The sequence below is a fragment of the Pinus tabuliformis genome, chromosome J, assembly GCF_031772625.1.
Source record: "Pinus tabuliformis cultivar Carrire ecotype Pingquan chromosome J, CPIR1, whole genome shotgun sequence".
Taxonomy (NCBI): Eukaryota; Viridiplantae; Streptophyta; class Pinopsida; order Pinales; family Pinaceae; genus Pinus; species Pinus tabuliformis.
This window is the reverse complement of record NC_142295.1, coordinates 1,287,857,910-1,287,929,998: the sequence shown is the minus strand read 5'-3', so window position 1 is coordinate 1,287,929,998 and position 72,089 is coordinate 1,287,857,910. Positions and strand designations below refer to the sequence as shown.

The following is a 72,089-nucleotide window of genomic DNA, read 5'->3' as shown; positions in this document are numbered from 1 at the left end:
AAGATAATTGATATATCTTCCAACCTCTTGGCTAGAGTTTTTAATTACGCCGTAAGGCGTTCCCTCTGAGATGAAATTTCCTGTGGTCTTTGCTGTCATCGTTATCGTCCGTCTGATTTGATGTTAGACGATTCGAATAATTGCTACCGTTGGATCAAATAGCCGGTTTCCATAATAACTTTTCAAACTACCTAGCGCTTGCCATACTCAAGGAACCATTGTTTCTCTCTCATCTTCGGCAACTGCAGAAACATGTCAGAGATTGAGGTGAAGGTGGAGCATTATGGGTTGTGGAATTGAAGAGTTTTATTTTTTCAGTATTTCTGTGGGTAAATTAGCTGCAACTCCATTCGCTTCAGAATGCTGCCATCTTGATTTATGCAGGTTTATGGTTGAAAATTCTTTAAAATTGTCGAAGGCTTTGGAGTGGAAATTATGATTTTGAGGATTTTGAGCTGAAGCCCTAAGGAACTCTTCAAATTTGAAAATAGAGCTTGAAATACTACTGATCTGAAGCCAGGCGTGCTAATCTGGTGTAAAATTGTGTATATTTTGAATTCAGACCTTAAATAATGTTTATTCAAGGACGGACATTTTTCTCAGCAATCGTTTTAAAAGTTATGCATTGCTGATATTTAAATTTCTGTGCAGGCATGTGACCGCCTTAGTGAAACAAGTCTCGGGCAATTCAGCAGGTACTTTTGTTAAATAAATTGTTTGAATTCGGACCGAAGTATGAAAAAGAAACGACTAATCGGCCAAATCCGGACGAAATTTTAAAGGAATCTGCGTCTATTTCTTTGCTTCGTGGTTCACAGACTGAAAGTTATTTGGTAGGCTTATTTTCTTTTCATTTTTGTCTAATCGAGCTTAAATCTGAAATAGCAGGATAGCTCTGATACATCGCTTAGCAGAATGCTTTCTTAAGCTCTTTAGCTGCGAAGCAAACTGCACCTCACCCGGCCAGATTTTATTCCGGGGATGTTGATGTCTACGACGAAGTGCTCGCAGAGAAGGTATACACAGGTTCACAGTTCGATTCTCGTAAGGAGTGCTGAAAATTTTCAAAGATATGCTTAAAATTTTAAAGTTCAATATGCGCGGGCACGCGCAGTAATAATATTGACCGTGACCGGAAATTGACGGGGACGCGTCACAAGAAAGGGAACACAGTACCTGTTGGCGTATCCATTAAATCCTACGATTATGCCATCCACTTAAGGAATGGCGCCGCCTATCACGAGTCTCATCTGTTTGAGGTCTTTCCTTCCGATCCGGCTGAGAACCATGAGGTATGGCCCATTATCTATCCCAATGCGGCATGAAACAAAGTCAAAAATTGATCCTAAACTAGATCAAGTTTGCGGCATCAGAACATGACTTTGTTGTTTCTGATGCGAAGATCCGATCACTTTGTTGTTTCTGATGCGAAGATCTGAACACAAAAAAGTGTTTGATACGGAGCAAACAATAAGCACATGACGAGTGCAGTAATAATTCGAGTGCCTGTGCAGTACCCGTGGAACCTGTAGTTTGTATTATTGAAATAGTTACGCCGTAAGGCGTTTCCTTTTGAAATCAATTGCCCTAGCCGCCGTCGTGTCTTATTGTTCACCGTAGATTGGTGGTGTTAGACGATTGAACGAATTTTGATCGTTGATAGAAAACTGAAATAAAAAAACGGGGAGAGAAGGGGCAGGTAAAGCGGTTCGGTATGACTCTGAGTCCCTTCATTGTGCAGGTTCGCATAGCACTTGCTAGGTATCGATTACCAGTTCGCGGAAGAGAATCTCAGAGCTAAGAGCGGGCTGCTCCTGAAATCGAACCCTGTTCGCAAGAATTCCCAAAGATCCATATGACCAAGCCATTGCTCGTTTCTGGGCTGCCTTTGTAGACGATAAGGTAATTTAGTTCATTCTTAGTAATCGCCTGCATTTGTATCTCATCGATCCTTTCCTTATCTGCTATTTGTGTCTTGGAAAGTTAAAAATATTATTTTTCTATTCAATAACCAGTGCTTCGCAGGAAAACCGTATTTTGGAGGGGATCAGATCGGGTTGCTTGACATCGCATTGGGTGGCTTGTCAGCGATTATCAAAGGCCTCGAGAAGGCTACCGATAGCGTTTTAATAGATCCAGAGAAAATGCCATTGCTGAGCGCATGGATGGATCGATTCTGTAAATCCGATGGACTGAAAGAAGTGATGCCTGATTTTGCGAAGCAGCCAGAATTTATGTCCACTGTCATTCCGCTGTTAGCCTATTTAGTTTGCCATTTGTTAAACACATTTTAGAACGGATAATTCCATTGCCACTATATTGAGTTTGCCATTTATTAAACGCATTTTAGAATGGATAATTCCATTGCCACTATATTGTGATGTTTATTAAGGGGCATTTTCCGATTAACTGTATATAGATTGTATTAAGAGATACTCCAAAATCAGAATCAGCTTAGATATGTGAGAATTTTCGATTTTAAAATTTTGTAGAAAATAAAAATATTTTAAATGAAATATGTGTTTAAATTTTAATTTTTTAAAAAATATATGAAAATTTTATATTTATATTACATTTTTATTTTTTTAAACTTATATAAATTTATAACAAGAAGCCCTATAAATTGAGAAAAAAACAAAACACAAAAATACAAAAAAAAAACTAGGTGTTGTATACATTGATGGAGAATCTTTATATACATAATAAAATTTTAAAATAAAAAATAGTCACACACACTTTTTCACTGCATTTCCGAGCAAACTCCATTAAAACGCTTATGACACCGGGTAAGAAAGAAAGCACAATCCAAAGGTTTAGACCCCAGTGTCAAAATCTCTTAGAGTTACTCTGATCATAATTTTATACCAATTAGACTTCGAAAATGCAAAAAGAAGGTTTTTGTTTCATAGAAGAGTGAGTAAATGCGATGGTTCATTGTTGTAACATCGAAGCAACCTAGGATAAACATTAAGTTGTAATGCATTATTTGTTTATTGTTTAAACTATTGAGTGTCTCCTGAGTTGAGACGGAAGAACACTAAATTGATGGTGGGCAAAGGGAATTGTATTCGGTAGCCATTATTGCAAAATTGTATGATCCCATGAACACTACTGTGATCGGAGCCAATACCCATTTGAACGTTCTTCAACCTGTTATGTTTGATATGTTTAGCACTGTATAATTAGTTTTATGTGATATTTAACTCCGTGTACTCCGCAATGGGAAGCCCAGCTAACTCTACCTTCAAACCCTTCGATATCATAAATTTTGATCTTAAATTCGCACAATCATTCGATGAATACTTTCTCGTCCCTCTGGTGCATCTTCACAAACTTGATAAGAAAATTTTTTCACACATAATAACAATATTAAAATCATTATATAAAAAAATTATTGATCATTGTGGAAACAAATAATTGATGAGATTAAGTACAGAGAACTATAGAGCCGAACTCTGAGCAATTGAACCAGATTAATATGTGACTGGACCTAGATGACGTGACCAAGAGTAGAGAATTAGGCGTTTCGGTAGAGTTTCTACATTACCAACCACTACAACCAACCAGTTATATTTTCATTAATTATTAATCACGATACTTGTAAATAAACGGTTTCATTATATCCCAGAATTTGGAGTGTAACGCACAGGCATCTATGTTTCAATGCGCTTTCATTTGTAATTTAATGTAATTTGATGTATGTTTCATAATGTAACACATATGGAACCATGTTTCGATTTATTATATTTTTTTTAATATAATGGAAGTTGTAAGTACATGACACGTTGAGCAAAACGTTCAACTTTCAGTTACGTTCTAGAATAAAACGTTTCATTTATCCTCCCATTAATAGAATTGTTCAAGTGCATCTTTCTTTCTTCTTTCTTTTTTTTTGTTTGTTGTGTGTCATTCCACTTTCTGTTTAATCAAGATAGGTGGAAATCAGTCTGTCTTTTTTGTTTCTTTCCATTTTCTGTTAATTTGGATAGGTTGTAATTAACAAACAGGAAAGTAAATTTTTAATAATATTTTTTTGTAAATATTTAATTTAAAAATGATTTAATCATATGATTTAAGTATGCAAGAAAGTTAATAGTGTAAATTTTATCCATTGATATAATGATAACTACGAAAAATATACTGGGATCTTTAAATTTACATCGAACCATCAAATAATTAATTAAAAGAATGATTAAAATACTCAATTCCAATAGGAAAACTCCTAAAATATCAAATAAAAATAGTTTTATTTCACTGGTCTCTAAATTAAGGGTTGAAGAAGACGCTGAGGTGTTGGTAGAGGTCGAAGTGTTTGCACTCTCAGACATATTGGTCAATAAAAGTATGCCAAGTGCACAACTATTTCGGTCAATGCAATTTAAATAATAAAGCTGATGTACTTTATTGATTCTAATTACAGTGTATTTCTTGATTTATATTTGTTTGGGCATGCATTACTAAATTTTTATGTTAGACCTACAAAATGCCAAAATTAGCAAGCAGGGATGATACAGATCTCAAACATGTGGACTTAGGGCTCTCCAATCCCTACAGAGCAAGAAGTTTGACTTAGAGTTTTGTTCCTCATGTCCGCATATGTGAATGCAATGCAGCCAAACTTTTGTCCCTTAAGGATGCATTCATTCATGAAAATGTAGGACATACAATATGCTAATACGCCTCCACTGTACCAGCGAACTTTGCGTTTAGAGTGTCTGACTTTTACACGCTTTCACCACGGGTTTGAGGTAGTATCCAACGCTGCTGTTTATATGCTTAAGCATAAAAAACGCAACAAGTATGTTGTTGCTAGGCAACAGGCAAAAAGTGTTTTTTTAGTTTTTCCTATGTCATCTTTATGTTTCCATCCAATGTTAAATAGTTGTAAAGCAACTCCTCTCGGTATTCTTCCCAATCACGTTGCTGCTAACATATTTAAATATTTCGTTAGCATTTATATGAGAATTCACCATTACAATATTTAACTTATGAGTAAAATATGAAAGAGGAAGAAGTAGCGGCTTAGTCTTTCTTTTTTTTTTAATTAACATTTTCATATAAAATGGAATACTTAATTATGTCGTAAGGCGTTTCTTTTTGAAATCAATTTCCCTAGCCGCCATCGTGTCCTATTGTTCATTATTCCGTAAGGCGTTTCCTTTTGAAATCAATTGGCCTAGCCACCATCGTGTCCTATTGTTCACCGTAGATTGGTGGTGTTAGACGATTGAAGCAATTTTGAAAACTGAAATAAAAAAACGGGGAGAGAACGGGCAGGTAAAGCGGTTCAGTATGACTCTGAGTCCCTTCATTGTGCAGGTTCGCATAGCACTTGCTAGGTATCGATTACCAGTTCGCGGAAGAGAATCTCAGAGCTAAGAGCGGACTGCTCCTGAAATCAAACCCTGTTCGCAAGAATTCCCAAAGATCCATATGACCGAGCCATTGCTCGTTTCTGGGCTGCCTTTGTAGATGATAATGTAATTTAGTTCATTCTTAGTAATCGCCTGCATTCGTATCTCATTGATCCTTTCCTTATCCGCTATTTATGTCTTGGAAAGTTAAAAATATTATTTTTATATTCAATAACCAGTGCTTCGCAGGAAAACCATATTTTGGAGGGGATCAGATCGGGTTGCTTGACATCACATTGGGTGGCTTGTCAGCGATTATCAAAGGCCTCGAGAAGGCTACCGATATCGTTTTAATAGATCCAGAGAAAATGCCATTGCTGAGCGCATGGATGGATCGATTCTGTAAATCCGATGGACTGAAAGAAGTGATGCCTGATTTTGCGAAGCAGCCGGAATTTATGCCCATTGTCATTCCGCTGTTCAATGTGCGTTGATTAGGAATGTAACAGAAACCATAATGAAAAGGAAGCGTTGATATAGAATGTAATAGAAACCAGAATGAAATGCAATTAATTTTTTGGAAAGATCCTTTATAGCTAGCATAAAGTGTTGCATAAAATACAAAACTTGTAAAGAGTAATTTTATATAGGACCTTGCTGCATTTTGGAAAACAATCCAGAATGTGAATGGTTCTCAGGACCATTTCTAGGCTTCAAATTCTGTTGTTGGTTCAATATTATGAGTTATCTCGGAACCATTTTTTTTTTAAATAAAAAAACGCCGTTTTTTTCTAAATAAAAAAACGCTTCTGTATTAATAAAAATTAAAAAAACAGATAGTAAATATAACATATTTCTTGATTACAGGTGGCTTCCACAGCATTCATTACCTCGAAAAAAAAAAGTGAGGTCTCGGCTTGCTTGACATCGCATTGGGTGGTTTGTCAACGATTATCAAAGGCCTCGAGAAGGCTACCGATAGCATTTTAATAGATCCAGAGAAATGCCATTGCTGAGCGCATGGATGGATCGATTCTGTAAATCCGATGGACTGAAAGAAGTAATGCCTGATTTTGCCAAGCAGCTGGAATTTATGTCCACTAGGAGAGCCAGTATGATCACCGCCTACAGCTAAATAGGGCAAACTTAGCACAGATAGAGGTTGTAATTGTTAAAATACATTAAATTTAGGTAGTCGAGTCAAGTTAAATTTAGGAAGTAGCCCGATCCAGCCAATCTGGCAGAATCTATATCCATTAGGAGAACAAATCTTTTGGGTATGATATCACCACCTATTGCAAATTAGGGCGAACTATGCTGGCCTTATAAATGGAGGACAAGCAGAGAGATTTTATTTAAGATGAGTTTATCACCTACTGCAAATTAGGGCGAACTATGCCGGCCTTATAAATGGAGGACAAGAAGAGAGATTATATTTAAGATGAGTGTTATTCATAGTCTTTGTCTTTTTACTCATTTGGTCAGATTCAACTTTTGAGTCTAGCTGTTTTATGTTAATTAGTCTGAATAATGTTTTGGTGAATCTTGCCGGTACTATAGAGGGCTTTCCTGTCTTCAATGTGTATTGTTTTATTATGAACAAGTTTTTAATGAATCTCTCCAATACTGTAGCTATCATTCTGCTGTTCAATGTGCGTTGATTATGAATGTAACAGAAACCATAATGAAAAGGAAGCGTTGATATAGAGTGTAGTAGAAACCAGAAAAAAATGCAATTAATTTTTTGGAAAGATCCTTTATAGCTAGCATAAAGTGTTGCATAAAATACAAAAGTTGTAAAGAGTAATTTTATACGGGACCTTGCTGCATTTTGGAAAACAATCCGGAATGTGAATGGTTATCAGGACCATTTCTGGGCTTCAAATTCTATTGTTGGTTCAATATTATGAGTTATCTCGGAACCCTTTTTTTTAAAATAAAAAGTTGCTTCTTTATTAATAAAAAATAAAAAACACATAGTAAATATAACATATTTCTTGATTCGAGGGCTACATTGTTGAATTTGTGATAGATACTACTTAGTCATATAATGAAGTTGAGAGAAATTTTTTCGAAGGACCACAAGGAAGATTTGTGAAATAACTATTCACCTCGATATAAATGTTTTTAAGTGACGAAGGAGTAAAATTATGAGGTCAGATAACATGAATAGTTGAATATATTCACGCGCAAAAGAGGGAGTGGGGGCTAACGAACAAATGAATTGAGGGTAGAAAGGTGACAAATACAAAAGGATAATTATGTGGGTCAAGGATGATGAGGCATTAGAGAGATAGGAGAACAAAACATACCAGACAATTTAAAACATGACCATCAACACAGGAAGAAAATGCGATAGAAGAATCTAGTGGAGTGTTATGCAATGGGATGATACTTTGGTGCAGTAGTGAAGTGAGAGAGATATATATATATCGCAAATTGTGAGAGATAGAAGGGAAACAGGAAATGCCAATGAAGGAACTAGAAGGAAGCATCATAGACGAAGCTGGGTCAATCACATGTTCGATGGAATGCCACATCTATAGGATAACAAGATATTTTGTAAGGATAAAGGAAAGGAAATATAAGGAGACCTTCATTTCATCATGGAATGAGAAGAAATGGTGTATTCTAGTGACCCTACTTAGGCCAAACATTGCATAGAGCCCATGACCTTTCATGCGTTGCCATGTCAAGAAGTAAGATCACCCAAAAGTTATTATAATTAAATCCAAATAGTGAAAGGAATAGTGATAATAATCAGAATAGTGGAAGTAGTCCAGCAAGATCTAGGATGCCAACAAATCAATCAAAAGTTTCATAGTGTGGAACTACGTAGAGAATGGTAATGGACGTTGATCCTTCTATGCGAATTACGTTCTTTCACTGTGTTGGATCGGAGGATCCCAAACAAAATATTTTTGTATGTGAGAAAGTTTGGAATGTTAAATAGGTACTAGATGAATAGAAAAAGGTGGCACAATTGTATACCACTATTAGGGACCACATGTTAACATGGTACATGAAATTAAAGAACATTGTGCCAGGAGGGAGAGGTAGAGGATTATGGGAGATCAAGAAAGCCTTGTTAAAGGAGTTTCGAAAAAAAAAACCAAAGTCCTAGTGAATCACATAGGTCAAGGAGATTGAGCAGTTAAAGCCATACATTCAAAGAATTATTAGAATTATTATCATTTCCAATTCCTAGTGTGTTGCATAGAGAATCATTCATTGTAATTCCATTTCCCAATATACATGTTTTGTGGAGAACCTACGTTAACTTAGTACATTGGAACTTAATTATTTAGATCCTCCTGGTGGAAATCTAATTATCATATGTACCATTTCCATGGATAAATCATGTGATTGATGTGATGTTATTAATTCTAAATGTAACTAAAGTGAACTGTAATGCACTCATGTGTATTTAAGTCAAGATTGAGTATATGAAAAATTTAAGGGTCATGTATTAAATACTAATAAAAGAATTCGTTGTGGAAAAATGGCATTGCCATAGTAATATAAATCATAGCAAAGATCTTCATTCATATATATATAGATATAACAAGTATGTACTATAGAGATTTATTTATCTCAATGATAACTTGAGATTCTTTTGTATGTAAGTGAAAAATTAATAGATCAATTTAATCTTAATTTTGAGAGATTTGATTATTTTTAATAATGAAATATTTTTTGATTATTTTTAATAATGAAATATTTTTTAATTATTTTTAATAATGAAATATTTTTTAATGATATTATTTTAAATTAAAATTTAAATCAAATTTATATTTTCATAATATATATTTTTATACATAAAAGGTTGAAATAAAAATATTTTAATAAAGATATTTTTTTATTACTATTTCTTTTATTAATATTTATAGATATTCTATTTAAATTTCATATTAACATTAAAATAATTATACATGTTTAATTATTTTATTATTTATATAGAATTATGAAAGAATTATATATTTCTTTTATATTAGGTTATAAAAAATATATTTCAATACAATAAATAGTTAAAAGAATTAATTAATCTACTTCTCTCTTATCAAACAATGTAAAGTTAGTTAAAAGAATTAATTAATCATTTTCAATAAAATATCTACTTTCCACTTCCATTGGGTACGTGACTTGGAAATTATCTATTCGAAACTCTAGGTGGCCTGCCTCTTGAACTGTGGACCAAAGAATCTATGGAAGAAATAGGAAATGCTATTGGGTGATTCATATACCTCGATCCTAGGTGTATTGGGGCAAAAGACAAGTGGGTGGCCTGGATTCTCATAGAAAAGGAATTCAAAGGGGGTTTTCCAGAGCCTATTGATTTAACTTGGGAGCTGTCCAAAATTCAACAACGATTAGATTATTGGGGCATCCCATTTAGGTGTTCAAATTGTCACAAAACTAGACACCTTTTTCGTAATTGTCCTCATCGCCCTAGCGGTAAACAGAAGAAAAAGTTCCATGCTATAAATATTCCTGTTTCGACATATGAAAGAGAAAATTCAGCATATGAATGGCCTAACACCATGGAGGTCTAGCGGGCTCCAGTCATAACTAATGGCGTCCTATCCTTGCCGAAAGGCCGTTCCCTAGATTGATCTGCCAGTCTTCCGCAATCTCGATCTGTATCTGTGAACCCTAAAAATCGTAATTCTAACTATTCTGCTGATCGACCCTGTTCTTCCACTATTTCTAAGACTCCCTTGCTGTCCTTTTTTTACCTGTCGGCCAGAGTAACTGATCCTGTGTCTACCCATATTCAATACATATCTTCATCACCCTAATCCCCTTCCTCTCACATTCGACCCATCCAAAGATTCCTGTCTTCCCCCTCAGTTGGTCGCTCTTTTGATATAAATAATAAATCTCCATATATAGCTCACTCCCCTAAACCTCCATCCCTTGGACATGTACCTGACCGTAAAGGTAAGGCTCCATATATCCCTATTTCCCCTCCACTATCCCCTCGAACCTCTCCCCGTAATTCTTTTGATCAGGATATTAACCTCCTTCTTAAAAAAGCGTCTTTAAAACTTCAGCCATTAACTGTCCATCGACCCAATCGTTCCCCCTTGCCCAATATTAGCCCTAATTCGGCTAGAAACATAACTGTCCACCGCAAAGAGAAGCATGGTAGTAGACACTTTCGAGGTAGGAAGGGAAGACAGGACTCGTCAACCCGAGATCTTTCCTTAATTGACATTCCTATTACAGAAATTGCAGTTGAAGATATTCCTCATAAAAGGCCTCTTAGAGCATGTCGGCATAATGATGTTCCCAAATGATCGACATTCTATCAATGAACATTTGGGGCCTTGGAGCTGACCCCAAATTTCTGGCCCTAAAAAATATTTTTGTCTCTTCAAAATCTAAAATGCTTCTTATACAGGAAACCATGCACGATAGCTCACAAACCATTTCTTACTTCAGGCGGATGCTACCAACATGGCATATGGTCGCTTCAAATGTTGTGGGCATGTCTGGAGGACTAGCTGTATTATGGGACCCTAAATGGATTATGGCTGGTGCTTTTCAATGTTTCGCTAGCATTCTTGTGCTGGGCCATTTCTGTGGATCTTCAGACCCCATTCACATATTGAATATTTATGCTCCATATAAAAACCGGTTCCCTTTCTGGAATTATCTTCTTTCTTCTGAACTACTTGAAATTGACTCTTTGATAATTGGTGGAGATTTTAATTGCACCTTTTGTAATGACAAAATATGGGGCAATGGCAAGAAATATGATTCGATGGGGAGATTCATTCGGGAATCTATTATACAAAATAATTTTATTGATATCTTGCCTATTGGTCAGGGACCAACTTGGGACAATGGGCGATCCAAAAATTCCTTTCTGGCGAAAATATTAGACAAATTTATCTTCCATGAAAGACTGACAGAAAGATGTGGGCCTCCTACAATGAACATCATACCATCTTTCATATCTGATCACCGCCCCATTTCTTTTCAATGGAAATATGCTGGACGCAGATTTGGATATCCTTTCAAGTTCAATTGTGCATGGCTTGTTGTTGGTCAATTCAACAAATTTATAAATGATACATGGAAGCTATCTCCCATGCAGGAAAATGACTCTTCCCGGCAATTCCTTGATCGCCTGCAATTTCTTCAAAAGGAGGTTAAAAAATGGCAAAAAGAGAAATTGGCCTCCAATAAAAAGGAGCTGAAGGACATATGTAGGAAAATGGAGTACTTATCTACACTTTTTGAAAATCCCTCCATGACGTCCACCATCAGAAAACATATATGGGATTTAGAAAAAAGAAAAAACAAAGATATTAGAAGAAGAAGAGGCCTCTTGGAGGCTCAAAAGTCGAGCATTATGGCTCAGAGAGGGAGATAAAAACACCAAGTTTTTTCACAGGTTTGCAAATAAGAGAAGGGAGACAAATGTTATTTGGGAGATCAAGGATGAGGAAGGAAATTCTCACTCCTCACAGGAGGCTACTTCTAGAGAAGCTGTGAAATTTTACAAGAGGGCTTAAAGTGAGGATTCTGTCTGCGATATTGAGGATATTCTATGGGGAATAGACCCATACCCCACTATGTTTGATGAAAGTCTAAACAGAGCTCTATTTGGTGAAGTTTCAGAAGAAGAATTATTGGCAACAATGAAATCATTCCAGAAAGACAAGTGCCTTGGGCCGGATGGGTGGACCATCGATTTCTTCATCCACTTCTTTGAATTATTTAAGACAGATATCCTAAAGATGGTCGAGGAAATGAGAACACAGGGTTTCATAAGCTAGAAAATCTCCTCAACATATATCGCTCTAATTCCAAAGAAAAAGCTCTCCTCCACATTTTCAGATTATCGGCCAATCTCATTGTGCAACGTATTATACAAGGTCATATCAAAGATTATAGCTATTCGAATTAGAAACACTCTATCTCTACATCTGTCTCCAGAGCAACATGGGTTTCTTAAAGACAGAAATATCTTAGAAGCGGTGGCTCTCACCCAAGAATGCTTACACTCAATGCATAGCAGGAAAATAGAAGTTGCTCTTTTAAAAATCGACCTTAAAAAGGCATACGACTGTGTGAACTTGGGCTTTATTCGATGCCTACTAGCTAGGATTGGCCTAGATGTCAGTTGCATCAGATGGATCATGGCCTATGTGGTGGTAGTAAATTATGCAGTCCTAATTAACAGTGTCCCAACTCCTTTCTTCAAAGCGGCCAGGGGCTTATGTCAGGGTTGCTCCCTATCTCCACTCCTTTTCTAGTTATGGAATCTCTGAGCCTACACATAAAGAAAGCGATCCAACAAGAGAGATATAAGCCTCTCCCCATTTGAAGGGATATATTCATGTCGCATAATCCTTTTGTTGATGATATCCTTTTGTCAGCCATACTGTGCAAATCAACATGGATATGTATCTATGAAATCTTGGCGAGATTTCAAAAAGCCACCGGCATGTATATCGACGATTTAAAATCTTCATTCTATGTCGCTAATGTAAATGGAGATATAATCACATTTCTAACAGATCTTTTCAAAATTAAAGAATTTCCTATCCTGAAGGGCTTCAAACATCTGGGATTCAATTTGAAACCTGCGGGTTACAGATTGGCCAACTGGTCGTGTATTCCAGATCGGTTCTATAAGAAAATATCTACATGGGAATATAGGTGCTTATCAATTGAAGGTCGCGCCATTCTCACAAAATCCCTGCTGGTACAAATCATGGTTTATTGGGCACACCTTTTCTATATCCCTTCATCTACTATTAACAGTTTAAACAGAATGATAGCTAATTTCATATGGGGAGGACAGAAGTAGAAGACAAAATATCACCTCAACAAGCTTTCGAAGTTGACACGGCCAAAAAATATGGGAGGTTGGGACATATTGGATTTACACTCCTTTAGAAGAGCCCTTCTATGTAAATCAATGTGGAAAGCGATTATGGATGAATCCAACTGGAGTAAAACCATTAGAGCTAAGTACATGGATGAGCAAGACATGACATATTGGTATAGACAGCGCTCCACTGGATCCAACAATGGCTCATATATATGGAGAGGTTTTAAAAGGTTGGAGCCGTTCTTTAGAAAAAATTTGATTTGGAAATTCCAATCCAGATCCAATATTATCATTGGATTTGATGAATTCGTAGGTGCGGGAGAAAATATCCATATCTCCTCTCAACTTTTGAGAAATTTTCACAGCAGGGGATATTTCTTTTGGGCTAGTGCAATAAAAAAATGGGATGGTGCTATTCCAATCTGGAAAACTACTACAAAAATGCAATTACCCAGTGTTCTGGAATCCCAATGGAATGCTATCACTATTTCATTGCAATTGCGTGGATTGTATCGCTCGTTAGATAGGGATTGCCTTGTTTGGAAAGGTATCGGTGGTGCATCGGCTGTATATGCAAAGCATATATATCTCCAAATTTTATTATCAGAATCTGATACATGTGATAATATTTTTCCCCCAGCGTTTTGGAAATTTGGATGCCCTTTAAAAATCATTATTTTTGCTTGGCTGGTTTTTCATGACATGAATCTCACTTGGGAGAATCTCCAGAAGCGCAAATGGTGTGGGCCTGCCATATGCCCCCTTTGAAGATCAAATTATGAGAATAATTTGCATATTTTCCTACAATTTCCTCAATCCCAATTGATTTGGCAGAACTTAACTGCTCACTTTGGTTTCGCCATCGTCAATGCTCCTTCTATCTTTGAGGCTTCCAAAGCACGGAGCAACATGTACTGCAAGTGGAGGCCCATTTCTTTGTTAACAATCTGGGCCATATGGAAATGACAAAATGGAATGATTTTCGATTCCAAAAGGGAACCGTTTTATAAAGTTTTCAAATATATCCTTTGTTTATATGAAGCGCTAGCTTGGCCACGACATCCCAAAGTCAGACAAGGAAGGAATCAACAACCCAACGATGCCTATGGATATCCCTGTGTTTTTTTTGACGGCGCTGCTCAGCATGACACATGCGCCTGTGGAGTTTATATAATCCCAAAAGAAGGACAAGCTTTTGACATACATTGGAATGGAGGACCTGGAACTAACAACAAAGTAGAAATTATGGCCCTGGCTGGTCTCCTTTCTATCTCTGACTTCCTTGGCCACAAAAACCTTCATATTTTTGGAGACTCGAAAGTCATCATCGACCATGTACTGTCTAAACATATCATAAAAAATATACATCTCTCTGGCCGGTTGAACAGGCTTGAGACTTTGTGGTGCTACAGGAAAGACTACACAATCTCCCATATTGTCAAGGATAAAAACCGGAGAGCAGATGCTTTATCAAAACAAGGGCTATCATCACCACAGGGTATATGGAGGATGCAGATTACAGTGGACAACACCTCCCACCAGATCCAAGACTTTTCCATGCCAGGTACATATTTCTCTATTTTGTGAAGTCAAATCTGGTATGATTTTCTGTTTCCCCAACATTTGACTAATATTTTTGTCCTTTTTCCATATATAATCTTGGCTCAAGGACTGATTTTCCGAATTCTATATGAACATATGTGCATTATGCAATATGTTTCCTTAAGACCTTTATGTAACAGATCTGATAGGGCTACATATATCCTTTCTCTCCATGTGGTTTCAACCACATTACGTTTTTCATATCAGATGGTTTCCATATCAACATTGCTATACATATTTGCTGGATGAATATAATACAACCATATAGCTTGTTTTTCGTGCTAAAAAAGTTGCTAAGCTGCTGAGTAGCTTTATTGATATATCTATTTTGTAGCTTTACTTTAAAATAATGTACAAAAACATGTTCACATAAACAAAAACAACTAAATGGATAATGGATAACCTCTACATGACATTACTATTATTTACAAAATGGCCATATTCGAATAGACATAACTAATTATTTCAAGTATAACTCATTATGATCCACCCTATCTTTCAACAATGTCCATTCACATGTTGCTATTTTTCTACACACTACTATTATTTACAAAATATCCATATTCAAAATACACATAACTAATACTTTCAACTGTAACTCATTATCATCCACCCTTTCTTTCAACAATGTCCATTCACATGTCACTATTCTTCCACAAACTATTATTATTTACAAAATATCCATTTTCAGAATACACATAACTAACTATTGCAATTGTAACTCATCATCATCCACCATTGCTTTCAACAATGTCCATTCACATGTCCCTATTCTTCCCCACTCTATGCTATTCTTCCCCACTCTATGCGTTACGACGTTTCCTTTGCAACATAAGATGCAAATGCTAGTATAATAGTTTTTTTAAATACATGTGTAATTAGCAATTCGACAATTTTTGTGTATCTAACTTAAGACAGGTAAAAAACTTGAATGGCAAATCAATTTCCATTGTAGCAAAATGCAATGGTGCAATGATCTCTACTTCTACCTATGTATCGTGGGCATTGATTTAAAGATGATACTTCTTCCTCCTAGTTTAAGTGGAGTTCGACATTATTAGTTTTTTTGGGCGTGGGTTTTCATGGGTATCCATCCCAACTCAATTTACGACTACGTTATATAGGTGTTGAAGTTACGTATTTATATTATTTGAAAATTTTATAATGGTTTAATATAGATAATTTAAACCTATTTTATTTTCATAGTATAATTTAAATGTTTTTTAATAAAATCTTAAATTTAAACATAATGAAATTAATTAATTAATTTAAATTTTATCTTATTTTATTTGAAAAAATAAAATTTAGTTTCATTTAATTAAATATATTTTATGATATAGAAAATTATAATTTTGCATTAAATTTATATTGGTTGTTAATATAATAAAGATGTTAGATCTTAAAATTTTGTGATCTATATTGTAAATGAGAATGTTTTTGGCATTAATCACATCATTAGCAGTTGGTTAGAATTTTGTGATCTATATTATAAATCAGAATGTCTTTCGGATTAATCACATCATTAGGATTTTGTGGACGTTTCGAACATACTAATGTGGTTCATCCTCACGACAAAGGTTATATTTTTTTTGAATTTTACTCGGTCAAAATAAAACAAAATAAAATAAAATAAAAAAGATTTTAACATTTTTTGTTTTTCTTATTGTATTTTTAATCCATCTTAACTCCAAATCTACCAAAATGGAACAAATCCCTTGACATGCAAATCCTTTTTAATGTGAAAATTACATATTAAAAAAATAAAATTGAAAAAAAATCCATTATATTAAACAATATTATTTAAAAAAAGTCTTTGGTTAGAAATCACATGAGAGATTTTTTGTTGGGTAATATGAATTGAATTTATATATAATGATTAATGTATTGATATGAATTGAATTTGTATATAATAATTAACATATTGATATGAAATGAATTGATATATAATGATTAGGGTATCAAATTTAATTTATTTAAATTAATATGTTAATTTTATTATATTTAAATTAATTTAATATTTTGTTTTGATATGAATTAAATTTATATATAATCATTAATACCCTTACACTACATGCATTGGTTGATAGAAAATGTGAATGATAATAATATAGTCAATTACAAACAATCTTCCTTGCAATCAATTTGTCACACCTATTAGTTTTTCCATTTTCTAATATCAATCATATGAAAAGAGTACATGGAATCATAGACCATTAAAATATTTAATAGTAGTTTTCTCGAATGTTAATCATTGTGATTTATGGAATGTTAAACCCCAAATAATTTTCAATGGTAGTTATTTTCTATTACAACATTTGAATGTAAAGTAATTAACAATGTTGAATGATGGAAAATGGGAATAATAAGAATGTGGCCAATTATAAATAGTTTATAGTTTCGAAAAGAAAACATTTTATTTAGGATGGATGTATGATTCCAACTCTACGTAACTAAATTTTATAAGAAATAATTACTATTAGTTTATAGTTTCAAAAATAAAACATTTTATTTAGGATGGATGTATGATTCCAACTCTACGTAATTACATTTTATAAGAAATAATTACTATTAGGACTAGATCCATCGTAAATAAAATGTTTTCTTACCCAAAATGTTTGCTTCATGAATAATTTTTATGTGCGCTTACACTGAGAGAGTATGTAAGTTTTGGGGGTGAGAAGGAGAGACGAGGGGAGATAGAGATATAGATGGTTGTTTGCTTCATGAATCATTTTTATGTGCTTACACTCAGAGAGAGTGTGTATGTTTTGGTGGCGAGAAGGGGGTGAGAAGGAGAGAGAAGGGGAGATAGAGATATAGATCGATGAAGAGAGAGGGAAGAAGAGGGAGACAAAGACACGAAGGGAGGAAGAGATTTAGATATGGAGAGAGAAATGTTAGAGAGAGAGAGAGAAGACGAAGAGAGAGAGGGAGGGGAAAGGAACGGAGAGAGAGAGAGAGAGAGATATGGAGAGAGAATGTGTATATTTAGCGGCTAAGATAGAGAAGGAGAGACAATGGGAGATAGAGATATAGATGGAGGAGGAAGAGATGTGCTTACACTGAAATCAATGCACACTACTAATCTAATTACTTTGACATTAATGTACATCATACATCTAGTTGCATCAAATCAGAAATCAACATCTACACTAAAATCAATGCATCTAGTGCACAAAAATCAAATAGGATTAGAAATCAACATCTATATTGAAATCAATGCAGGTAGTGCAAGCAATCAAATAAGATTAGAAATCAATATCTACACTGAAACCAATGCATTTAATCCAAGCAATCAAATATGAGTAGAAATCACCATCTACATTGAAATCAATGCACCTAGTGTAAGGTATTAAATAGGATTAGAAATCGACATCTACACTGAAATCAATGCATCTAGTGCAGGAAATCAAATAGGATTAGAAATCAATATCTACAATAAAATCAATACATCATGTGCAAGCAATCAAATAGGAGTAGAAATCAACATCGACACTGAAATCAATGCATCTAGTGTAAAGTATTAAATAGGATTATAAATTGATATCTACACCGAAATTAATGCATATAGTGCATGTTCTCAAATAGGATTATAAGTCAACAACTATATTGAAATCAATACATCTATTTTAGTGAAACTCCAAAATATTCATGACTTTCTAGATCTAACTTCTATCTATGTATTCGTCTCTGTGTCTCTTTCTTCTTCCCTCTGTCACAACCTTCTATTTTGTGTCTATCTCCCTACCCCTCTCCTTCTCTCTCTTCTTCTCCCTCTCTCCCTCATCTCTCTCTATCTTTCTCTCCCTCCCTTTCTCTATCTTTCTCTTCTTCCCTCTCTCCCCTTGTCATCTATATCTATACTTCCCTCTATCTCTCATTATTTGTATCTCTATCTCATCCTCCTAAACACATGTCACATTCTCTCTCTCTCTCTCTCTCTCTCTCTCTCTCTCTCTCTCTCTCTCTCTCTCTCTCTCTCTCTCTCTCTCTCTATCTATCTATCTATCTATCTATCTATCTTTCTTCCTTTCCCTCTCTATCTCTTCCCATCCACTCTCTCTCTCTCTGCCCCCTCAATCTATATTTATATATCCCATCTATCTCTCTTCCTCCCTCCCTCTCTTTGCTTCTCTCTTCTACCCTCTCCCCTGCCCCGTCTATACATCTATCTCCCCTTGTCTCTCCTTCTCACCGCAAAAACATATACAAGTTCTCTCCATATCTATCTATCTCTCTCTCCCTCCCTCTTCCTCTCCCTCTCTCATTTTTCCTTCTCTCTCTCTCTCTCTCTCTTGATTACTCTCTCCCTCATTGAATCTCTATCTCTCCCTTGTCACTCCCTCTCCACCTTTCTCTCTTTATGTCTTTCTTCCCCTTCCAACTCCATCTCTCTCTCCCCCTCTCTCCTCTCTCTCAAGTCCTCTCTCTTTTTCCTTCCTATCTCCCCCCTTCTCTCCCACATCCCTCCATATTTGCTCCCATCATACACAATCTCTCTCCATCCTCCAACTTTTTCGCTATCTCCCTCCCTCTCACCCCTCTCCATATATATGTCTCCCTATCTCTCTCTTCCCCTTATTTCCTTATCTTTATCCTCTACTTTTCTCTCTCTTCCCTCGTCTCCTCTCTCCCACATTCCATCTTCATCTCTCCCTTGTCACTCCTTCTCTATCTCCACCTCTATCTCTCAATGTCTTTGTTATTCACTCCCTCTCTTTCCCCCTCTAAATACATCTCTCTCCGTCCCTCTCTCCCCCTCCTCTCTCTCTTCCGTTCTCTCTCTTCCTTTCTCTCTCTCACATTCTCACCCACCTCTATGTCTCTCTCCCCCACTCTATTCCCCCTTTCATCTCACTCTCTTTCTTAAATATGATGTCATTGTATTGTATTTAAGAAAGTACGTAAATTAAAAACACACACACACACACACACAAATACAATTGGTTGTAAAATATTAAACCTATATTTTGCATCAATCACGTTAAAAAAATACAATAATAAAAAACTTAATCACTTTATTTCTCACTTCGCTTGGATCCTTGGTTCTTTTTAATATTATATGTATGTATAAAAGTATTCTCAATTTTTAATTTATTAAAACCTTCATTTAATCCCTATGAGTATATCGTTAATCAAATTAAAATAAATTATTTGTAAAATATTTTGATTTTGAAATAAGTTATGTTTTTTGGCATGTGGTATTGATAATCCATGATATTGACCCATGGTATTGTAACAGAATAATTAAGATCTTAAACCCATAACATAATAATTAAAAGTATAGATGGCCCATGGTATTTATAAACCATGGTAGTAGCCCATGGTATTATCATTTTATTAATTAAATTTATAGATGGAACACATCTATATTAATTATTACAAATATATGGATTACAATTGAGCGGACATTACAAATGTTTACTTACTTACATTACATTTCTTACATTACATCTACACATGTGCCCTATACTGGGTTGTTGAGCATTCCCTATACTTGGAATCGCATGAGAGGAAATATTACATAAAATATAATATTGCAATATTATATGTTACCCAATATTTATAACCACCCCCACCTAATAAATAATGGCTAAGGGTGGGGGAATACTAATTAAAATGTAATAATATTAAATTTTACATAATATTTCAGGTCAGACCCCACACTAAATATTATGTTCTACTCAATATTTCCCTTCACTCCTAGTAATTTTATATTTGAGTTTGTTTACATTTAAATTACAAATATAAAGAAAAATTACAATAAGAAGTGAATCCGTTGAGGGGAAATATTGGGTAAAATGTAATATTATATTATTATATTTTATCCCATATAACTTAGAAAAATGTGGATGGAGGTAGGCAAAAATATTATATAAAATGTAATAATTACATTTTTCCTAATATTTCCCCATCTTTGCAGAAAATGTCGAGTGCCAACGTATCCATAATTTTATTTTACCTTTACTGGAAAGTTTTACCTTTATAGCCTACATGGATTCAATGCCATCATTTTCTACAACAAATTATGTATCTAAATATAACATCAAACTAACATGAATCTAGGCTAATTTAATCCCCCCCTTAAATAGATTACATTCCAAAGGAATTCCGTGAGTCAATACCATGGATTTTTAAAATCATGGGTCAATAACATGAGTCATTTTATTATTATTATTATTTAATTGTTATAGGTTTTTTTTTTTCACCAAGCTACAATGTTTACATTACATTAAGTTACACATTTCTACCATATTTGATTTTTATTTTGACATAGTCAAAATGTTAACATTATATTACTTTAGGTTACACATTTCTAGCATACTATACACATTAGATCTCGGCTCAATGAAGAAATTACATTCATTCCTACTACTAAAAAGTAAGGCATAAATTAAAGAAGAATAGTGAGATATAGAGGATCATTGAATATAAAATTTAGTAAACAATATATAAAAAATAGTAAACAAAATGTCATTCAAAGCTAGAAGATAAAGAGAAATCACTTACATTATGCCAAATTTACAGATTCTATAATCTTTCCAACATAGATTTCCTCTCAATCTTGAAAGATGCTCTTTCAAGTTCCAATAACAAATATTTGATAATAAAAAAGTGCTCTTTTTCAATATTGAACTGAGTCACTTATCAAAAGCTTATAGCCTTTACCACTTGCTCTTATGGTGTTTGGATTTGTCTTTGCTTGTCCTTGCTTAACTTCTTTTGGGCATTTGGATTGGTTTAGTCATTGACATAATAACTTTATAATGTTTTATAAGAGAGAAATGGATATTTTGTTGAGCATTGATTAAATGATTCTTTAACTGATATAGCAACTATAATTCACTATTCAGAGATACCATGGTGAACTCTCATGGTATTTCCTTTATTCAACATGATATCCTATGACACATGACTATGTATTTGACTATGAAGGGTCCTATAAATAAACACAAACAGATTTTTATGCCTTGGAAATCAAATTCACTATTCAAAGATACCATGGTGAACTCTCATGGTAGCATCCACGAGCTTTCCTTTATTCAACATGATATCCTTTGAGACATGACTATGTATTTGACTAGGAAGAGGCCTATAAATAAACACAAAAGGCTTTTTATGCCTTAGAAAGCAAACTCTATTTCGAAAAAGTGGAAAAAGTTTGTGAAGTTTGCATTTGATGTTGAGATTGTTTCCTTCCACATAAGTTTGGTTCATAACATAAGTTTGGTGCATATTTCATTCTCCTCTCATTGACCAATTTTCAATATTGAACTGCCGCACTTGATCAAAAGCTTGAAGTCTTCTACATTCTACCTCCACATAGTTTGATCATGTAACTGCACATAAATTTAGTATACACCCATTTCATATTTCAAGTCTGTTGTGAGATCTATTTCCCCTAACTATGCCAAATTAACATGAGAAATGTGAGATTTCTTAAGATGCTTCAAAATTCAGTCTCGAGTTAGCACAAAGTTGCTAAGCCTTTGCTAAACCATTGTGAATAAATGAGGTAGTCATTTCAAAGAATATTGATGCCATTAAGAATACTCATCAAAAGTACAAAGATTAAGGAAAACATTTTTCCAATATTTATAAGCATAAAAACAAATTTCTAAAACAAAAAAATTAAGTTGTTATCATTTCTCATAAGGTTAGGTAAACAAAAGATAGTCTTTATAGATGGTGGAAATCATTATCATCATCAACAACCACCTTTTCTATTCTTAGAAGTTCACCTTCACCACTTGTTCACGTACAAGTCGCCCAACCACATAATATATACACCAATACACATCTATTAGCTTATATCAACCACCTCTCAATGAGTTCATCAATAACTCAAGTACTAATTGGGAAAGTATTGAAATAAAAGTGAAATCTTATAGTTGAGCATTAATTATTTAGAAAAAAATGGTAGCATCTTTTCCCTTCACAAAGAAATGATTGACATGGAAATATTTAAAAGGAAAAATGTTTTGGACAAATTTTTAAACCTACAAACTCTAATAGATGTTGAAATTTTTTGTAACCAAATAATAATATACTGACCAAACATCAATGGAAAATGGCTGGAAGGGCTAATGAACAAATAGACCAAGAGAAACAAAATGGGAATAAGCCTCACACCAGAGCTATTTGTTTTCTCTTAAATAAATTAGTTGTTTGATTACTTTAAACACCGCAACTATTAGTTTTTTCTTAACTATTAACAATTAATCCAATGGCCTAAAAATCTTTCCAACATTCCATAATGGTGGAGAGATGGAAAATATTTAAATTAAATTCACATTAATTTTTTTATTTTATTTTTATAGATTTTTTACTAATAAATCTAACCCATATTGTAAAGCATCTCTTGATTCAAAACTATTAATACACATCTTTAAATCACATCTTAATTCAAAACCATTAATAAACATCTTTAAAGTATTTTCAATATAATCTAATTTAAAGTTAATATAAATTATTAACTAATAATAAATATAAATGATATGGATATTCTCTTTCTTATCTTTTTTTATTATAGAAATAACATCTGAAAAAATAAAAAGTTATCTTCTTAATAAATTATCTTAAATACAAAAATAATATGAACAAAGTTCTCAAAAAAAAGCAAAGTTCTCACAAAAAAAAATGAGCAAACTACTTTAGAGAAGCTATTAATCAAAATACTAAACGTAAAAGGCATTGGTTTAAAAAATTAGAATTATTTTACTTTATGAATAATTTAGAAAAATATCAAGTTTTAAATACATTAAAAAAATATAAAGAAAAAAAAAAAAACAAAAAATATTAGAAATATATTAAACTTATTCCATGTTTTGTATGGTATTTATTTATATATATTATTTATAATTAAAAAACATATATATGTTTTATATTTATATGGTTTTTTCGCGGGACCGTTAGAACCTGAAAAGTTCTATTCGCAATCCGTTAGAACCTGAAAAACTTCTATTCGCAATTGGATATTGAAACGCTCTGTGGGCTTCCAATGTAACCATCTAATTTTAATGGAATATTTGGCAAAGAAAAAGAAAATTCTATTATAATTGGAAATAAATCTTAAAAATCTTATTACATATTTCGCTAAATATATAACTTAAAAATTTTATTACATATTTCGTTAAACATATAATACTTAAAAATCTTATTACATGTTTAGTTAAATATATATTTCTTTTAATCTATACCTTAATTTAATTATTATATTAATGAAAGACATTGTACTGGTTGCGCAGAACTTGCACCTCAGAGAATTCAAAACACGTGAGAGGTTAAGCTTATCCTATAATATATGCTTCGTTATCGATATAATAATTATTATAAGTAGTTAGGCTGAGCTTAAATCACGATATATTGATAATTAGGCAGCATTTTTTAAACAGTTCAGATAATTTATTAATTGTCAATTAATTTTTTTTCAACAATCTAAAATAAGGTTAAGCCAAAACCTGCCATAATAAAAAATCCAACCACGTGGAAGACACATGAGGTGCATGATAGGACGGCTGGGGCGGTTGGCTTTCGCACCCCCCAGCCGTGATCGAGTCCTGCGGCGGCGCCTCGCTGGGCGATTTCGAACGGCTATGTCTTATTCTGCTGGCTTCGGCCATATTCTGCTTCTGCTGGCTTCGGCCTTATTCTGCTTCTGCTGGCTTCGGCCGTATTGTAAAAATATCTGTAGGCTTCGGCCATATGTGGATTTTCTCTCTGAAAAAACGATGTGTGATTCAAAGGAGTGGCATCTATTCTTAGGTGTGTCGTATTGCATTGGAGTTTTCGTGTAGTAAAAAATTCAACCGGTCGATCCATTGGGTTTTATATTTTCTTGAGTCCAGAATATGCGGAAAGATGTTATTTCCACTACATCACATTTCATTTTCTTTAATATATATTATGTGAAATTAATAACATATAGACTTTTTATTTAATAATGTTGAAATTTATTATTATATTAATGGATATATTAAACATATTATATATGAAATATTATTTTTGAATTGAGGATGCGTGGTGAAGCATTTCAGTTTCCTCGATTATTTGATTTTGTTATGGAATGAGCGAGATATAAAAATTGTTTTCAAAAAAATTGGATTTCTTAAATAAAATTCAATTTTTTTTATTTAAAAAAATAAAAGTAACGGGAATAAGTGTTTGAAATAAAGGTAATTGTCAAATTAGGATTATTTATTCAATCATTTTATTCATCTAGACTATTTATTTAATATGAATAAAAAATAGTTTATTTTTACAGATATTTAGGTATTGAATTTGATTCAAATTGGGTAATAAGCAGTACGAATATCTTAAAAAAGGCAATTAGGAAGTAATTGGACCTTGAGAATATTGGTTTTCAGAATATTTATCTAAATAATAATTTTGTATGATTATCTTGTGTGGGTTTGAATTCTATTAAAAAAAATTGGAAAAGGTTGAAAGAGTTCATAAATAGTTATTATTAAAAGAATTAAAAATTAAAATGAAAACCCCTATAGGTTAATAGTCTTTTGGAAAAAAATATTATGACAATTTACTATATATATATTAATTAAAATAAATTCATGTGTATTTGAAGAAGATGATTTTCCGAATGAGTTATTGGTCATTCAAGACTTGGTATAAAAAAAAGTAATTAAGATGCCATGTTATTTTACAAAATGAAATGCTATCATGATGAAATCAATTTAATAATTACCTTTATTAAACAATAAACTATACCTCTAAAAGAAAACTATTGTACATTACATTTTAATGATTACCTACATTTAACAATAAATTATATCTCGAGATGAAAACTACTATACATTACGTTTTGTCTTCCAGCTAAATTCTAATGACTTAAAATATGAGATAAGGATATGGAAAAATATAAAGATAATAAAATTGATGTTATGCATTTAGAAAAATTGCAAATTGATATATGAAGTAGAAAATTTAATTGCCTTTTAAGGGATATGGACTTGCATAAACTTTTGGTGCGTAGTAACCACTATTAAGTTGGCACATTTAGGTATTTATTTCCATCTTATGTCTGTTCCTTTTTTTATGGAAATACTTGCTTAAATTATGGTGAGCTGTAAATTCTAGTAAATAGGCTATTTAAGTGAGTATGAGCTATTTTCAAGGATTTTAATTATGAAGCTTATCAATGAAAATTCATGGCATAAATATTGCAACTACATCCATAAATTATGGAAAAAAATATGAGGTAGTTATCTACATGGCACAAAGGCTATACCTTCGAAATTATGACCCAATCAAATGTTTGAAATTTTTTTCTTTTTAATATTGAAAAATAAATATTTGTCTTCAAAGTTAAACATCATAACTTGAATTAGTCAATATTAAACTAATAGTGGTCAATAGACAAATCAATTGTTATAGTGTTGCCATAAAAGAGAATAATAAAAAAATGTTCTTTCAACTTAACCTGAAAATACCATCTTTAAGTTAAAAGACATCAAAATTGTAAACTTAAACTTTACAAGTCTTCATCCAGTAAGTCCTGAAAAGTTTTCCATAGGTGTAAACAAAAAGTTATATTATATTTTATTATAACTACTAGCTTTGAAAATCAGAAAAATAGTCAAATTGATGGAAATATAAAAATAAATAAAATTAGTTAATCTTCCACTTATAGAACACCATCTATTACAACAATCACGAATCTTATTCTCTATCCTTTCCTATAAACACCACTAGTATATTTTTCAATAACCATGAAGATGAATCCTCCCTATTTAAAACCATTCTGCATATCAAAATATTTGGAACGGGATAGAGAATTTTGTTTGTGCTCCTCCTCCTCTCTTAGCCCGTTAAAGCTAAAACTAGTTCTTTGAGAGTCCACATCTATTTTAGTAACCACAAAAATTATATAAATTCCCTTCAATTTTCCATCTTCTCTAATATACTGCGTGAGAACAATAAATTCCATTTACAAATAAATGTTAAAATAGTTTTTTTACAAGTTCATTATGCTTCTATCAATTAATGGTCGATAATTAAATATAAGAGTTGATTGGGTAGTTTGTTGGAAACTTTTGAGCACTATTGATGGGGTGAATCAATTGTGTGTCTTATTAACAATTTTGTACAAATTTAAACTTCTTACTGAATCACATATATGAGCAAACAACACATTATATTATCTCACGCATATAAACCATACAAGCAGCTAAACCAAGATAACCATGAGAGAAACAATAATCAACACATAAAAAACACATCCACACAAGAGACACAAGATATCTGGTGGAAAACCGTTCACCGGGAAAAAACCAACCATGTTGTTGTTGCACTACTCTCAATCTTCTATTAAACAAAATATGTCTTTTACATATTTTTTCTCACTCCAATCAGCTTTGAGACTCAACCTTATATACAATAGGCCAACACCAATAATTTAGGAGACTCGACCCTATTGATGAGATCAAAAGACTCTGTTCTCTCACGGATATACAAACTACCGTCCGCTGAAAGTCACCACGATCAACGATCTTTGCCCAACTTCAATTGGACTATCCAACTCTGATTGGATGGAGAAGCTTCAAAATCATTGTTCGACTGTTATGAAATCACTACTATACATTATGCATACCTCATTTCATAAATTTTCAAACTAGATCCAAGACTATCTGCTCAACTAGAATCAGCTCTGCAATACAATATCCAACAGTAAGAAAACCTTAATAAAACAATCAAAATACCACCACTAACATGCTCTCAACACAAGAAAAACAGTGGATCACATCCATGCATCAAGACTATGGCCATCCAACAAGATAATTTCTACTCCAATCCTCCAAACAAAACTCTACTACAACAAACTCAAATATGATCTGAACACTAATGCAATACTTCAACAATATGCTCCATTCATGGCCATTTTCACTCATACACTAAAGAATTTATGCTCAGAACTAGTTTTGAAACATTCCTCCTCCATTCAGTATTATCCACTCACTATCACACTCAACCAACCGATACTCAGCTCCAAAATGATGTCTATAAAATGTGTTTGGAAAAAATCATCTTTGGGTTGGGATCAAGAGTGAACAAAGTTGATGAAATGAATCCATTATTACCACTACTTGTGCACTAAAGGTGTTCACATCATTCGAGGAACTTTTCAAACCATTCCCTACCTTTAAAAAAAATCTAGAAGCCTCTCCAAATTTCGATGGCAAATTACATCTAATTTTCATGAGGAATCTAGGTAATGTTTTTGTGAAAGTTCAACTGCATGCATGAAAATAGTTAATCTAGGTTGCAACCACATGCACAAGCTTGTCTTCCAGTGGTTGGAGCTTTTCAACCACATGCACAAGCTTGCATGGGTGCGGTTGGAGAAGACCCTAAGGAAAAATGTGAAACCTCAACCCAAAACTTGAACCGACTGATTGGTCACCTTCTCTAGCTACTGTATAAGCTTCGAATCCTATGTCAAGTCTAGTAACACCTTTGCAAGTGGATCAAACATGTCTCCCGAGTTTTATTACCAAGTTGACGTAAGGGCCAACAAACAAAGGTTTTCAAGGTTGATAACAAGTCATCTACTCTCAACAAACACCTACACAAGGTGCAACACTTCTATATAGACCTGCAACACACTATAGCACATCTCCAACATCATCATACGGTCAACACACTATTGCAACAAGTCATGAGAAAGAACATAAGCATGATGACCTAATCTACCATAGTCCTCAACATGTCAATACCACTAACGCATGAGAAATCACTAATTACTTCCATCATCCTACATCATCAAAAGGCTGAAATCAATGGAAACATCGCCATCTCAATGCCAACTCAACTAGTTGCAACCATGCTACAAGAATGGCATCAAACACATTAGCTACACTACATAGGGTTGACATTGATGCCAACATGAGCTAATTTCCATCATGAACAATGCCAACATTAGCTATCTAGACACATGAACACCATAAGGCCAACAATATCCCCCTTTGGCATTAATGGAAACCACACACAATCTTCAGACCCATCTCCTCTATCACTCCCCCTTTGACATCAAGGGAAAAGCGTCAACTCCATCTAATAATGTAACAAAATTACAAGTACTAACACTAAAGAATTTAACCTCCATATGGATGAAATATGATGCATATCAACTAATGAGCATACTCTCCATATCAACAGCAAGCAACATATGAACCAAACAACATCACAACAACATGTCACACCAAACAACGTCTAGTAGCAACAAAAATATGAAAACATAAGGAAACCACACAAGCATCAATGAGCATCATCACAATGAACAACATCATGCAACAATGTGCACATGAGGCATCAACCAACACTTCTCCATAGAAACTACATAGCATCGACACCAATGGCCATACATCCTCTCTTCTCATATCATGAGGTCAAGGCCCAACAATCAAAGCATTGCATGAGGCACATCATTAACTACTCCAAGCATACCATAATTCAAAAAATGGTTGGATGAAATAAACAAGAACAAATAGATACTCCCCATGAACATGTGCCATCTCCAAGTTGTAGGGATTGCTTCCACTGCAAACAATGCTTCCTTTCAAAGAAGGAATGTTATGAAACCAGCTCAAGAAAAAATAGAAAAGATAGATCAATGCCTTAGAATTCAGCCTCTTCGAGGGGGCAACCTCCTTTACATTACATAAATGAACAATTCTTGGATGATACAAATGAAAAGACCTCCTTTCTACATATAGGAGTCTAAGGGGTCATAACATAATCAGAGCCTACATAACAATAATAATGTAAGGGCACAATAATAACAATAGTGGGCTTCTATGGGGCACAATAGTAACAATATGGGTACTATATGGGTGCATCAATATAATAAGTGGGTTGTACTAATAAAAATAAGGGGTTACACTAGTAGTATAGAGGCCTAACATGCCCCTCTCCTTCAAAAAGTGTTGTCCTCAACGCTTGAGTAGTTCTTGATGCTTCTGTATAAAATTCTTGTCCTCCCATGTGGAATCTTCAGCGGGTAAGTTCTTCCACTTGATGAGATACTCTGAAATTGATCGATTTCATAGCTGTCGGGTTCTTGTTTCTGTGACTGCTCCAAGTTCCAATATGATTTTTCCTTCCTCTTCAATTTTTGGCAATATTGTTTGAATTGGGATCTTTTGCAACTTTTGAATAAGTGGCCATACTTCTTCTTCCTTCTTCCATTCATCCCTTGCTTCGTTTATCCAATATGGTTGGATAATAGAAATAGCACAAAACAATGCTTCCACATCCTCATCCTTAAAGAGTTTTCCCATTCGGTAAGGTCGTCATTTTTAAGTGCATGTAGTATTGTCAACATTTCCTTCTCATAAATAGCTTGCTTGAGATGTAGCAGTAAAAATACCCAATCACCTACATCAAAACATTTTTCACTACGATGTTGATCTACCTGTTGTTTCATTTGATTTTGCATTGAAGTGGCATTATCCTTTAAAATTTGGAGAACTTGTTGTTGATGCTCGATGTGATCTTTCACTGCTTGTACCTTTTTCTTCTTGATATGTCCTTCTATCTCTAGAGTTTGAGGAGTGGTAATTTCTTCCAATCCTTTACAAGATATGGTCGGATTCATTTCTTGATGCTCGATGTGATCTTTCACTTCTTGAACATTTTTCTTCTTGATATGTCCTTCTATCTTGATATTTTGAGGAGTGGTAATTTCGACCAATGAATTACAAGATATGGTTGGATTCATTTCTTCTTTCTCGATGTGATTTTTCACTTCTTGCACCTTTTTCTTCTTGATATGTCCTTCTATCTTGAGAGTTTGAGGAGTGGTAATTCTTGCCAATGCTTTACAAGATATGGTCTGATTCATTTCTTCTTTCTCTGGGGTGGGGTCCTGGCGTATATCTTCTTCTTTTGATGTTTCTTGATCCTTTTCTTCCTCCTCTTCATATTCTATGTAAAAAAATTTCTTCTCAACACACTTATGACCTTTAGTGCATTTTCTATCACAATTGTAGCAAAGCCCTTTCTCTCTTTTTTCTTCCAATTGTTGTGGTGTAACCCTTGTAGGTTGTGGAAGGCTAGGAGAAACAACACATCCATCTTTATAGTTGTGAGGGGTATGCTTCCTGGTTTCCATAATTTTTCTTTCCACTATGTCACAAAGCCCTTTCACTCTTTCCAATTGTTGTGGTGTTGCTCTAAAGAAGGTGTTGCTCTTTGTATCCTCATAATGTGCTATCATTTCCTCCGTGAAAATTGACCATGTAACAAGTTGTTTACGAGAACAAAGCCCTTCATACCATAAAAATTGGTCTGGTTCTAAATATGAAGATGAAATACATACCTTCTGTAATAGTGGTACACCAAGTAGATCAAAATATTGCTCCATCTGAAGTATCCAATTTACCGAATCCTTGCCATCGAACTTCCTCATCTTGCTTTTTCTTGATTTTAGGAGCTTGATCTTGAAACAACTGTAACTCTGTACTTTCGGATCTTTAAGTTCTGAAATTGCGACCTATAGTAGCCCTCTGTGTCCTCTTTCCAATGCCACCAGTCTGATCCAAATTGGATTCTCCAAGAAAGAGTTATGCACAATCTCCCAAGATGACCTGATCATAGACCTTTCCAGAAGAGCAAACTTGTATGAAGTGCCACGTGTCACTGTTTCAACCTTTGGATCTGAAAAATATCTACAAGAAACTACAATCCATCCTCTTTTTGTACCTTCTTACGAAATTTCAATCCGATGCTCAGAGAGAAAGTTATGACGATTTTCCCCAGGTCACATGTTTGGAATGTAATTCAGGAGTCTGCAAAAAGACAAACTTCCTCAGATCATATCTCTGCAAATATAGCACAAAAAGCTCAAAAATTTGGACATGAGTTTCAATGCGATTTCTTCTCAAATGGGTTTTTTTTTAGTTTCTGAAACGTCGCAGAAAAAACGTTATAACGAAAATTCCACGATGACCTGTTTGGAGCAGCGAAACCCTAGAATCCAAAGCTCTGAAACCAAATGTTATGAAACCAGCTCAAGAAAAAATAGAAAAGATAGATCAACGCCTTAGAATTCAGCTTATTCGAGGGGGTAACCTCCTTTACATTACATAAATGAAAAATTCTTGGATGATACAAATGCAAAAACCTCCTTTCTACATATAGGAGTCTAAGGGGTCACAACATAATCAGAGCCTACATAACAATCATAATGTAAGGGCACAATAATAACAATAGTGGGCTTCTATGGGGCACAATAGTAACAATATGGGCACTATATGGGTGCATCAATATAATAAGCAGGTTGTACTAGTAACAATAAGGGGTTACACTAGTAGTATAGGGGCCTAACAAGGAAGCACTACCAAGACTCCACATGATCATGACCATATGACATATAACATTGTGCATACATAGTTGAATCAATGACATAATACCTAATACATGACCAATATATGACCTCATGACTCATGGAAAGAAGACCCAGTGATGAATACAATATAAATACATGGATTCATGAGCATATTACATGTATATATCAAAGAATACATGGCTTATTTGAGCTTAATATAACTCAAATAGACACGTTGATCTTGTGGAAAAAAATGTGCATGAGGCTAAAATGAACTCATCATATCTTGCCACAACAACTTGTACTAAAAAAACTATCAGATTGCTACCATATGATTACCCTGAGGTTATGTACCTCTCATGAACATCTGCAATCGTCTATAAGTATGCAACAAATAATCATGGATTGCAAGAGGGGATGTTATTCACTATTTGAAGAGTTTCTGCTCCTTCATTCTCCAAATGGTCTTTGGCTGCTCCTTTTCTTCCTTCACTGGTTTTCTGCTAGGTCCTCTTTGTTGTTGTTACTTTTGTCAAATTTTCCTTGAATAAAATGGCAACAAGTAGTCTCTTTCCACATAGCCAAATTTATGCCATGTATAGAAATCCACATGGCCAAGATATGAAGCAAGAGGATCAAATCTCTTGTTGCTCATGGCAAGTCTATATCTTACATGCAATATGCTTCTAATATATGGGTAAAACTTGTAGTCTATTGCCTTATGACAAAACATGTTACATGAGTAACAATAACCATAAAAACCACGATTATACCTAATGTCCAATATCCTTGGCTCCTGATACTACTATAATCTTTTCTAATTGGATCTATACATTCTTCTTTTGAAATTAGCTACAACATGCCCAAAATTGTGATAGTTGTAGCATTCTACGTTATGCACAAAAGGAACAAAAGGTATTTGTTTCCTTTGAAATTTTACAAATCTGTCACGATCCTCTCTTGGAGCAAAAGATTTTTTGAAAGTAGGAGCTCCTTGAGGTTTTCTTCTTTATTGTTCTTCGTTTTGTTGCTTGATCTGCTACTGGTTCCGCTTCTTGTTTCCTTCGTTCCCAATCTTCTTGTTGGTATTGTTTTCTACAAGTTCTTTTAGTCCAACTTTGGTGTTTTTCCCCGCATGAAAACTAAACACACCTTTTTGAAATCCAAGACCAGATTTATCCAATGAAGATATTTGGATCTCAAGAAAATTGTCCAAGGCTATGATGCTCTTCTCCATCTTTTATTGCTTTCTCAAGTACACCAATTCAACTTTTAATCTCTCACACCCAGTTTCTTTTTCTTGGTATTTCTTCCTCATACCTTCCTCAACTTTTTCTAATTTTTCTAATTTAATCTTCAAGTTGGCAATATCTTCCTTGAGCTTAGCCTCCTTATCATCATAGATCTACAATAGTTTTTCTTGATCCTTGCATGTAGTTGTTAGTCTAGAAATATCATCTCTAAGAACCTTAATATCACTCTCATCTCCCCTAGGGAATTCATCATGGTAAAAATATGAATCATCAAATTTGTAACTCAAAATAAAATCATTAACATGTATGCTTTTGATTCATTTGGCTGCAATACATCTAGTTTGTGATCTTCTGATTTCTGCACATCACCAACCGAATCATTTGTACTAGGAGGATGATACTCTTGTCGCTGAGATTGTTGATCTTGAAGGGCTTTCTTCTTGTTCTTTTTCTTGTTTTTCGTTTAGTTTCTCTTTTTCTCATTCTCCAAATTGTTGTTGGTACCATCTATGGATTCTAGCTTGTCCCAAATTTATTTGGCATATTTCAAACCTAATAGCTTCCTTGAATCATCAACATGAATATTCTTGTAGATTATGCATCTAGCTTGTGCATCCTGCTACAAAATTCAGTAGCAATTGGATCCTTGCCACATTCTTCACATACCAATCTCCAAATGTTAGATCCATAAGACAAAAAATGATATTTAATATTTTTGCTCCATACCTTGAAATTTGTGGCAGTGAGGACATCAATTCCTTGAGAGGTCATTCTGAAAAACAAAAAAAAAAAACCAAAAAAAAAAATCATTTTTTTTCGCCAACAAACCCCATATATACTCTCAAACAATCAAGCTGCAACCAAGAGCCCCACTTTGATACCAAGTATTGAAAACCTTTGAGCACTACTGGGGGGGTGAATCAGTAGTGTGTCTTATTAACAATTTTTACCAATTTAAAATTCTTACTGAATCACATATATTAGTTAGAAGCACATTAGATATCTCATGCATATAAACCATACAAGTAGCTAAAACAAGATCAGAATGAGATAAACAATAATCAACACATCAAAAATACATCCACACAAGAGACACAAGATATCTATTGGAAAACCCTCGACGAGGCAAAAAAACACCCCTGTTGCTACTGCGTTTCTCTGAATCTTCTATTAAGAAAAATATGTCTTCTACATAGTTTCTTTTACTCCCATCATCTTGGATACTTGACCTTATATACAATAGGCAAACACCAATCATCTAAGAGACTTGACTCTATTGATAAGCTCGGAAGACTCTATTTTCTCTCGGATCTATAGACTATCATCAGTTGAAATCCACCATGATTAACGATCCTTGTCCAACTCCAATTGGATGGATAAACTATTCCTTTCGTTGAAGCTTTGAAATCATTGCTCCACTCACATGAAGTCGCTACTCTTTTACACTATGCAGACCTCATTTCATAAATTTCCAAACCAGATCCAAGGCTATCTACTCAACTAGACTCAACTCTACAATGCAATCTCTATCAATAAGACACCCTCAATAAAAAAAACAAAATATTGCCAAAAACATGCTCTCAGCACAAGAAAAATAATGGCTCACATCCATGCATCAAAACTATGGCCATCCAACAACATAATCTCTGCTCCAATCCTGCAAAGAAACTCTGCTACAACAAGCTCAAATCTGATTTGAATATTGATGCACTGATTCAAAAATCTACTCTATTCACAACAATTTTCACTCATACAGTGAAGCATCTATGCTCATCACTAGTTCTAAAACATTCCTCCTCTATGCAGTCTTTTCTCACTCATTATCATACTCAACCAAACAATACTCAACTCCAAAATTATGTATATCAAATGTGCTGGGCGAAATTCATCTTTGGCTTGGGATTGAGAGTGCACAAAGTTAACGAAATCAATCCACTATCACCACTACTTGTGCACTAAAGGTGTTTACATAATTGGAGGACCTTTTCAAACCATTTCCGACCTTTAGAAATTAATCTAGAAGCCTCCGAGAATTTCCATGCCAAATTACATCTAATTTGTGTGAGGAATTCGAAGAAATTTTTTTGAATGTTCAACTGCAGCACAAAACTAGATGATCTAGGTTGAAACCACATGCACAAGCTTATATTCTATCACTTGGAACCTTTCAATCGCATGCACGTTTGCATGGATGTGATTGCATCGAAAAAACCTAAGGAAAAACATGAAACCTCAACAAACTAATTGGTCACCTTCTGCAGCTCTTGTACAAGCTTCCAAGCCCCTATCAAGTAGAGTAACACCTCTACAAATGGATCAAACATGTCTCCCAAGTGCTACTTCCAAGTTAACCTAAGGCCCAACAAACAAGGCTTGGAAATCCTACCAACAAGTCTGCTACTCTCCGCAAACACCTACACAAGTTGCAACACATTTGTCCAAGCCTACAACATATTGTAGCACATCTCCAACATCATCATAAGGTCAAAACACTACTGCAACAGGTCATGAACAAGAACGTAAACATGATGACCTAATCTCCCATAGTCCTCAACATGTCAATACCACTCGCACATGAGTAATCACCAATCATTGCCATCATCCTATGTCATCAAAATGCTAACATCAAGGGTTGACATCAATGCCAACATCAACATCACAATGCCAACTCAACTAGCTACAACCATGCTACAAGAATGGAATCAAACACATTAGCTTGGATACATAGGGCTGACATCAATGCCAACATGAGCTAGGTGCCATTATGAACCAATGCCAATATCAACTAGATGGACACCTGAATACCTTAATACCAACATAGTTGACTAAGTATTTGACTGGATGGTTGGGTTGACCTAATTACTTGTCAGGAAAATAGAACAAGGTAGATTGTAAGGAATCCACTAGGTACCATTACTCTTGTATGTGTCCCAAAACTTCCTCACTTTAAGGGAATTGGTTAGAACCTAGTGATATGAAAGGATGGTGCTATTGTTTGATCTAACTTGAACAATGAATGAATGAATACATAATGTTTTTTTAAGTGTTTTGATGTGTTCTTCATGTATTTAGCTATGCTCGCTTTTTCTCAACTATTGTAACAACATATCTTGACACCACCTCTTTTTAGAATAATCAATACTCTAATCTATTTAGTTCTTTAATTCTCCAACATGGTATCAAATTTCTTGGTTTAAAGACATATGCTATTATATACAAGTCATTCGGAACCCATTATTGTAATACCCCTAAGATAACCCCCTCTATATATCATACATATCATGTTTAGGGTGTGAGCCACGACGAATTTTGGAGCCTACATGCCAATGTATATATGTGTTTAGTCTAGCATGTCTATGCTATATGTTTTGAAGTTGGAATGCTTGTGCGTGATTCTAAGCTAGTGAGCCTATGTACTAAAAGGTCATAGAGCCTAGGCTTGTAAATGTGTAATCACATGCATATTAATAAAATACATCATTTTTTAAGACTTAGTGAGATGAGAGAGTCTGAAGAGCTGATGTTCCATGAGTGTGAAAGGGGGCTAAGGTATAAGTGATGAAGGGCTTAAGCCTAGGTGGATAATTTATTATTAAAATAAGCCTAAATCAAAGGATCATATGTTTTTACACTAAGTCTCAAAAGTGACTCTAGAGAATGGCATGTGTCAAAGCAGGGCCATACACATAAAAGAAAAAAGTGTTAGTGTCAAGGAGTCATGCAAGCATGATTTTTTCTATTGGGATGGTCAAGCTTCCTTAAAGGGAAAACATAGACAACACGTGACATGATGGATCCCTATTGCAATCCTCGAGAAATTGGAGGATAAAGGGCTATGTTTCATTTCTCTGAAGCCAAATAGGTACCTATAAAGCCCTTAGGGTAGTTGGGGATCCTATAAAACCATAATGCTCTAATAATCATGAGCTAGTTGAGTTAGAGATCTTGGAAGGTTATTGGCATAGTGAGATGGATTACAAGTGTAGAGAAAAGGGTGCACTACGTAAGTTGTGTGGGATGATAGGGGATGTGAGACTATTGGTGGGAGGTTGTTGAGTTTGGTACCTTGGCTTGATTATATCTGGTATTGAATATATACTTATTTAAGGTGAGCCTAAATCCTTGTGGAGTCAAAACCCCAACGCATGAGTGACCCATTGTTGAAAAGTTATGGGCAAGGTGGTCCATGGCTCGGTGGAACATCGTAGGTTTATAGTCATTTATTGAGCTTTCTCAAACATAAGTTTTTTGTTATATTTAATGATTCTTTTCTTTGTTAATTTGTTATTATTCTTCGCTGCACGGTAATAACATATTAAAAAAAAAATTGATGCTGACATTAAATCTATGTTGTCCAAAAATTTGTGAAATTTCTCCAAAGTTTAACGTTATAAATTAAAATTTATTATTTTTAAACTATATTTAAATTCATTTATCTAAACTATTGGTTCAATTTTTTTCCATGTTATTATGTAATGATGCAGTTGTACTTCGCTATTAATTATCTTTCATTAACCACCTTTCATATTTTAAATGAAACAATGTCCAATCCGATCCAAACTTTAATTCCAAAGGGTCGATTTTGAATTGCATTAAATTGGATAGGGGGATTTTGATTATTGGGCAGGCGGAGGGTTGTACCAGACATTATCTTGAATCGCCCTCCATTGTCAAAGAAATGTGGGCAGGCTGCTTGGCTACGTACCCTCTTATTAAAATGGGCCTAAAGCTGCACACAATTACCAGGATGATTGCTATGTTAAGCAACGAAATGGAAGAAACGGATAGGGATGGGACTTGTAGATTGAATGGGCTTCTGCAGACAATGCATTCAATTTTCGTGTTATACAACAGAAACAGATTAATCAAATAAACCACATTGATTGAAGGAGAAAAGGGGCCACGGTGGGTTGTGGGTTGTATACGTCTGCGGTTGGGTGAATGCAAGAAGTCTTCAGTTGGTGGGATCGTCGGCAACCATGAAAATTAATGACAGAGGACGTTTGTATGAATGGATTGCAAGGTCCACCTTTTTGCCAAGATATCAGCTCGGAACCCAATTCTTTGTGAGAGCTATGGGGACAAGCTGCCAAGTGGACAAATGGCGCTGATGCTTATTTTGAAAAGTGGTCCGAGGTTTGTCTTCCCGGGCGTGATGTCAGCTTTCATCAGTAGAGGAGGTTATCATCTCGTGGCCCTTCAAGATTGTCCTGCCATGCAATTATTGATGATATTAAAATAAAGGGATTTTCAATACTTGGCCCACAACGATTGTTGATATTAAAATAAAACAAGTGCTGCATGCAGCCGGTAGTCCCTGCCGTAAGCGAATGGCCTCCCTCAAGCGAATGGCTTCTCTCTAAACTTAACATCAATAACAACACATCTAACAAATACAAGTGCTCAAACCATTCAACATTTTTTGAATAATGTATACTCAACCTCACTATTTTGAATACTTATTATAATCATTATTATAATCATAAAATTAATTTTGAATTGTAGCTCTCATCCATTCCATACTCTAACGAATTAAAATGCTTACATATTGGTATACATAATGATATAGCAAAATGAGAGGCTATGAATTTGACAACATATATTGACATCTTCCTTTTCATATACAATCTTCTTTCATATCTATATTTAATTCAATTCAATCTTTTTGTCATTGAATTGATATTGTGAACATATTGAATTGATATTGTGAACATAAGCATTATCGCAACAGTGAAATATGCATCTTAAAATAGCTTCTAAATATATTAAATCTCCTTCGCTTCTTTGAATGAAGATTTTAAGTTATAATCCTATATAATCTCTTTCCTTTCTTACAAGGAAGATTTAACAAGCTTCCCAGCTTCCTGCTTTGAATTCTGCCTAGTTGCTTTAGGAACATTCATACATATCTATCACATGGAGGGGATGGGAACTATTGAGAAAATGCATGCTAACTTTATGGGGTACTGGTTGTTTTGATATCCTTGTTTGATCTGTTATACTTCATATGGCTCTTGACAAGCTGGCCTGCAGCCAATGTAGACATGAGAGACAGCTCTCCAGCCAAAACAACTCCTGCAACTATTTTGGCCAAGCGTTGGGAATTGGCCCCAGGAGATTGCATGTTTGCTCCTTTGACTCCCAGCAGATTCAAACAAGCGGCTTGTGATGCCAACTGTGTTCCTCCTCCTATGGTTCCCACCTGCAATAAATGGATACAAATATGTCCACAATCAGAACAATGGGAAGGGGTTTGAGGGGGAGTAACCATTTTCTCTCAGATCCTCAAAAATAGTTTAGCTATCGAAACAAAGTCCAGAGATTAGAGAAAGAAAATACCACAAATGTTTTTCTTTAGGCATGAAAGTAATCATGGAGATTACTTACCTCAATACAAGGCATTGTGACTGATACATGCAGATCCCTGCCACCATTGGAAGTCTCCATCATCGTAATGCAATGAGAGCTCTCAATGTTTTGGGCAGGATCTTGACCAGTTGCAATAAATACAACAGAGACAATATTAGATGCATGGGCATTGAAGCCCCCTATGGCACCTGCTAGTGCAGACCCAGTTAAGTTCTTGAGCATGTTCAGTTCCAGCAAAGCTGGAATAGTAGTCTTCAAGACCTTGCTAACAACTGCTTCAGTGATGATAGCCTCACACACTACTGATTTCCCACGCCCTTCAATCCAATTCACAACTGTGGGTTTCTTGTCTGCACAGAAATTACCTGAGCACAAACCAAAAATTTGGCATTAAAACAAAAATCCCATGGCAGTAAAACCCAGAAAATGACCACTAAATTAAGAACCAAGAGTAAACAAAACCCAAAACAGAGATGACCCAAAAGTCGAATACCAATCAGAATTGCGTAGACAGACTCACCAGAAACACTGATAACATCCATGTCGGGAAACTCATTCTGAAGGAAATCTAAAACATTCTGCACACCCTTGGACACCATATTCATCCCCATGGCATCCCCAGTGAAGCAAGAAAACCTCATGTACAGATTCCTCCCTGCAATTACACAGCGTATGCTTTGCAGCTTGGCAAATCGGCTGGTGCTGTTATGCAGTTAAGATCAACAAAGAGTCAACACCCATAAAATTGTTATTATTCAGAAAATTCAGAACTTGATGCCTACCGGGTTATCGGATTCTGAACGTAGGTCCCCCGGGGCGGTTCAATTAGTCTCATCCCAGACCGTCGACAAGGTATGGAGCTTTTCTTCTTAGCGATTGCCCTTCCCGACGAACAAAAAGCAGTAGCTTCTAATCCTCCTCAGCTACGCGGAACATCCTAGGCTGCCATGGATGGAACGTCGGCTACCACATGATGGACAGGAACAATCAGATCAGTCCCAGTATCAACAGCTTGCAAGGGAAGAATACATAATACTAGACATTCAGCTCCAAATATTTCCCGTTCCCTGTTTTTCCCTTCAAACTGTTTATTTTCCTTTAAAAAACACACGAATCCCTGAATCCCCCTTATTTTCTACAAAAAGATGAAGCATTCTAACGAAATAAGAGGATTCTCAGTGTCAGTATGCGTAAAAACGGGATCATTTTGCACCTGTGCAGGGGAAATCTTTTTCTCGATACTCTGTGATTTTGAACTCTCAGCTTGCAAAGGCTCATTTCTGGTCTCCACGTGTTTGTTAGGCGTTTCATCGTTCAGAGGCCTCCGAAACGGCGACTGCTCAGCTGGTCTGTGGCAAACCGGGTTCGCTTGAAATCCGCGGTGCGGGGGATCGATGTTGAACTACTCTCCCAAGCTGCTGGTAGCTGCCTTCTACGGAGAATTGATAGCCCGAGCGAGAGACATCTGGCACTGGCTGCATGCAAGGCGCTCATGCAGGGCACGGAGAAGAACATGCACACCCTGAACATAAAACACATAAAACTTACGGTAAAATATTTTGTCCCCACTGAAATAACATCGGGGCACGTGAAGCGTGCAATAAGACCTCCAATTCGCAACTTTGGTTATAAATTTCTTACACCGATATTTGCAGAGATAAACTTTGGTTAAACTTTGATAGTGCACAAATTTTTTTGGTCAAAGGACCGGTTAATGTATGGTCAACAATCGATCGATCGCTATTAGTCCCAGGCAAGGACTAATAAGGAGATTTTTAATTAATTTTTTTTCTTAAACTATTGTGCAAATTAAAAGGCATTTATTTAAAGTCACTTGTCATGTGCCTAGTATAACGAGGGGGAGGAGTTGCCCTGAAAGTTATGGAAATTCGGGTCATAGTTAGAGAAAATCTGGCAAATATTTTTGTAAATCCAAGTTATAGTTGTTAAACTTCAAAATTTTAGGTGTCTTAGACGTTTTTGATGGTGCTGACTCTATTTCCACCATCAAAAACAAGATTCAAACACTGCATCTACAATATTTTTTGAAATTTTTTTACCTGAATTACAACCACTTTTAGCCGCCCGAACAATTCCACCACCTCGTTAGACAACTCCTGATCATGAACATGGCATATGACTCTAAAGTGATACGTGTTGACAACTCCCTTTTTTTTTCAGAAGAAAAAGCAATATAGATTATATTAAGTCAATATAAAAAGCTACAATTGGAAACATATGAGGGGGACTTGAGTGGATATCAAGTCAAAGTTGAGATGGATCATATAGAATGGATGTCATATAGCACATATGTCAGAGTATGATGGTTACAAAAAAAGGAGCATAAAGTACTAGATGGATTAAGGATGTACATATGCTTTGACATTTAAATCATATAATCAGAGCAAAACACTTTCTAAGGCTGAGTGTTGACAACTCCCTTATCATGAACATGGCATATGACTCTGAAGTGATATGTGTTGTACGGAGTTGACATAACATCCTCGCGTGTGGTCCATGTAACAAGGTTTGTCGTGATTATAAGTCAAGCATCAAGATCGGGGGAATCAACTTTAATTACTTAAAATATATAAAAAATTGAACCCGTGCATCCAATTAATTGGGTTTCAAAGTTTAACTATAAGATGGATTCAAATATAAAGACTTTTATTTATGTAAATAGTTGTTGAATTGAGGCTTCTGTGATCCATATCAAGTTTATGAGAAAAAGTTTTTCGGCGAAAATCACATGATATTCCATTTCTCCGCGCATTTTGACAAGTTGAAGAATCACATCTAGGCTGCATGTTAAATAGTACATTCAACGACTATATTTGACCATGCAACAACTATATTGAACTGGTAGGCTAGACCAGCTAATAGCTACATTTATAGTTAGAGTAGAACATCCAATGACTATATTTGACCAGGCAACCGCTATATTGAACTGATAGGCTAGACTAGCTAACAACGATATTTGACTGGGAAATGGACCAAGGGACAGGGATAGGAGAGCATAACTAAATTTAATTAAAAATTAATCAATATGAATTAATCACACATATTTAAGTAAGATAAATAAATATTTAGTTAGTTAAGTATCAAATAAAACTAGGTAATAGATAAATAAATTAAAGTTACAGATTTAAATAATTATTAAATCACTAATAAATTAATTATGCTATTACCAAATTAAAAGGGATTTAAATTTATATATAATTAAATAGTTAATAGAAAGTTAGTTTAAAAATATATGTAAATAGTTATTATTTTTTGCTGTCGTTGAAATATAATAATTACTTTATGTATTTCAAAACTTAATAATTGAATTAAGTGGGAAGGAAACGCTATGTGACTTTGTTTTTATAATATTTAAAAATTATATATCATTCCGTGTGTTTAAAGCCTATAACTCTTTAATGAATTTTATCAAATATAAATTTTGTGTTATGTTTAAAGATTCTTTTCTTTGTTAATTTGTTATTTATATGATGTTTACAAATTATTGTCATTCTACATGTTTAAATATGCTGCCACGAATAAGTATAGGATGCATTTCATAATAATGTGTATTGAGCCTATAAAGCAGAGCTAAATGATGGGAACAAAGAAAATAAATGACTAATTGGGATGCTATGGATGCTTTGGATGCTTTGGTGGGGGCACATTACGCATGGAATTAGGGGTACGGGTACAAAATAAAGGGAAAAATTTCGTAATTACAGTGCATGATTAATCTGGTATTGGCTGCCCTGCTCTATTCATTTGTGTGGGCACCTCCCAAGAGTATGAGTGCGGAGCAAGTGCACATGGCGGACAAGTTTGGAGCGACCATGCAAAGGGTCGTACCAACACTCCGCATGTCACCGAATGTTTATTAAAATTGATACACTGTTTTGAGGTTTGAAGCTTCTTGATGTTGCTTTTTGCGGTTTTTTTACTTTTATTATTTGATTTGAAGTTTTTCGATGTTGCTGTAATTTTTTTATTATTATTGACATGAAGTATATTGTTTTTTTCGGTTGTTGTTGTAAAAAAAATTGGCCGGTTAACATGATGTATATTCTTTTAAAGGGGAGTTAGGGCTGTGGTTTTGAAATGATGGATATTTATTTATTTGGAAGGTTGAAACGAAAAATATAATATATAATTTGCATTGTTTGAGAATTTATTTACTTTTGGTTTGGAATTAATAAGATTTTTTTTTTTCCTTCTTTTTAGTATGGTGTGGTTTTAATTTGGGAGTAGTTACTAAGTGTAATTTTTGAAAAGTTTTTTATTTTTATTTTTTTTTATTTAATTTATTTAAAATTTAATGGAGATTCATTGAAATCACAAATTTGCTGGGAATTCTTTAGAATCGAAGTGTCCAAGGATTTTTAAGGCATTGAATCCATATATGTAGTCAAAAAACTAATTTAAACAAGACAATTAAAGATTTGTCCACAATTATTTTTACCAAATTCTGATTAAAAATCCACAAAAAATTATACTAAAAATTTCCACCAAATTAGATGAAATATTTTATCAGCCACAGGCTCCCCTATTTCAACCTGCGGTGGAAGAGCCTTGATTGACCCTTTTTTTTAAGTAAAAAACCTTGAACAAGCCGGATTAACTCTCTGTAAAATATGCCCGAATATGCTTCGTCTCAGAAGCATATCTACAACTCTCCATCGAGGGGGCATGAAACGACCTGCAAAAAAAGGTTTCATGTTATTTTTAAATTGAAACCGCCTAGAAAATTTAGAGACGTGTTCATGGCATGGTGAATTGTGGAGAATTAAATCAACTGAAACGTTATTGAATGGAAGTCATGAATAAATCCACATAAAAGGTAACACTTTAACCTGAAAAGGGAAGTCTCAACCTGTGATGGTTTAAGGATGACCAACAACTCTGGAATGCTTAATGCAATTCCTGGAACTCTTCCAAAACTGGCAAGAAGTTGGTGTCTTCTGCTAGAGGAAGTGTTCTCAATTGTGTTCCTGGAATTCTTCCAAAGCTGGCAAGAAGTTGAAGTCTTCTGCTAGAGGAAGTGTCCCCGATTGCCAACTGAAGGCATGTTCACGGGCATCTTTGTCTCTGGCTACAAATCTGAAACTGGTGTGGCAGGTTGTGGCTTAGGCTCGCTTGATGTGGCTTTGATGCTTGTAGATGACCATCATTTCCCCCCCTGTCAGATACAAGGTGAGATGATGGAGAAAACTCAACTGCAAGACTTTTCAATATTCTGGAACAAGTTCTGACATGTGTTTGGAATATCTTCTTGGCTGTTGATGCCCATTGCCAAGAAGCGATCCATCCAAGATGAATCTTTGTTCTTGCAGGACGTTTGTTTCTGAAGCATCTGTGTGAAGAATGGCTGGTTTTATGACAGTGCTTACATGGATGAAGATCAAAACAGTGATCTTTCAGATGGCCAACTCGATCACAGTGTTGGCATTTCTCAATCTGTTGTTGTTGTTGTTGCTGTTGAGGTGAACTGTCATGAGGAACAGGTGAACTGTCATGAGGAACAAGTGAACTGTCATGAATAAATCCAGCACTTTGAAACTGAATGGGCTTTGAGTAGTCTGGAATATGAAAGGACAAGTCCTTGTCATATCCAAGACCAGTTCTGTGCTTGTTGTGGACAAGCTGTTCCCAAGGTCTGATGATGGGCTTGGGAAGTGCAGACTGAGTTTCTGCATCTGCATTTACAATTGCTGCTTTATTTGAATGAACAGTAACATTATTGACTTGCTGTTGATGGGTTGCAGTCTCAATGTTCTGAACAAAAACAGGTTCAGAATGATGTCTATTTTGATGTAGCTCTTCTTGCTGTAGCTGTGATTCAATCTGTAAAAAATCAATCTTTTCCTGTGCATTATATAAGCATGTCTGAATTTCTGAGAGAGATCCTTTGCTGATTTGTAATGTGTCATCAACAGTAGATTGTATAAGAGTTTTCATGAACTCTAATACTTCACTGATTCTGGCCATTTATGCGTTAAAAACTGATCAAAACTACTACTTAATGCAGAAAAGTAATACCCACTCACAGTACACAGCAATATCCTTATAAGTGTGCAGCAAATGATCAGTGTGCAACAAGAAGCAACAGGTAGAATTCGAAGATGCTGAAACCGGAATACCAGAAAGCAACTATAATTCTTTCTTTCTCAAAATTTGCAAGGAGTCAACAAACTAGATAATGCAGATTCGTTCTTATTGAAAACTTTTATATCTCAACACTTGATATAGACATATAATCTTAGTAATAGCATCTACAATAAACCAAGTTCTGACACCCAATTTCGTTAGCTCATCAACACTGTCTCTTGAATATAAATTTTATAGAGTTTCAAAAAACTGCAGCAATGTCTCTCAAGCAGTTCCTTCTAAAGCTGAAGTAGGTCTTCCAACTCCAGCTATTGCAAGTACAGTTAGAAAAACCACTGGTAGCAAAGAGAATTGTTGGAAATAAAACTGATGAGCTTGATGTCAAAAAAAGCTTACAACTAAGTCAAAAAGAGGATCTTTATTATCAACAAACTAGAAGATCTTTATGGATCCTTTGGTGGGGGCACATTATGCATGGAATTAGGGGTACGTGTACAAAATAAAGGGAAAATTTTCGTAATTACAGTGCATGATTAATCTGGTATTGGATGCCCTGCTCCATTCATTTGTGTGGGCACCTCCCAAGAGTATGAGTGCGGAGCAAGTGCACATGGCGGACAAGTTTGGAGTGACCATGCAAAGGGTCGTACCAACACTCCGCATGTCACTGAATGTTTATTAAAATTGATACACTGTTTTGAGGTTTGAAGCTTCTTGATGTTGCTTTTTGCAGTTTTTTTACTTTTATTATTTGATTTGAAGTTTTTCGATGTTGCTGTAATTTTTTTTTTATTATTGACATGAAGTATATTGTTTTTTTCGGTTGTTGTTGTAAAAAAAATTGGCCGGTTACATGATGTATATTCTTTTGAAGGGGAGTTAGGGTTGTGGTTTTGAAATGATGGATATTTACTTATTTGGAAGGTTGAAACAAAAAATATAATATATAATTTGCATTGTTTGAGAATTTATTTACTTTTGGTTTGGAATTAATAAGTTTTTTTTTTTTTTTTTTTTTTAAGCATGGTGTGGTTTTAATTTGGGAGTAGTTATTAAGTGTAATTTTTGAAAAGTTTTTTGTTTATTTTTCTGATTTAATTTATTTAAAATTTAATGGAGATTCATTGAAATCACAAATTTGTTGGGAATCCTTTAGGATCGAAGTGTCCAAGGATTTTTAAGGCATTGAATCCATATATGTAGTCAAAAAACTAGTTTAAACAAGACAATTAAAGATTTGTCCACAATTATTTTTACCAAATTCTGATTAAAAATCCACAAAAAATTATACTAAAAATTTCCACCAAATTAAATGAAATATTTTATCAGCCAGAGGCTCCCCTATTTCAACCTGGGGTGGAAGAGCCTTGATTGACCTTTTTTTTAAGTAAAAAACCTTGAACAAGCCGGATTAACTCTCTGTAAAATATGCCCGAATATGCTTCGTCTGAGAAGCATATCTACAACTCTCCATCGAGGGGGCATGAAACGACTTGGAAAAAAAAGTTTCATGTTATTTTTTAAATTGAATCCACCTGGAAAATTTAGAGACGTGTTCGTGGCATGGTGAATTGTCGAGAATTAAATCAACTGAAACGTTCTTGAATGGAACGTTGTAACGTTTGACTGGAACACTGTAACGTTTACAGACTGAAACATTGTAACTTTTAGAGACGTGGAACATGGTGTTATAAAAAAAATTATGGAGGAAAAGAAACTCAAAAATCAGTTGTGGCAAAGTGGTCAATTTCAGTGGCAGAAAGGTAAATATTAGGTTGCAGCAAGAATATCGCAACCATACAGGGATTTAACTAAAACAGATAGCTCACTCACGACAAAACATAGTAAAATAAAAAAGGTTGTGGAAATTTACTTTTGTAACATTAAAACCATAATACAACTGACCACACTTTATAATATATGTCAAAACATAAAGAAATTACATTGGTGTGATAAATGGAGGCTGCATCTCCAAGTGAAAAACACAACAAACTTACTGTGATTTACGCATTACTAGGTTGTAGAGTAAACTTATGTAAAACTCCATAAAACTGGTTTTCACGTGCCCACCAATAATTCCTACACGATTTTCTCATCACTACCTCACAAACTCTCATTCTCTAACTTTCCCAACATGCCCCAACCTTAAAAATGGCTTTTACTTTCATATTTATCCTAACATACGAATTTCACATTAATTACATGACAAACAAAATATTTAATACGCAACATGGGTGATTTTACATACATAATAAATGATTTTCTAAACTTGTAGCTGTTGTGGAGTGTGGGCAATAGTCGTGGAATGAATGTTTGCCGATATCTATTTATTAAACTTTATTAAATGTTTTAACTTCGGTGATTTGTTGCGGAATGGTCCACTTGGAACTTCTGTTCTGACTCCTGTCCTTCTGTATACAAACAAAATCGCAACCATGCAATGGTTGACTCGACAAGCATGGTGTTTGTCAATGTGTTAAGGCAATGGTTGGGATTATTATTTCCAACACTCCCCCTTAATTACAACTTCTGTCATTGACAATTCCAAGACAATCTCTAAGATAAACAAAACTTTCAGGTGTCAATGGCTTTGTGAAAATATTAACAAACTGTTCGTGTGACCTAGAGTGCTAGAACAGAATTTCATTATTGTTAATCAAGTCTCCAATAAAATAAGATTTAACATCAATAATCTTGGTACTCTTGTGAAAAACCAAATTCTTTGACAATGAAATTGTGGATGTGGTGTTGCAGAAAATAGTTGTCATTCCCTCTTGTTCATGGCAAAGATCGCTCAACATCCTTCTCATCCAAACTGCTTGACACGCTGCTACTGTTGCAGTGACATATTCAGCTTCTGTTGTTGAAAGTGACACTATTGGCTGCTTCTTTGAGGCCCATGAAATGGATCCAGAACCCAAATGAAAAACATAACCTGACGTGCTCTTTTTGTCATCGACACTTCCTGCCCAATCAATGTTAGTGTAACCAACCAACCTAAAATCTTCTATTGCAGTGTACAAAACACCATACTATTTTGTCCCATGGACATACCTTAGAATTCTTTTCACTGCTTGTCAATGTGTCTCCTTGGGTGTCTCCATGAACCTCGACACCAAACTCACTGCATACATTATATCCGGCCTAGTGGCAGTCATATACATCAGCTGCTTATCATACTTTTGTATAATGTTGGATTGACATTGTTGCTGCAATATTCTTTGCTCAACTTCAATCCCATGACAGTTGGAGTTGGTGTGGGCTTCTTGTTATGCATCTTAAACCTCTCCAAAATGTTTGCTACATACTTTGCTTGAGAGATAAAAATTCCATTTTCAGTTTGCTTCACTTCTATCAATGTAAACTTTGAAACGGGAACTGATACTGTTACCTGTTTCGTAAAGATAGCAAAAAAGTAACCTGATTTTGAAAAGGGGTGATGCAGAACGCACATGTTTTTTTTAAAGCATAGTTTTTGGCACTTTAATTTTTTTTTTATGTACATTACGTTTTAGAATGGTAGTGATTTTCATGCTGATTTAAAAAAGTGAGTATTCTGCATCACATCCTTTTTTTCAAAGACCTATTTTTTGGCTTTAAATTTTCTAATGTATAAAATGTAAATAATTATTTTGTAAATTTGATAATTTTTGAAGTGGTCGTTTTCTTCACATTTTCTTGTTTTTTATTTTAATTTTAAATTTTTTTTAGTGAGGTTTTTATTGTTTTGCATTTTTAAATTAGAAAGTTGATATTTATAATTTTTGATATTCTACATATTTATACATCCTTAATTAATTTTTCAATCCACATTAAATAATTGTTTCTAAAAAACAATATTTTTTAACAATGGACCTAAAAATAACCATTTTTAACATAAATATAACTAAAAACCTGCACGTTTTGATAATTTTTTGCTAGATTTGACATGTCAAAATCACAATTTTTATACGATAATTTTAACTAAAAATGGTTAAATAATAGTTTTTTTTTAATGAATTTCATGTCAAAAAAATAATAATAATCAGTTTTTTTTTTTTTCAAAAAATAATGATTAACTTAAAAATCAATGCGAAAATCACATATTACAAATATTGAACATATAACAACTCTAATTGAGTGTTTATTCTTCTCATAAAATGTCAAAGTCAAAACATTGCAAAGCTTGATTTACAATCATAACTTTAATTTAATCAACAATGTCACGTAATCCAAACTCTTCGTCCTCTAGAGTTTCATCATTGTCTTCTTCCACAATATTTTCTGTTTCCTTTTGCTCAATTTCCTCTTCTAATGGATCTTTGATGTCTGCGAATCTTCCAATGTATGTCTTTCTAAACATTCCATGTAATGGTGGTTGGGGTTCTTTTACCTTTTTTGCCACACGTGATTCACTAAAGTCCCCTTTCTTCAACCCAATTTCTTGCATTGCATCTGGAATAAATTGAAGAGCATTAATTCTTTGTTGAATGAAATTGCACTGTACTAAATCTTTTTCAATTGCAATGCAATTTCTTCCTTTTTGAAGGCAACATGCTAGTGTGGTACTTAATTATCAAGAACAAAAGAAATAATGAACTAAATTAGTACAATGACATATTAATTAAAAAACAACATATTGAAATTCAATTCCATATAATAAAACTTACCCGAGCCAAAAAATAAATCCAGAACCCAATCTCCTTCATTTGAACAAATGTCTATAAGATAGTTAATCAATAATTGTGGTTTCTGATAAATGTTAACTATCTCTCCTTTTGCTTCTTTGTCTTCATATGTTAGTTTTCTCACAACAACATCATAAGTTAGTATTTCGCTATGACTCTTTCCGTCTACCCAATTAAAAATCATAGACATATGGTTATCATCTTTTTCCCAACTATCAATATGAATGAACTCACAATCATTTATAAATTGTTGATCTTCATTGTTAAGAGGATTTGACTTTTTCCTGTAACATGAAATAGTAAAAGTTCAATTAACTTGTACATAAATAAATTTTTCAACATTAATCAAATATACATTTTAAACGTCTTACCATGTAAGCTGCATCCTTGAATTTGTTTTCAACTTGAAGCTTGACAATATCATTGCCAATTGTGTGTTTGAATGAAATGTCACAAATCTCCATAATGGCGATGACGTGACTTCTACAAATCTCGCCACCACTTTACTAAGAGCTTGATAAGTATAAGGGTCACTATCGTAGTCAATGTTTGGAATATTGAAGCCATGGGGAATATCTGCAATGACTAGGGCATAATCCCTTTTAGGTATGAGTTTAGCAATGTCTTCACAGTCGCCTTGTATTACTTGATATTGAATAGTGTCTAGTCCATTCCAAATGAAATGATTAAGAGTTGGATCAAGTTGAACATTCTTAATACGTTGCTTCCTCAGTCCTTCGATCTTTATTTTTTCAATAAAGGTTTTGAAACTATCTGGCGCTCCATTATCATCCTTCCTCATCTTTTATAAAATAAACAAATATATGTGTAAGTTATAAATTAAAAATAGTACACAAGTGAATAAAAATGAATGTATAAATCAAGATACCTTTTTAAATGCAAGATAATAAGCTTTTAATGTTGATGTAGAACTTAAATCTGGATAGTTGTGTACAACATCATCCCAACTATCTTCATTCAACAATCTAACCATTTGTTCTTGAATTTTCATGTAAACTTTGCGACTACATGGATAAAGTAGCAAAAAGTTAATATAATGATACGTATAACAAATACTACCAAGAACAGCATGTTTTATTTAAAATATAATTATAATATAGAAATAAATAAAAATAATTCAACAAAATTACTTTTGAAATTCTTCAGACATTTCCTCCAATGATAATTCCCCTGACCTCACATGAGATAATATTGTTTTGACAATTTTTTCATCTTTCACTCCCTGCATCGCCCTCTAAGGTGTGATAGTCATATCGTCTGGAAGCTGCTTCATTTCATGAGCTAATTTACTGTTGCCACATATCAATGGCTTAGACTTTTTGACCTTCTGGTTTTTAATGGCAATGTCTTCCCACATGCTAAAAATCTCATCAATCAACTTCCAAACATCTCCAGTGCTAAATGCCAATTGGAAAATGTTATCAACACCTCTGAATAAATCACTATTTTTGTTGCCTTTTCTACCTTTTGAATTGGCTTTCTCTTCAATTTGATAGCCTATTGCCATACAACATTTATTTCGGAAAACTGCAGTAACATTTATCCTATCCCCACCACATTTTTCTTCAAATTCACTATGAATAAATCTAACCCTTTGGATGAAAGTCATAACATCCTATATTCATTATCTGAATTATGATTCCATGCCACTAACTTTGCTTTTGTATCTGATAAACCAGCGTAAATGATACATTTCATTGTTTCAAAACGTGGGTTATTAGGATATTCCTCCATCAATTGTCTTTGAGCTTCTACAGAACAAGCACATAATAATTGTATTCAAAACATTTTGACTTATCAAATGCTTCTTTGTTGGGAACTTGAAGTGGATCAACAAAAAGCACATAACTAACCACATGAGCATATGGAGTGTACCTCATCAATGTCTTCAAGTTGTGAACATGCAGATGATGTGGCTTTCTAACTTGATATTGACATTGTCCTTCACTTGCTTTATAGGTTTTCCTGACATTAAGCTGAAATGTACGACCACCATCAATTAAGTTTCTCTTTATCAAATTCTCTCGAATGACATTTTGTTTTGTTTTGATAATGCCATCCTCTAAATCAGCTCTTGGTGTAATGATTTCTCTGCTTTCTTTTGAAGTTTCACTAGGTTCTTGACTGCTGGTAACAACTGCTACAAAATCTTCAACTTTACTTTTCTTGGTCATAACATTCCCAATAGATTTATTCTTGGGAATTGTTACTTTTGGTTTTCTATGGCTATTCTTAGTTCCAATGTCATCTTCAGTAATGGCAACATATGCTTCACTGTCAATTTCAACTTCATCATCCTCAAAAGTAACTTGTTTACCCTTGCTAGATTTATCCACCATAGGCCTTTTTTTTCTGATTCTTTGGATGTAGTTTTGTAGCATCATCAATTACTACATTTTGCTTATTTTCCATATCTTCTTCTGACACTGAGTAAAAACTGCTGACAACTTTTATGATATCATGCTCTATGAAATGAATGCCTCCCAACCTAATTGAACAGCTTTCCACAAAATTCAGCCAAAAAAAATATCATATGTCAATAAAAAACAAAGTCAAAAAATATAGCGAGACACTTTCAAGAACATAAAATACAAATATAAATAACAATACTTGTGATGTTTTGTGTCATCTCATTTACGATTTGTTTACACAACTTTGTAGATACTTCTCTCGTGTCATACAATGAATATGATAGTTGGTATTTAATCCTTTCATGTGACATGGGAGCTTTTGTAAGTATGTAAACAACTTCAGTGTCTGGTACTGAACACATATCTATGACTCTTCCCATCACGTCAAAATTTCCATTATAATTCGGTATATCAATATATAGATATATATTCACATTTGTTCTTTCTCTTTCCTTCACATACCAGATTCTTGTTGGAAATTTCACCTCTTTCGAATTCTTCCAGCCTGAAATCATCTTCTTATCACTTGAGGCACTTGAAATATTTGTAGTCATGAGCTTAGGGGGAGTTCGTTCACCAATGTTTCTTGAAGATGCACCTTTAAGAGTTTTTGGTCCAGAAAGATTCACTGAAATTTTCTTTGATGCCATTTTCCTGAAAAATAGAAACACATAAATCAGTAAATAATAAAAACATATTAACTTAAATTAACAACAAAAATATATCATAAATTTTTTATTTGTATGATCAGAATCGCCCCGCCAACGCCGCCCCCCTCACCCGCTTGCCCTGCGACCACCCTTCCACCCGCCCACGCCCCCTTCCTCACCCACTGCCCCTCACATTCTAAAAGGGTATGCATTAACACTCTAGAGTAAAAAAAAGTAAAACACAAATAAAACATTCCAAAATTATATATATATATATATATATATATATATATCTATATGAAATGATTACTTTTTTAATAAGTATAAAAAAATATGTAATAGCACCCCACTGCACCCACCGGTGTGCCCGCCCCCCTAACCCCCTCCCCCGAGTGGCCACCCCCCTAATCCCCTCCCCCGGGCGATCTGCCAACCCCACCCACTGGCGCCCTACCCCTCCCAACCCCACCCGAGCGATCTACCAACCCCACCGACAGGCAACCCTGCTTGGGCGCACCCCACCCGCCCCACCCGCCCGAACGCACACCACTCATACCCCCCCCCGCCCGGGCCACCGCCCGAGCCACCCCCCGGGGTTGGGCGCACACCATTACCCACCCTCCGCCGGGCGCCCCCTACCCACCCCCTCGCCCGGGCGCACACAACTCCCCACCCTCCCACGGGCACCCCCCTCCCACACCCCCTGTAAGGTCTTCGGGCGCGAACGTGGTTGGGCGCCGGGCGAGTTGGCGTGCACGATGGGCGCGCGGGCGGACGACGGGTGCGTGGGCGCACGGGCGGGCGCGGCTGCACGACAATGCGATGAAGTGCGACATAATGCGACAAAGTGCGATGATGAAAATTGGCTAAGGCAAGAATGCAATGGCGACTTATACCCATGGAGCGTGAGGAAGTATGGGCAAAGGCCGACACATACTTGGGCGCGTGCAGGGGTGTGTTAACCTTGTTTTGGGGGTCGATTGGAGAGCCACCACCCACGCTAAACCCATGCAGACATGCATATATATTGCATAGCGTTGAGGTTCATTTGGCATCCAAAGAAGCTTGGACAACTACGCATAAGCTTGAGGGTAAAACCAGTGCGCAGGTTTGGAGAGGAGTGCACATAACTCATGCGCATTACTTGAGGGCGCAGTCTTGGAGATACTTAGAGTCAATCAAGGGTTGGGCAAGGTGTGCCCAAGGTTGTCTTAAGTGCATAATTGTGCCGGGATTGACAAGGGTGTCTTGGTGACTCGGGTGAGCACCCGCCCTTCGTGCAAGGCGTGCACATGGTTATTGTAAAAGGCTGATTTGCCTATGTTGTAAAAGAAGCTAAGTATTGGCTTGGAGTTTGCGAAGCATTACTTGTGATGATTGTATTATTGAAAGAAGATTGATTATTATATATATATATATATATATATATATTGAGAAGACTCATTGTTCAGGGAGTTGCCCCTCCCTTTATACTGTGCAATTGTTGTTCTTGCTATAATTGTTGTTGATAATGAATGAGTATGGGTGTTCATTGGTATAAAGGACAAACATAATTTTACTTGGTTGCGAAACACAAACTAAGTAAGGACAAGTGAATTAGGCGTGGTCCATGAATGTTAGTATTGGTGAAAAGAAAGCGTTCGGTGGTGCCGCACCTCACTATAAGTGGTTGGAAGACTACTGCAGGTGTAGGGCCTGACAGTTGGTATCAGAGCAGGGTTTCTCGTGACGAAGTACAGGTTTGAAGTTTGTGAACAGGTTCAGTTGTTGAAACATTGAAGCTGGTACACACGCGATAGGTGGAAACAGAACTTCGGTTTGAAGCTGGTGAGCAGGGTTGCTCATGACAAGTACTTGGAGGTGAAGGAAGTCGTTTCACACAAGTGGAACGCGGGTTGGTTCAGGTTGCAGGGACTTGGTGAACATGGAGAAGGCTGAAAAGGCAGAGATGGTAGATGAACCTACGATAGGTGAGTCTAGCCATGGTGCAGTTGAAGCTTTCCGGTACAAAGTGTTGGAACAGATGAGTCAATGGAGTTCTGACTGGGTTTCGATGAAAGCTGAGAACATGAAGATTCGGTAGAGTTGTTCGGAACTAAGGAGGGAACTTGAAGAACTCAAGAGTCAATGTATAAGTACGACAGATGTTGAACTCAAGGAACTTGATGAGGAGATCCAACGGAGTGGTCTTGATCTTCAAGAGCTCTTTGATGAAAGAGCCTGGTTGAGGAAGGAAAGTGCCAGGGTGGAAGTCGAAATCAAGTAAGTTGAGGAGGAGATAAAGAAGAAGCTTCTTGGTAAGAAGGTTGTTGTGATTGAGTAGGAAGAGCTCGACTACATTGACAAGTTGGGAACTCACTACCGAGAGCATCCAGAGGACATTCGGAAGTTTAGCTCTATGAACTTGGTCAGTGGACACCTGGTTGGTGCACTTGAGCAAGATGCGATGAAGGGCAAGCTTGAAGGAGGTCAAGTTGGACAAGGATCGGGTTGCTTAGAGGAGCCAAGCAGGGAGGTAAAGTACCTTAGGAGGAAAGTCAAGATGGAGCATGAGCCAATTGACACTTCTGAGGCCGAATTCTTGAAGAAGGTTGCTGATGTAAGGTGCAAGACAAAGCCAACAGAAGGAGGTGATTCCTTGAAGCTAAGTTTTGTGCAGGTGACCGTGTAGGGCAAGAGATTTGCAGCTTTGGTGGATACGGGAGCTATCATAGCTTCTTAAGCAGGAAGGCAACAAAGTCTTTTGGGAATAAGGCAAAGATGGAAAGGGAATGGAGTGCTTTCAAAGCAGTCAACTCTACCATTGGAGCTGTTGATGGGGTGTTGAAAGATACTCAGGTGAAAGTAGGATCATGGTTTGGAAAGTTGGACTTAAGGGTTGTGGACATGGATAATCATTCTATGGTGTTGGGGCTGGACTTTATGGAGCTTGCACAAGCCATACCAATGGTGGACCGGGACATTCTCTTGATCACAGCTGAAGGAAGAACCATGATGGTACCGATGAATAGAAGGAGTTGCTTGGGGTATAGACCAAGGATGACTTCTATGGTTTTGTATCCCAAAGATCCGAATGTGAAGCATGAGGATGTGGAGCAAAGAGGACTTGGGAGTGTGACTCAAACAACGAAGGAAAGGAAGTTGACTGACTTCGTTGCAAGAGCTAGAAAGAAGAATGATGCGAGTGAGAGGACAACCTCACGTACATGGAGACACTTGTTAGGAGCATCTTCTACTGATGATCTTCACAATGGAGTTGCAAGTGAAGGGAGTCCGAGTACTACTTCAGAGGCAATGGTTGATGAGGATTATGGAGGTAGAGATCCTGCTGGGATAGTGGACTTTTGCAGGTATGCTATGGGCATATATGACTTTCAGTTGACAAAGGACAAGCTAGGTGAGCTTGGATGTACATGTGAGGAGATTGAGGCTGTGCACAGATACTTGAGGACACAACATCAATCTGACACATGGGTGGATGAGAGTCAGGGAGGAAACTTCCTGACCCTCCTTTCTTTATAAACAACCTTGGAGGGAGGTTGGTGTGGAGGCCTTGGTAGGGAGGAACCACATCAACTTTGCAAGGGGCCTTGAAGGAGGCTTCTTTATGACAGATTGCAGACTTGGATGCAGATGACCAGATGTTGGGATGGAGTCTACATGGGTTGGACATCATGGACAACTAAAGTCATGGACATCAGGTTGGAGATATGGAGCATGACAGTTATGCAGGGACATGAAGCAGGTGCATGTGTGGAAGTGTCATTTATGGACATTCTATGGGGGAATGCCGAAGCAAAGGATGTTGTGCAGATGTTGTTGTGGAGATGTAGGAGCTAGTGGAGAGGTTGTACACTCTTGTGCAACAAGACCATGGCTTGAACATGTTGCAGATGGGATGGAGTTTCCATGGACCTGAGCATGGATTGATAGATTCTTGATGAGTCCGAGATGTAGCAGAAGTCAGGGGAAGACTTGTGGTGGCATAAGGATGTGCATTCTTATGGTTTGGGCATATGGTTGGACTGATCACCCGACTAGTTCGAGTCATGAGGGGTACCAATGTGTAGAGAGATGTTGGAATTAGTCAAAGACATGGTAACACATGATACAAATGTGTTGGCATCTGATGAGAGACTACATAGAGGGATGACACATGATGAGGTCGACATGAAAATGTTGCAGTGGAAATTGTCGCAGACGGGTCGATGATCATGGATCGAGATGATATCTGATGGAGTACTTGGTGGCAATTGGTCACTAAGGTGAGACATGATGGAGATGGAGTTCTACATATGTTGCAAGGATGTTTGCCTTATGTGGACGATTTGACATCACGGATATTGATGATCTTGGTGGATGGCTACCAGGATGGTATGTTGTCGAGGACGACAATGATTTTAGGTGGAGGAGGATGTAAGGTCTTCGGGCGCGAACGCAGTTGGGCGCCGGGCGAGTCGGCGTGCACGATGGGCGTGTGGGCAGACGACGGGCGGGCGCGGGCGCGGCTGCACGACAATGCGACGAAGTGCGACATAAGAAGTGTGACATAATGCGATAAAGTGCGACGATGAAAATTAGCTAAGGCAAGAATGCGATGGCGACTTATACCCATGGAGCGTGAGGAAGTATGGGCAAAGGCCGACACATACTTGGGCGTGTGTAGGGGTGTGTTAACCTTGTTTCGAGGGTCGGCTGGAGAGCCACCACCCATGCTAAACCCACGCAGACATGCATATATATTGCATAGCGTTGAGGTTCATTTGGAATCCAACGAAGCTTGGACAACTACGCATAAGCTTAAGGGTAAAACCAGTGCACAAGTTGGGGGAGGAGTGCGCATAACTCATGCGCATTACTTGAGGGCGCAGTCTTGGAGATACTTAGAGCCGGTCGAGGGTTGGGCAAGGTGTGCCCAAGGTTGTATTAAGTGTAGAATTGTGCCGGGATTGACAAGGGTGTCTTGGTGACTCGGGTGAGCACCCGCCCTTCATGCAAGGCGTGCACATGGTTATTGTAAAAGGCTGATTTGCCTATGTTGTAAAAGAAGCTAAGTATTGGTTTGGAGTTTGCCAAGCATTACTTGTGATGATTGTATTATTGAAAGAATATTGATTATTATATATATATATATATATATATATATATATATAGATATATAGGGCAGACTCATTGTTCAAGGAGTTGCCCCTCCCTTTATACTGTGCAATTGTTGTTCTTGTTATAATTGCTGTTGATAATGAATGAGTATGGGTGTATGGGTGTTCATTGGTATAAAGAACAAACATAATTTTACTTGGTTGCGAAACACAAACTAAGTAAGGCCAAGTGAATTAGGCATAGTCCATGAATGTTAGTATTGGTGAAAAGAAAGCGTTCGGTGGTGCCGCACCTCGCTATAAGCAGTTGGAAGACTACCGCAGGTGTAGGGGCATGACCACCCCGCTCGAGCCGCCCCCCCCAGCCGGGCACACCCCACTCCGCAACCCCGCACCGCCCTGCCCTACCACAACCCCTTCCAACCCCCCGGGCGCACTGCACCAGCCCCCCCTGCCTTGGCACACGCCACTCCCACCCCCTGTCCGGGCGCACACCACTCCCCACCCTCCCTCGGGCGCCCCCTACCAACCCCTCCGCCTAGGCGCACACAACTACCCACCCTCCCCCGCCCGCCCTGTCCTCCCGCAACCTCGCTCGGGCACACCCTTCCCACCCTACACCCCCCTCGCCCGGGCGCACCCTTCCCACACCCCGCCCTCCCGGTCGACGACCCCTACCCACCCCGCCCTCCCAGCTGGCGCCCCACTCCACCCCACCCCTCCCAACCGGCGCCCGAACTCCCTCCCTCCCGGTCGGCGCCCAAAGAGTGGCCCACACCCCCGCCCGACAAGCGGCAGGGCGATTCTTGGAATCACCCTCCCGCCTGCCGGGCAGGGGCGCGGGCTGCCAGGGTGGCGCCCAGCCCGACAGTGCCACCTGGGCGGCCCATGCTGCCACCCAGCAGGCGGCAGGGTAATTCCGGGAAACGCCCTGCCACCTGCCGGGCGGCGGCGTGGGTCGCCTGGGTGGCGCTTACCCCGAAGTACCTCCCTCCCTTCCGGCGCCCAACGGGCAGCCCGCGCCCCCGCCCGACAGGCGGTAGGACGATTCCGCCTGTTGAACACGGGCGCGGGCCACCTAGTGGTGCCTGGCCCAACAGCACCACCCGGGCGGCCCGTGCCCCTGCCTAACAGGTAGTAGGGCAATTCCGAGAATTGCCCTGCCACCTGCCAGGCGGGGGCGTGGGAGGCAGGCGCCACCCGGGCGGCCCACGCCCCTGCTCGGCAGGTGGCAGGGAGATTCTCGGAATCACCCTGCACCCTGCCGGGCGAGGGCGCGGGCTGCCCGGGTGGCGCCTGGCCCGGCTGTGCCACCCGGGCGACCTGCGCCCCCGCCCGGCAGGCGAGAGGGTGATTTCGGGAATCACCTTGCCGCTTGCCGGGCGGGGGCGCGGGCCGCCCGGGTGGAGCCTGACCCAACCGCGCCCCCGGGTGGGGGCGCGGGCCACCCGGGTGGCGTGGCGGAGCATCGGGCATTGGCCGGGAGGGAGGGCGCTGGTGGGAGGGGTAGGGTGGAGCACCCGAAGGGCGGGGCGGGGCGCAGGCGCCCGGAGGTCGGGGATGGGGGCATGTGCCGGTCGGGAGGAGGGCGCCGGTGGGTGGGGAGGGGAGGGGAGGGGAGGGGCGGGGTGGGGTGCAGGCGCTCGGTGGGCAGGGATGGGGGTGTGCGACGGGAGGAGGGGTGCTGTTGGGAGGCGAGGAGCAGGGCGGGGCGCGGGCGCCCGTTGGGAGGGGAGGGACAAGGCGGTGCACGGGTGTCCAGAGGGCGGGGATGGGGGCGTGCGCCGAGAGGAGGGGCGCCGTTGGGAGGCAGGGCATAGGTGCCGGTGGGAGGGGAGGGGTGCGGGCGCCCGGAGGGACGGGGTAGGGCGTGGGCACCTGGGCAGGGGCTGGGTGCCGGTGGGTGGGATGTGGGTGCCCAAGGTGTGGGGTCGGGTAAGCAGGGTGTTAGGCGGGGTGCCCGGGGGCGGGTGCTGGTGGGTGGGGTGGGGCCCTGAGGCGGGAGGAGGCACGGTGTGGGGTGGGGCACTCGAGCGGGGTGGTGTGGGTCGGGGCGCCCGGGGGAGGGAGGGTACCGGTGGGTCTGGAGGGCGCGCACTGGGAGTTGGATTGAGTTTGATCAGGCCCACCATGTTCACGACAGATGTGATTGTTATTTTAGCTCAGAAAATTTATTAATTTAAAAAAGAAATTGTTTTTCATTAAACTAATTTTATATGAAAATTTTCAAGGAAAAAAATTTAACTTACCTTTCAATTGCGAGAATTCTTCGTTGAATATGTTGTTGATAGCGATGTAGCTGCTCCACAAATTCACAAGTCTTTCAATGATTTTCAGAAAGTTTAGATGTGATGTGAGTAGTAGTGATAATGAAAATTTAATATATAAGTCAAATTACGGAGATGTTTTACCGTACGGTTAATGTGGGATAATTTGTTTTAAAATATTATAAAGCGAATATTGTAGAATTGTTTTACAACGAGTTGAATGTGGTATAATTTGTTTTAAAATATTGAAAAGCGAATATTGTAGAATTTTTTTACAATGGGTTGAATGTGAGATAATTTGTTTTAGAATATATTATAAAAATCTAAAAAAAAAAATTCAATTGTTTAGTAAATATTATATACTTTAACTATTAAAATAATTAATGTAGAAGTTGTAGTTTACAATTTTAATTTTAATGATTTATTTCATAAAAAAATTATTTTACATTTTTCAATAAATTGTAGAACAAAATAATGAAGGTAAATAAATATAATAAACTTTTTGGAGGGAAATATTTTTGCGAAAATTTTTGGAGGGAAAATTTTATTCTTTAAGCTATATAATATCTTTAGGAGACTATCCATTTGTATCATTCAACATCTTCTATTTGAAAGGGATGGATTGTTCTGATAGTGAAGTTTCGATTTATACACCATCAACATCTTCATTGCGTAACAACTCTACTCATATCGATGAATATAGCGGGAATTCTTCCACTATGAATAGAAAGTCAATTCTTCCACTTAGTCTTGATTCTAAGGACTATGAGAGGAGCACCGATGAAAGAGGGGATAGAGAATTTCAAATAAATAAAGAGTCATAGATTCCACTTAGTCCTACTTCTAAGGACTATGAAAGCCGCAGTGATGAAGAGCATGATGGTGAAGTTCAAAAGAATGGAGTGTCATGATGTCCACTTAGTCCTAATTCTGAGGACTATGAGAGCAACAGTTTTGAAGAGCATGATGGTGAAATTCAAAATAATGGAGTGTCACGGTGTCCACTTAGTCCTAATTCTGAGGACTATGAGAGCAGCAGTTTTGAAGAGCATGATGGCAAATTTCAAAAGAATGGAGTGTCACAGTGTCCACTTAGTCCTAATTCTAAGGACTATGAGAGCAGTAGTGATGAAGAGTGTGATAACGAATTTCAAAAGAATGGAGTGTCAAAGTGTCCACTTAGTCCTAATTCTAAGGACTATGAGAGCAGTAGTGATGAAAAGCATGATGTTGAATTTCAAAAGTATGGAGTGTCACGGTGTCCAGTTAGTCCTAATTCTAAGGACTATGAGAGCAGCAGTGATGAAGAGCGTGATAACGAATTTCAAAAGAATGGAGTGTCAAAGTGTCCACTTAGTCCTAATTCTAAGGACTATGAGAGCAGTAGTGATGAAAAGCATGATTTTGAATTTCAAAAGTATGGAGTGTCATGATGTCTAGTTAGTCCTAATTCTAAGGACTATGAAAGCAACAGTGATGAAGAGTGGGATGATGAATTTCAAAAGATTGGAGTGTCACAGTGTCCACTTAGTCCTAATTCTGCGGACTATGAGAGCAATAGTTATGAAGAGCATGATGATGAATTTCAAAAGAATGGAGTGTCACTATGTCCTCTTAGTCCTAATTCTAAGGACTATGAGAGCAGCAGTGATGAAGGACAGGATGGTGCACTCAGTCCTAATTCTAATGATTATAAAGGTAGCAGTGACAAAGGACAGGGTGTAGCATCTTCAATAAGTAAACAGTCACATTTTCGACGTAGTCATAATTCTATGGACTATGAGAGTAGCACTGACAATGCACATGAGGAAGAATATCCATTAAACATCAAGTCAGATTTTCCATTCAATCCGAATTCTAAGGACTACAATAGTAGCATTGAAGAAGCAGAAGATGAAGAATATCCTCCAAGTCAATATTGAAAAGGAGAGCTGATCATAGTGTGGATAACATTCCTCTTAATGATGATGAAAAGGCTTATACAAATGATGATCCAATGATGCAGATGTTGCTAAGAAATATTGTATTGAGGAGTAGGAGTAGACCTTTTCGTATCAATGCAAGTTGTTCTAGTTATGCAAGGGGTAGATCAGAATATCTGACGAGAAGAAGTTCTATCAGTGCTCTCATTTCAAGTGAATGTTGTGAAAAAGATTGCTTGAAACATATGGATTTCAAATTTGCATTAGAAAGTAGGAAGAGATATTTGTCAATGAATAAAAGCATGCAAAATTCATATTTAGTTGGGTGCATGCAGTCTACATTGTCAGGTTATGATTATCATATTGGGACTTTATTTATCTGTAGAAAAGCTTTCAAAATGTTTCCTTCGATTGGGAATTTTCGTCTCTCGAGAATTCAAGAAATTTTTGAAAAGGATCCCACATTTTATTCAGAAGTACGCCATAAAAGATAGTTTGGACCATTATCAAATACTACAATGTCATGGATGAAATATTTATTTTCAAAGCATGGAGAGTGTGTTCCAAATAGAGAGACAATACATATTCGAGATAATTTTTCAAGATGAGAAATCTACAACTTATACAAAGAATATGCAGAAGGTGCTGAGGGACATGGCCAGTTTATTACATATCAATATTTTGTGAAAGTATGGAAGAAAGAATTCAACAATATCTGTATTCCTAAGAAGACAAGGATGGGGATTTGTAGTACATGTGCTTCTCTAAAATAAAAAAGGGACAAATGTGAAGGGTCAGAAAGAGGTAAGCATTCATAACTTTAAGTTTTAAAATTGTATAGTCATCAACTATGAAAACATATTTCTTAATGAATTTCTTTTCTGTTGTGTAGATTTAATTGTCAAAGAACTTCAAGATCATCGTGAACAACAAACAAATGAAAGGAAGAAGTCGTACAAGCATCTAAAGAAGTGTTATGATAATCCAAATAAATATTTGGGTTTGATAATTAATGGTATGGACCAGAAGAAAACACTTTTACCACATTTTGTTTGCACACCCAAAAATTTACAGGAGGAAAATTTTATTCAGTTTCACTTGGTCGGTTGTATAGACTTCAATGGGAAAATGTTGCCAAGGGTGTACTTCACATCTCCAAATATTCATAATGATGCAAATCTTACCATAACCATAATTCATGATGTGATTTCTCATTGGTCTAGTGCTCTTCCTAAAGTTTTGTATCTACAATTGGACAACACTTGCCGTGAAAAAAAAAAACAAGTTGTTTTTGGATATATAAACATGCTTGTTGAATTGAGAATTTTTCAAAAATTAAAGGTTGGTTTACTTATTGTTGGGCACACTCATGACCATATTTATTAGATGTTCAGTCGTTTTTCAATCATATTGAGGAGGAAGCAAGTTGGGAGCTTGCCATCACTAATTGAATGTCTTAAGAAATCATACATGCCGGAGCCTACTTTTGATGTGTTGGAAGAAAATGTTGACATGTGAAGGTTTATTCTGGGATCATATGGTGAGGGGAAATTCATTGAACAACTTAATGGCATTAGCTTCCAACATCAATTTTGTATCAAAAAATTTGATGGGAAAACACTAATATGGGGCAAGAAGTATTCAACTACTGCAGAATGGGCACCATCATCAGGTTTGCAATTTTTGAAGTTCATTCCAGATCATCCAATATTTGCATCAAAAATATTGTTATTACAATCAGTTGGTGAAGTTCAGAATGCACGCAGACAAAATACAGATATAAATTATTCTGATTTCCTAGAAGAAATTAAAAAATGTATTAGATATACATATGAGTATTTTGACGTTGCTGATTCAGTTTGGTGGGAGTGATTTTTCAATAATCAAAGTGATATCATTTCAACAACAACAAATGAAGATATACCTTTGAAAAATCCATTTATTTGGCCACAAAATGTGTCAAATGAACATGAGGAAAGAAACATTGTTGAACAACAACAATCTCAAGGTATTATTAATTCTTCACAGGCAGAGGAAAGAGAGATGTATATTGGTTCCAGAAGATCTCGTGCACAACATGAAGCCATGGAAGACCTTTACAGGGGTTCAGTACATGATATTAAGGAGGGTTGCATGATTGCAGTGCTAGCAGATGGAGATCTCAATGGCTATCCATTCTGGGTTGCTAAAGTTATAAAGGTCTTTACAGAAAATGAGGATGTTACAAGTGTTGAAGTACATTGGTATGCCACAAATACACACCCATTCAATGGTGTGTATAAGCTAGAGATGGTAGTTGACAAAAAAAATGGCAGAAAGAGAAAAATAAAGGGTACAAATATAAATCGTCGCCGCACAGACATATTAAAATTGGAGGATGTTGACATATTTGTTTATGACTTTAGTTTAACAAAGAGAGGAACTCCTCGCTTCAAGACAATAGAGATTCTGAAAAGGTTTTTACCAGAAGGAACAATGTTGAGATGGGAGTCTGTTGAAACGAGGCGTAGATCTAGAAGAATTTTGAAACCTGAAATGTTGGGCATGCATGTGGACTCAGATGGGGCACTAGTTGATGAAAGAGAAGAATATGGAACATCCTCGTCAGCATCCAGTCACTCATCTGAAGATGTGAATTTTGATGGTGTGCAAGAAAATATGAGTGATTTTGAATAATTTTTTAAGATAGTTTATATAACTGATGTATGCATCGTATCTTGAAATAAAATTGATGATTTCCATATGGTGTTAAATGAGAAGTTGCAAGGCATTTTTATGTTGTTGGATTATATGTCTTAATTATGGTAATTTTTATTGTTTAAAATATCTACAACACAATATTAAATTAGAGATGTAATGTATGTTTTATTCAATATACAAATAATGACTTTTGAATTCATTTAGTGATGTAATTCGTTCATAATGTCATGGTTTTTTAATTTTATAGTTGAAAAAAATTCAATTTCTTTTGTATTTAACATGTTATGGTTCAAAACATGTTGTATTTATACTTAGGAAAGAAAAATGACATTCTACTAAAAAACATTAATGTGTTTTTTCCTCATAAACAATTTTGTTTGGCACATAAAAATTTGGTTTTACTAACATTTTTTAAAAAGTTTGAAAATTGACCCTAAAAAAAAATTCATTGTTCCAGTATCATTACTTTCGTTTTGAAGCTATATTTTGCATGAAAATTTCGAGTCACTGCCATTTTTAAAACATGTTCAAAATTGACCCCTAAAAAATAAAATCATCGTTCCAGTATAGACACTTTTCATTTTTAGCATTGTTTTTGATGTTTTTTCGGGGTTTTTTGGCTAGAGTTCCCGTTTTGAGTTTATAGTTCCTGTTTCAAAGTTTACATAGTTTTCTATGCCCAAAAAATATCTTAACAACCCCAAGTCAGTCATTTCAAATTCATTCTTCATGACTTGTTTCAAATGAGCGATGAGGAAATCATCACTACCCATAAAAATTAAATCATCTACATGTGAGACAACAATGAGAATCTTACCATCATTATATTTGATGTAGAGAGTAGGCTCACCATCACACTTGCTGAAACCATTGTTCAACAAGTAGGCATTTTTCCTTCTATACCATGCACGCGGTGCTTGCTTCAGCCCATAAAGAGCTTTCCTCAATCGATACACTTTGTCTTCTTGACCTTCTACCTCATAACTAGGCAGTTGTGCCACATACACCTCCTCTTTTAGCACTACATTCAAGAACGTTGACTTTACAACCATTTGATACACTTTCCATTTATGTTGCGCGAAAATCGCCACAATTGTACGCACTGTCTCCATCCTCGCTATTGGCACAAACATCTCTGAATAATATCTTCCATGATGATGCTAGTATCCTTTGACAACTAGCCTTGCTTTGTGCCTTTCAATCTTCCCATCGACATTGCTCTTGGTCTTATAGACCCACTTCATTCCAATGACTTCTTTTCCTTGCGGAAGGTTCATTAACTCCTATGTGTCGTTCCTTTCTATTGCTTCTATTTCTTCCTCCATTGCCGCAACCCATTTTTCATCTTTGACTACGTCTTCAAAATGGATTGGGTCATCTACATGACAAAACAAAGCAAATAATGAATTTAGACCAGCACTGCGATCAACCTCATCTTGCTCATAAATTTCATTTAGATTTCTGAATTTTGGTCTTCTTGTGCTTGCTGAACATGGACTTGATATGTCACTTGGTGTTGCACTTTGCGGCGTGCTTGGAGAAGCACTTTCTTGACTGCATGATGCCATCCTAATATTTGTTGATGGTGTTCCTTGCTTCCTGCTTTGTTGTACTTGAATAGGAGTAGAGAGATTCACTGTTGAGGAATTACTTGTTGCTGTCAATTCCTCTTTGTTCTCATGCGGTATTCATGCTTTGACATTGGCTATATTTTCTAAACTTCTATCCCATGCTTCCTCTTCTGTGAACTGCACATCTCTACTGATTATGACCTTCTTGGTTAATGGATTGTAGAGTTTGTATGCCTTGGCTTCATCACTGTATCTAACAAATATACATTTCTCCCCCTTGATGCCCAACTTCTTCCTCAACTCATCCGGGATATGTGCATAAGCCACACATCCAAAAACTCTCATGTGAGTGACGTTATGCTTTTTTCCATTCCATGCCTCTTCGGGAACTATGTTTTGGATTCTTTTGGTTGGACATCTATTCAAGATATATGTTGCACATTTGACAGCTTCATCCCAATAATTATTTGGCAAATTCTTTTCCTTCAACATACTCCTTGCATTTCCATAATGGTCCCATTCTTCCTTTCCACCACACAATTTCGCTGAGGTGTATATCTTGTTGTAAATTGCTTATAAATTCCATGCTCCCTGCAAAATTGAAAAAAATCATTTGAGATATATTCACCACCTCTGTCAGTCCTGAGGACTTTGATGTAATGTCTGCTTTGCTTCTCAATTAGAGATTTGTATTGGTGAAAGTGCTCAAACACTTCACTTTTCTCTTTTAGGAGATATACCCATGTCTTCCTTGTGTAGTCATCTATGAAGGTCAACACATAGTGGTTGCCACCAATTGATGGTGTCTACATTGGTCCACATAAATTTGAGTGGACAGTCTCCAAAGGTGCCTTTGCCCTTACTAACTTTCCTACTGGTAATGTCTATCTATGTTGCTTGCCCAAGATACATCCTTCACATAGGCTTTCCAGTTTTTGTATGAGTGGTAATACCTTCACCATGCCTTTCCTATGAAGCAAATTCAAACCTCTAAAGTTGAGATGTCCAAATCTCAAATGCCATAACCAATTTTCATCTTTGACCTCTGCTTGATAGTTCACTTGTGTGACATCTGCCTCTTTTCTTCCATCCTCTTGTGAGTTCATCGATAGTTTTGCTTGTGCACCTTCTTCTTTCAAATATGATTTTATATTTAGGGGAAACATTCTATTGTTTTTCATCTAAACCTTTGCAATCAGCTGTCTACTTCGAGGCCTATCCAAAATTGTGTACACATCCTTTTTGAAGAAGACATTGTAGCCCTTTTGCATGAGTTGTCCTATTCTTATGAGGTTATACTTCAGACCAAGACAAAGTAAACATCTGAGATGTACTTCTTTTCCCCCTTCTTTGTTAGGATATTAACTCTTCCTTTTCCCATGACAGATATGTTGCTATCAGTCCCTAATGTCATTTCAGAGTTCACACTTTCATCTAGATTGGAAAACATTTCTCCGTTCCCTGACATGTTGTTGCTACACCCTGAATCTATATACCATATATCACTTTTTTTTCTTGTGCTACATTACAAGCTAAAAACATGCTATCATGGTTCTAATTTTCTTTTGTGAAATTTACACTTGGTTTGTGTAGTGTCCTAATTTTCTAGTATAGTTTTGTCACTCCTACCAAGGGTTAAATATATATGATAGTTTGATGACTTGATTGAGGAATAATGTTTTTCATACTTAGTTATATTTCATTTTATGTTTATGAATGACAGATTGATCACTAGATTGGGGAACAATGTTTTATATAGTTATATTTCCTCTTATATGTGCCATCATTGATTATCTGTATTAAATGGTTTTGTTTAAGTAAAATGTTATACATATGTTTTTATGTTTGTCTCTGATTTATGAAGCAGGTGTATGACATATGGTGATCCAAGATTGAGACACATATACCCATGGATTCTCAAGGTTATGCGAAATAGATGGTTAATTATGATTTATGGATGACACATGATTTGTGTGATTATATATGTCTAATATTGTACTAAGCAGGATGTGGTAGGGTACTCGTCATTTTCCAACAAGGATGTTCGATTATGAATGACTATGGAAGTCATTTCTTCAAAACCAGAATCACTGTGGAAGCCATGCACCATTTTGGGTAAAATGAGATTAAGTTAATTTTATTATCAAATTCATTTGATTCCTTTGATCTATGATATTGTAATGTGTGCAAGTCTTTGAACAAGGCCTTACCAGCAAACCATCAGATGCGAAAGAGCTCACAATCAGTACCATAAGGAGAAACACAAAGTTTCAAAGCACAGTAGATGAGAGGGCATGGAAATTAGGGCGTGGAGTCCTCAATACAAGAAAGATAAAGATGTGGAGTCTTGTATATTTAGGGCGTGGAGTCCTAAATACAAGAAAGATAAAGACATGGAGTCTTGTATATTTAGGGCGTGGAGTCCTAAATACAAGAAAGATAAATATGTTGAGTCTTGTATATTTAGGGCATGGAGTCCTGCATATTTAAAAAGATCAAGTTGTGGAACCTTGGATCTTTGGAGTAGATCAGGGCGCAGAGTCCTCAATCTACTAAGGCACGAAGATGCATGAAATAGGGGTGTGGAATCCCTATTATCCAAAATAAAAATACCACTCATGGATGAATTTCCTTAAATAAAAATTCATTCTCGCAATTCTGGAATGAATTTCTAAAAATAGAAAGTCATGTCCAACATCTCAAGCATGACTTTCCAAAAATAGTAAATCACTTCACATAAATTGGTAATCAAGCGGAGTTGAAGAAAAACGAATCAACTTATCATTAATCAATCCTAATAGTTCAATATTGATTGAATCCTCAATATTATTAATATTAGTATTATCTTTTACAAGACTATGATATTATTATTAAAAAGGAATTACAAGTCAATTTTATCTCCTCAATCAATTTACACATCTCCTTCATGACTCTCATGGCTCTATGTAACTCTCTCTCTCTCTCTCTCTCTTCTAAATAATTCATTATACTCTATTTTATGCACTCCTCAAAGAATGACATATTCCTTTTCACTCATTAAAAACATGTCATGAAATATTCCTCTTACACTCTCTTTGATGCATATGTTACACTTTCCTTAACTAAGGCATGCATACCTCTCCTTAATGGCATAACTTACACTCCTCTAAATGGAATCTGATGCATGCAAATTACTCCTCCGTTATGCCAAGAATTGGTTTCTCCTATATATGAGTCTCATGTATTCTCACTTGGGGACGAGGAGGCCAAGAGTGGAAGAGACTTGAGAAAAATAGTGAGAGGGAGAGATATGGAGAATAGCCAATTGCTTCAATAATAAATCTGAAATTATTGTTAAAATCCTAAAATCTCTAGCTGTTAAGGTTTGCCATGAGTGGTATTGAGAGGAAGTGAAAGTTTTCTTCTTTAGTTTGCCTTGGAAATCTCTCTACTATTATCTTTTGGTACTGCTTGTGAGCTTTTGCAGCTCAGGGGTTGCAGGGGGAGAAGTTCTTCCTGAATATGGTTGGGAGGAAACCGGGTGGTTTACAATGAGTTGGTAAGGATATTGGAGTTGGAGCATACTCTCATTGGAGCTGGAGCATACTCCCATTTTTTGAGTTGTATAAATTCACTGCCAGGTATGTTGAAAACATTATATTGCGTTTCCTTTTGTAGTTAATTACATGGTTTTGCTTATTTGGTTGTTGAATGAAACTTAGATGTATATCAAATGCTGCACACTAAATGTTGAAGGAATTTTGCAATAACTGTAGTTTATTTTATGTAAGTTTTTTTTGTATAGTTTCATTACAAGTTGATTTACATCATGTCTTAATGGTTGAAGCATTCAGGCTACCATGAGTTTTATTAAAACATGTTAATAGCATAAATTTGGGTTTTCTTTATCTTTTTATAGCTGAAGATAAGTTTTTAGAGTATATGTTTGACAAAAGGGATAAATGAGATAGTATGAATTTGTTTTTGGTTGTGATTTTAAACAATCACATTTCAGGGTGTTCCTGTTTCGATATCTTTTAACTTCAGGGGGTATTTGTACCCTATGGCCATGTCGCCCCAACTTTGATTTCAAAAACTAGAGTTTCAGAATCTGGTTCTGTAATCTTCTATATTTTACATATTTTCTGCTGCTGCCTCATGGTTTGTCTTGTTGCTTTTTTTTGTAATGGTGATTTACCTGGTAATCTCTTTTTATGAAATCAGTTTGTTATATAAACTTGGAATTATTATTTTAAGGTATCAATAGTTAATACATTGATGATTTAATAAAATTGTGATTGCTTGTTTGATAGTTTAATAGTTAGCATCTTGTTTTTTCACTACTAACTATTGTTCAAAATCCCCAATGGCTGTAGCTATATTGCTGGGAGCTATTTGTAAAAATTCTTAAATATTTATAGTCATTATGTGCCTAAATTTTTATATATGTAGCAATCAAGATGGATGACAGTTCTACTTATGTATTATGTTTGCTTCTTGGCGTCACTAGCCAAAAATAAATAAATTATGTAATATTAGATTCATGTTAGTTAATTTTGGTGAAATATCTTTAAGGGTTATGGTTGTAGGTGTTCGACAAAATGCCTCAATGGTTGTACATTTCATGCTTGTAAACTATTTGACATAATGCTTCAATGGTTGTAGCTAATTACATCTATGAATTGTCTATAAAATAACTAAGTAAATTTAGGATTTGCAACCAAGGTGTTTTTGGAAATATTTCAAAGAATAAGCATGATGATTCCATTGAAGTAAAAATCCATGGAAGGAAAACTGGTTAAGTGAAATTTTGTGATTGTTAGCTCACACATGAATTCATAATAATTGGAAACCACTCATTTAGAAGTTGAATTATTTTGTTTTTATTCCCTTTGTTTTACCAAAGAATTCATAGGCATATTATCT

The 72,089-nt window shown here is 36.2% G+C and overlaps 1 protein-coding gene and 1 pseudogene across 1 annotated transcript; one reads left to right on the top strand and one right to left on the bottom strand.

Annotated features, from left to right (window-relative positions):
- Nucleotides 1–5,292: 5,292 nt before the first annotated feature.
- Nucleotides 5,293–5,848, top strand: LOC149231974 (glutathione S-transferase U17 pseudogene; annotated as a pseudogene).
- Nucleotides 5,849–39,262: 33,414 nt separating this feature from the next.
- Nucleotides 39,263–40,606, bottom strand: LOC149231973 (3-hydroxy-3-methylglutaryl-coenzyme A reductase 1-like). Its single transcript, XM_089381800.1, has 4 exons — nt 40,554–40,606; nt 40,292–40,473; nt 39,790–40,136; nt 39,263–39,604 (listed from the first exon to the last, which is right to left on the bottom strand). The coding sequence occupies exons 1-4, from the start codon at nt 40,604–40,606 to the stop codon at nt 39,359–39,361; spliced, it is 828 nt and encodes a 275-aa protein (XP_089237926.1). The 3' UTR covers nt 39,263–39,358.
- Nucleotides 40,607–72,089: the final 31,483 nt, after the last annotated feature.

Coding starts and splice junctions, on each gene's coding strand:
- LOC149231973 (XM_089381800.1), bottom strand. CDS start 40,606: ATGAGACTAATTGAACCGCCCCGGGGGACCTACGTTCAGAATCCGATA. Junction 40,474..40,553: donor GTTCAGAATCCGATAACCCG/GTAGGCATCAAG, acceptor ACTGCATAACAG/CACCAGCCGATTTGCCAAGC. Junction 40,137..40,291: donor GGATGTTATCAGTGTTTCTG/GTGAGTCTGTCT, acceptor GTTTGTGCTCAG/GTAATTTCTGTGCAGACAAG.